The sequence below is a fragment of the Nelumbo nucifera genome, chromosome 8 (assembly GCF_055504915.1).
Source record: "Nelumbo nucifera cultivar China Antique chromosome 8, China Antique-T2T, whole genome shotgun sequence".
Classification (NCBI taxonomy): Eukaryota; Viridiplantae; Streptophyta; class Magnoliopsida; order Proteales; family Nelumbonaceae; genus Nelumbo; species Nelumbo nucifera.
Genome location: NC_142656.1, coordinates 20325241 through 20397329, shown reverse-complemented (window position 1 = coordinate 20397329; position 72089 = coordinate 20325241). Strand labels below are relative to the sequence as shown.

Genomic DNA, 72089 nt, shown 5'->3' with positions numbered 1-72089 from the left:
TAATTGGGATATAATCATTTTATATTAATATTAAATTCATATTAATTATTTTATAAATTTATAATTAGTGTACTTATTTATAATTAATACTATTCTTATTCTCCAATAAATACATCATTTAGTGAAAGTTAAATTATAACACTTTCATTTATTCAATATTGTTAAACTTAAAGAATTATAAAAGCAAATATTTGTTTTGTGAATTAAATAAAAGTCGTACTTATAACAAATTAATTACTTAAAAAAATAAAAATAAAATGATAATAATAGTAATAATATACTTATTATTATTACTGATTTATAATTATTAATATATTATTAATCTATTAATAATCCTGATTATTATTTAAAAAATGTTAGTAGAAAATTTTAATTATTTAAAATTATTTGCTGAAATTTCCTGTTTTAATTCGAACAGATAATTAATTAGTAATTTTAATTTCTTAAAATTATTATTTACTGAATAATTTTAATTACTCTTTGATTAACGATCTTACTTTTGGATAGTTGGTTTTTGATGTTCAATATCTTTTTTTTTTGCAAAAATCCAAATAATTTTTCTTTTGAAATGCTAACCATTTTATTTTTCTATTATTCAGTTTTCCAAAAGATAATGAATAAATTACTGATATTTACCTATTTTTATCAAATTATGTATTTATCAAGTTGTTGTCATAGATGATGATGATGATGATGATGAGTCAACTTTTTGAAAGAGAGGGGGTACTAAAAATAATTTATGACTTCTAATTAATTAATTTCAGCTATTAATTAGTAATAATAATAGCCCACTAATAATAATTAATTACTAATAATAATTGTTGCTACTACTTAATTACTGATATTAACTAATTACTGATAATATTTCTCATTATTAATTCAAAATGATAATTAATAACAATTTTCATAATGGTAATTAATAATTCAAAAATAATCAGTTTATATATATATTAACTCATATTAATTATTTTGAAAATAAATACTTAATGTTAGTTATTTATATTATAATTATTATCAAAAGTTATAATTCATACATTTATATGAAATAATTAATTATATTGTTATTATTAGTATTTATAATTAAGACATATTAATTAATATAATTATATTATTATTATCAATAATTATATTTAATTACTACTAATAATAATGATTTTTTATAAAAATTAATTACTGATTATAATTACTTACTGATAATTAATTCCTTAATTATAAAAATGATAATTATTACTTCGGAATGTTAATTAATTATTGATAATTAATAAGTATTTTAATAATGTTAATTATTAATTCGGATATAATAATTTAATATTTATATTAATTCATATTAATTATTTTATAAATATATAATTATTGTTACTTATTTACATTATTATTATTATAAGTAATTATAACTAATACTATTATTATTCCCAAAAAATATTTCATTTAGTAGAAGTTCAATTATAAACTTTCAATTATTCAGTATTGTTAAACTAAAAGAATTATAAAAGCAATTATTATTTCAAGAATTAACTAAATATCATGATTATAACAAATTAATTACTTCATAGTAAAATAATAATAATAATTTAATATTACTGATTTCAAAATCAATACACATAATAAGAATATATTATTAGTAAATAGTAATAATAATATACTTATTATTACTGATTTCATAATTGTTAATATATTATTAATCTATACTATTCAATAAAGACATGGAATAGAAAAATATTCAAACTACCACTAAATGAATGACCTAAAAATCTATGAGTATTCTAACTGACTTGAATTTGACACATCAACATGTCCAAATTATAATTTCAACCTACATTTCCTATTTCTATCTCCTAATTCCTATAACTCAAATATACCATTAAGTTATGTACAAGTTTCCCTACCTTTTCCCTAAAGATAAATTCTAGCTGGTCTACATGCACTACAGGGAGATTAGACTTAAAATCCGTAACCATGATCGATCAAAATAAGCATTGCCACCTAACTTGGAGGTGACTTCTATACTCAGGATGGTCCCATTATTCTCCTTTCTTTCATGCTTCCTCTGTTGAATGGGCTTTGGAGTCTTGATTATATTATCAGTTGATTGTAGTAATTCTTGATGATGATTTGATTGTAGTGATATATTTTTTTAGAGGTTGTCATGTAAATTAAGCTCATTTATTTGGCTTAAAAATTTACATGTCTACAAGTACATTTAAGGCTATGATTTTTTGGGTAGGAATCTGCTACCAATCTTGTCCCAACAAGGCACTACAACCTCACATTGGGAACATCTCCCTTGTCATTCATAGAGAGATGTTCCCGATGTATGGCTGTAATGACTAGTTGGAATTGTGTTGGCACCATATGTTGGTAGTTGATTCGAACTACCAACAAAAGGGGCCACAAGGGGGGGTAGCACATCCCCAAAAATCACTCACAAAAATAAAAGCTAGGGAACTATGAGGACTTTGAAGAGAAAATTTTGAAGAAGAAAACAAATGTGATAGAGCTTCATGAGCGAGCTAGCCTATAGCTTGATTAGCCTCTCGGTTGACATGCTTGTAAACTAAATTGTTGAAGAAGGGGTCCTAGGCAGCTATCAATGGTGTTCTTCATTCTCCATAGAGGATCGAATTCTCTAGATAAACGCTAATAGCTTATCTAAACTATGACTTTTGTTTTATCCTTGCACTATGACAGTGTTGTAGCAAAAGTGAATTCTCCCATTTAGGGAAAATGAGATACCCAATTTGATCCAACCCCCCACACAATAAAGTGGAAGTCCACCTTCACCAATGGAATAAAGAGTATTTCGGTAGAGTTTGACTAAGATGTCAGAAAGACACGATACCGGAAAACTTACAACCAACCAACCAGCACCATTAGTAGTAACCGATCAAGTGATTTTTCATCATAATTCATGGGGGTTGTGATATGATTTGGTCAAAGCCTTTCCAGTATCATGTATTTCTAGTGTTATAGGATCCCCCATTTTGGTATTATTCAAAGCAAATTCCAATAAGTATAACTAACTAGTTGGAATAAGTGGGTAACTACGAAGGAAGGAAGGAAGGAGGAAAGCAAATGGTTTCAACTTCAACAATATTTTCATTTGCTAATAAGAAAAGATGAGATGTGGCAATTAAAGTCAAGGAAATTGTGTATCAAATGGGAGATAGCACTACTTTTTCTCATTTAATGGTCAAAAATAAAAGAAATATGAATTCAATTGAAAGGCCGAATGATGCTCAAGGAAGATAAGTGAATACAAGGGGGAAATAGCACAAGAACTAATATCTCAATGTAAGTGGAATACAAGAACTATTCTCATGGATGTGAAGAGACTGAAATTTAATGAAAGAATTAAACAACAAGCAAAAGAAATCCCTAAATAAGAACTACATAAGAAGTTTGTGAAGTGGTAAGGTAAATGAACCTATACAAAACCCGAAGGCCAAATGGGTTTAAATTATTTTCTTTCTTCAATAATAATATAGGAGAGATGTGTGAAATGAAGTAGTGGAGATGATCAAAAAATTTGTTTTCAAATCAATTAAAAAGTTGTTATTAAAAGAAATAAACCACACCCATTGAACCTTCATCCCTAAAATCTTCACCCTAGAAAAATTTTTCAAAATTAAATTTAGGCCAATTAATGTATAAACATACAAAATCATAGCAAAGGTGGTGGAAAATAGATTTAAATCATTTACAACTAGACTTCAATAAATTTAATCAAGTTAATTTGTCCAAGTAAAATGAGTAAATGGACAAGGAATTAAAGGGTGGGTGGCAATTCGTGTTCAAGTGTCATGTTCATGGTGCGTTAATTTAGGAGTATTCAGATATATGGGTTGATACGAACATGACGTGACTAATTAACAATGTTAAAATTTCAAATGCGAACAAGAATTGTTTATTATATGGTATAATATGACATGACTTGCATAAATCAAATTAATCTATTTAATTCCATACTAAATAATATGTATAATTCAAATTAACGCGAAATTGACACAATTAACCTATTTAAATTAAAAAATAAATATATTTAAATAGTAAAATAAGCATCCAATGATATATTACCTATCTAAATTCATAAAAACCATGTAATATCATCCTTAACTACCATAATAGTATTTCAACCATATATGCATGCATAAGCTAATATTTGAAACTTCAAGTAATAAACATGTCATGTTTTTTAGTTAAGTAGACCAACCTGAAATTGACATGTGTATTAATCATGTTAAATTAGTTGACATGGTTTTGATATGAATACAATTAAGATAAATCAAAACTCACTAACTTTGTATTGTGTTTGAACCATATTCATGTGTCGTATTAAAATGTTACCAATCCTAGCTAATGGCAATGAAGATAGTCATATCTAAGGCCTATGATAGAGTGAGATGATAATTCATTCACAAAGTCACAAAGAAAATGGGTTTTATTGGGGAATGGAATAAAATAAAAAAGGAATTCATAAAAACCATATCCTTTTCAATCTTCCTTAATGGAAGTTCAATCGATTTCTTAAAATAAAGAAAAGGTTAATAAATTAGAATGTAGGCATTAACTGCATTGTTGCCAATGTGAAGGAAATGGGAGAAATACAATGGATAATAATGGTAAGAAGAGCACCACCACATGTCTCACTTATTCTTTTTTTTTATGTTTGATTCATTTTTTGTTGAGCACAAATTAACTAGTAAAGAAAATAAAGGATGCCTACATAAAGCTTAATGAAATGGTAGGGAAATATTTAAAATATTAAAAATCGGTCATAATGTTTAATTACTAAAAATGATAGCATACATGCCTTGATTTGAAAATAAATTAAAAAAATATCTAAATAAAATAATGAAAAAATGTTTAATGAAAGGGATAATAATAGTGAGACTCATCATCTAGGTTGAACTTAATAACAAACTACACATAAGAATATAACCACCTGCTACAAAAGTCATCAATGTAACTGAATGTACACATGTTAACCACTGAAATAAAAGACAATGACAATATAATAATAATACCACCACCACCACCAACAACAACAACAACAATAATAATAATAATATGCTTATTGAAGCATTAAACTTTGTAAATAACAGGTAAGTACCACTTGAAGAAAGTATAGCATATATCATAATCGTGGATAAGCCATATATAGAAAGGAACAAGTTGGAATTGGTTTTGTGATAGTGGGTCATAATGATAATTTTGTTATTGCAATAGGCCAAAGATGCAAAGAAAAATGACCAAAATAGGTGGAAGGTTGATAACTCTCATATGGTTAAAGTGGGCTCAAGCTTTTGAAATGTGAGAAGTCCAATTAATGTTTAAACATGTTATAAATAGATAAATATAGCATATATAGAGGATATATTATATCTATGTATGGGTCATATCTATATATTAATAAAAAACGAGTGTGTGGAGGCCAATGATCTCTTACCATAAGCCCTAGAGTCTCCTCTTAATAAAATCATACAAAATCTCCACTTAAAAACATATCCCTCCATATGTTTTTTATTCAAACCATGACAATTTATGCTAAATTGTGAAGCGACAATTACAGAAGGGTCCCCAAATTAGCTCCCATATTTACATCTATTCTCCTAATTAAAAATGGCAACTTAGTACACGAGGCTCCCACCAATGTGAGGTATTGGGAGGGACAAATTTACGTAACATTTACCCTTATACGTACAAATAGGTTGTTTCCAAGATTTGAACCTTGGTTACCTAGGTTATGTCATAATGGAGCAACCCACCCTGGTCATCCTACACAGGGCTACACTTGGCTAGGAAACAAACACTTGCATAGCCATTAAAATTACACCCAAAAGATGATTTATTAGCATTTGCAAAACCACAACCGACATTAGCTTTAAAGAAACCATTTCTTGGTAGAGACCAAAAGGCATTGATATTTGATAACTAGGCTATTTTCAGTTTTAAAACAGTTCGTCAATCTTAAAAGTACAATCCAAGATTTTTCCACTATAGACTTGTGAATGATAGAGATAACATCAAGGGCTTAGATTCAACATTCTCAAAATAAGCATTCCTACCCTTCCAAATCTCCCACATGCAAATAGTACAATTAGCTAAGATATCAAGATTTCCTCTACCCATATTTTTTCATCAACTACATAAACCATCAATCAATTTAATAATTATGGTCAAGAAAATTCAATCTAATGCCAATATCAGACATGACCAAGAAAAACCTAGTTTTATCACAATACACCAAAGCATGAATGACTAACTCATTGCAATAGTTACATTTTTTTTTACAGTTAGGAGATTGGATAATTCTCATGAAGTGGAGATTCTCTTTCATTGCAATGCTATTAAGACGACATTTTTAAATAAATGATTTAATCCTTAGCTTAACTGAAATAATCAAAAGTAAATTCCATATGTCTTTGGTAAGGCAACAAAAGGAGTGGTAGAATCAAATCAGTAAGTCAAATTATAAGTAATATTATATGTAGATTTAACAAATAACACATTTTTTTCCTTATAAACCCACATTAGTTTGTCTTCCCATAAGACGGGGCCAGAGGACCAGGCCTTAGCCTAATAGGCTTTAAAGTTTAAACCAGCCAGCCCCAAACTCTAGGGGCCATCACGTCAATGTCCACACTCTTTGTTTACCTTCAATATGATGCTTTTTTTTCAAAACCTTTATTCCCTCTAAAACACTTTTCCAATCCCACGATTGACCATTTCTACCATTAACCTTGCATAAGTGTTGATTTGGTCAATACTTAGCATTCATTATCCTAACCCATAAGTTAGAGGAGCTATGGCAAACCTTCAAGCTAATTTAGATAAAAGGGCAATATTAAAATCATGAGGATCCCTGAAACCAAGCCCTATTGCCTTTGCTTTCACAAATTTGTCGAAGACATCCATCTCAACTTCTTTTTCTCCTCAGAATCCCCCCACCATTTTTTTTTTAGACTTAACCATACTTCTAGAATTTTTCACAAGGATAAGAAAACAATAGATATAGTAAGTGATGATGGTTGTGATTATTTAAGGATTTTTTTACTAGCTCGGTATAAAAGAGCTCATTTCTAACATTATTTAAGGACTTAACACTTCTACTAGTGAGTGGGTAAGTCTCTAAATAAAATGAAGGGTTCTCAAATTTTTGAATGTAAAGAGAATTGACCATAAACTTCTTAGCATGTGATGCAAGTTAATAACTAAAGAAAACTTTAGATTTATAATAATTTACTTGTTGGCCTAAAGCTCTTTCGTATGAAGAGATTGCCTCAAGAAGAGCACCTAATTCTAAAAGATCCACTCTTGTAAAGATGTAACTATCATCTACAAACATATGAAAAATTATTGGACCCTCTTGGCACACTTAGACACTAGAGTTTTTCTTATCCCTAGTCAAACTATTTAGTAAAGAAGATAACACATCAAAACATATTAGTAAAAAGGTAGGGAGACAAAGGATCTCCTTGTTGCCCAAATAACCTAACCCAAGTGGGGGGTAAATTGGATATTAAAATGATTTCCCCCAACTAAAACCTTATAAGATGATGAATGCAAAATTAATGGAAAACTATGTGTGTGTTCTATGCAAGTGCAATGGTTAACAAAACAATCAAATAAATGAGACTAAACAAATAAAATTAAGAATTGCAAAAATGTAAATCACAAAAAGATTTCTATAAGAGGTTTGAATAAGCCCCAACTTACGTCCTCTCCTCCTACAACCTCCTGAGAATTCTACTAAAATCGACTTGGCTTTTGGGTGCCAGTTAAACCTTACAAACAACAAGGTTAATAGGTGCATACAATACTTTAACTAGTTAAACCAATCTTGAACAATTGATTTACATATGCTAACCAAAACTTACAATGGTGTTCCTCTCTTGAACACCTAAAATGCAACAAATATAACAATGTAAACATAAACTTATACTACTTTAAAAAGTACGAATAGCCCCAATAATATTTCTAGATTTTCTTAGGACAAAATTTACCCCTCCATATTTAAATTTATTGATAAAAATGAGGGCAAGTAGGATAATTGGTTATTGATATTAAATGATTTGAAAAGAGGTAATTTTAATCCATTCAATGCATTTAATTCCCTCTCATTAATCCAACATTTAAGGTATTAACTTGCATTCACCTTCATTGAATTATACATTTAGGGCATTTTTGTTTCTTTTCATCATTAAATTCTATCAATTAAATCCATATATAATAAATTAATAATTTTAATGACACAAAAACTTATAGTTTTAAAATATACCTTGAAAAAAGTATTTTCATATATGTGGTGGTAATAAATTAAATCATTTTGGGTCAAATGGGACAATCAATGTTGTCACAATTAAATATTAAAGTTCAAAAATAAATAAAATGCAAAAAAAAATAAAAAAAATTGAGAACGTTTTTAACATCGTATATTCGACATATTAAACAAGAATAAGTATGATAAATAAGAAATGATTTTACTAATGATGGAGATGGAATGCAAAATTTAAATTAATTGGAAATAAAACTATTTTACTATCTTCACTCATTAAATCTCATATCTAAGGTATATTCTCTCTTTAAATCATATATTTAAGATATATTTTTTCATCATTAAATAATGGCATAATTAAATAATAAAATAAATAAAATATATAATACAAATAAAAATAAAAAGAATTGGGCGTATCTCTAATATTGTATGTTTATTATGCTAAACAAAAATAAGTACAAAATGTAAGAAGTATTCTTATTAATGTTGAAAATGGAATGCCAATTTTAAAATCAACCTGGAAATGGAATAATGTCAGCCAAATAATAAAATTTTTAAAAATAAAAAAATAGAGAAACATTTGGGCACATATCTAATGCTCTATATTTGTTAAAAAATAAAATATTGGATACATATCTAATATTGTATATTCATTATATTGAACAAAAATAAGTATTGCACATAAGAAATAATTTTATCAATGATTGAAATGTAATACAAAATTTAATGTCAACATAGAAATCAAAATATTTTTCTTTTTGGGTGGTGGATTAGTGGTTTAGGTCAAATGGAATAATCGATGATATGATAGCTAAATAGTAAATCTTTAAAAAAATAAAAAGTACAAGTAATCAAAAGAATATATATATATATATATATATATATATATATATATTATGTCAAGCAAAAATTAAGTATAATAAGTATAAACTATTTATATAATGTAAATGAAATATATAACTTAAAACTAATCCGAAAGCAAAGATATTTTCTTATTTATATGGTAGGCCAATGGTCCAACTTTTCAAATAAACTCATGATGTCATAATTGAATAATAAATATTTAAAAAAAATATATAACACAAAAAAAAAATGAAAAAGTGCAGAGTTTTGTCAAAACATTTGGAAACATTTTTAATGTTCTATATTCACTATATTAAATAAACATAATCGTTAAAATAAAATTTATTTTTATTTATAATAGAAATGGAATACAAAAAGTTAATAATAATAATAATAATAAGTGTTTTTATAATTTAAAATTTTTATGTGCAATGCACATGCACATTTACAATAAGCATTTAAGTTTAGTTTTAATCATATTATTACTTTTGTTAATTTTCAATTTCTATCTTAACTATGATGTATCTAAAATTCAAGCTATTAATATGAAGAAAAAAATTATCGTTGCAACGCATATGCTTAATTACTAGTAACTACAATACAAATGCCTCTAAGTATGTAGATAATTATAAATACAATGCAAACTATATCAAAGCAAGAGAATGCATAATGACTACAAACTTATGATTTTGAAGAGATTTAGCAAATCTTAGTGGAAAACAATTAAGCTGATAAGGCTATTCGGTTTTTTCTCAATGTGAACTAAATTACTACATAAACCCCTCCTAAAACAAACTTTTGCTCACAAATGCTCTAATGTTCTTAGTAGATATTCACATATCAGGTTTTTCTTTTACTTCAAGCCAAAACTACTAATTTATAGTGGTTGAGGGCATATAACCATTAAGGAGTCATTGGGAATGGATTAATCTACACTAAGAAATGTTTGAATCGAGTTCTCAACATAATAGAATGCACACCATAAAAGGTAATATGCATTATGCCTTTAAACTGTAATTTTATTTTGCAAATAGTCGACTAGCACAAGCCAGTAGTTGACTACCATTCACAAAGAGGAATCTTTTTTCTTTAACATTTGACTACTTCCTCTTGATAGTTTATTTATAATTTAATCCCAGTCTCGGATATAAGACATAGTTGACTCATGATTTGTTGTAGTCGATTCCTAAACAATGCCTACTCAATACGAGCATCGACTATCAATGTTAGTCAACTATAGGTTTATGGATAGTAAACTTTTAATAAATAGTGTTTATAGAACTTTGGACTCATTGTTAAGAGTAATTGACTATAGGTTTTTGGGTAATCAGTTACTCATTGTTCATGACCTTAAAATTTTAGAGATTTTCATTCCCAATGTCCATATATTCATTCTTTAGGCTTTTAAGCTTATATTAGTCACTTTTTTCAACTCATTAACAATTAAGAACCAGATCTAATACTATCCATTTGTCTCTAATGCTAGGTTAATCGAGGTTGGTTAGGTTTAAACCTATAAAGTGACTCGTACAAATGATTTACATACATTAATTCTTAACATATAACACAAAATAGATCATTAGACTCGTATGTTTCTTTCTATTGATGTCTTGGTAGTAATAATCTTTGGAGATTCAAATTGATTGAAAACTATCAAGTGCATTTCATTGATTTTTTACTTATTATATCAATATATCTATTAAACATTTTTTAGCTCAATGGATACAGTTGCACACTTAACTTCTCTTAAGCTAGATTTTCTTAGACATTGATCCATTTACCAAAATTTGGTAGGAGATTATAAACACACATTTCATAATCCAAATATTCCACATTATCCCAAAACCCAAATTTTCTAGTGTCATTTGTAAAATGATCCATTCCACCATGTCATAAGATTTATTCGTGTAAATAATAATGGTTGTTATCATTTTTTTTTTTATTTTGAGTGTTTCATGTAATGCATTGCTTCATAGGCAAGTAGAATATTGTTAGAGATGGCTTCTCTATGAATAGAAGTACTTTCATAAATATGACTTTTTCTAGCTTCAATTTAAACCCCTGTTTGGGAATATTTATATAAACTTATTCAAATAAGTACTTATTTTAAGTGTTGGGATAACACAATAAGTGGAAAATAAGTACTTATTTGTATTTGGCAAATAAACCCAAACTAAGTGTTTATTTTGAAGCACTTAAAAAATAGGTTAGAGTTGGGTGGTTTTTAGGTGCATATTGAATAAGCACTAAATTCTTTTCCTTTTAGGACAAAACTGACTCCAATATTTTGTTTAATTTCTAGGGATTGTCCACATCTGCAAAAGGTCAATAAAACCCTATTGTTTTTATCTCCATTGAATGTTAACTTATAATGGTTGCAATTATTGTGGAATCTTGGTCAGTAGCAACAATTATCATTTTCTCTCCATTGAGTTAATATAATATTCATAAATATCAAATATATGCATATGTTAATTTAGTGATATAATTATGATTTTTTGCAAATACAAGTACTTGTGGGATAAACAACTCACCAAACACTACAACACAAATAAAGTACTTAAAATAAGTATAAGTAGTTTGAGAAAAGACCTCTCAAACACTAGTAAGTACTTGATTAAAAAAATATTTATTGAATTACACTTATTATATCAAGCACTTATTTCCAAAGCAAGTCTATTTGCTAATTTTTTTGCAGCTATATTGTAGATAGCGTTACACAAGACTTATGGGTCATAATTAAAAATCAGATTCGAGGTTCTTCATCATAAGAACTATGGTTATGAAAGTGGAGTTACTTCATAAATTAATTTCCCTTAAAAAAATCGCAATTTCCTTTATGATGTATTATTTTATTGGCCCCAATGATTATAGAAAAATAGATTTGGGAGCCCATCAGGTCTCGAAGCTTCTCGATCAGCCATTTGGAAAACAACATGTTTAATTTTCTTAGGAATAACATTCATATGGAGATCTTCATTATCCTCACTAAGTATCACGACTTGAATGTTCTTTAGGGCTTTATCTATATTCAAATAGTTTGATGTGGCAAAAATCTATTCAAAATGATTGACACAAATTTTTCTTATTTGTTTCATCCACTCCCATAAGTTATCTTCTAGCTTTAGCACTATGTTTGTAGCTATTTTCCTTATGGTTGCACTATGGATTTTTCTATCCTCATGGGATAGTCAGTTTACTCTTGATTTTTGAGCCCATAAAATTTTCTCTATCCTTGGCAAAAAATCTTCCTTTTATCCCCATTTCATTTTCATATAATTGAAATCTGAACCATGCTTTGCTTTTTTCTTGGACAACTCCAACTTTGCTTTTTCAATTTGATCTTACACCTTTATGAATTCATTTTTGTTCAATTTATAAAGGATTCCCCTCAGACTTTTATACTTCCACCCCATTGGTCTTTTATATTATTATCTATCCTCTCTACACCAACTTTCCTTGATGATTTCCTCACACCTTTTATGGTCCATCCACATTTCTTCAAATATGAAGGGTCTGTTAAATTGTTTTGTAACTAACTTCTATTAAGGTAGATTAGGAGGTGATAAAATCCATACAAAATTTTAGAAAAAACAACATATTGATACAATTCTCTTCGTATAGTGTTGCACAATCCCCCATCTAACTTAACATTGATATTTCCATCCCTTTCCTTATTATTTGACCAAGTGTGTTTAGACCGAATCTCTTCAATCACCCAACCCCTCAAAAGATATATGTTCCTCGTATTGATCAATTTTTCTTAGTTTCCCATAATTTGTTCACCTTTGTGGAAGATCCTATTAAAGTCACCAATGCAACACCAAGCCCCACCATTCTCTCAACCAACAAATTCGTTTATCATAAAAAAAAATCCATTTGTCCTTTTTGCTTCACCATAAACAAAGGCACATCACCAATCCTTATCATTCTCCTCTTCAGTTTTTGTATGGATATAACATCCTTTCATGGCTAGCACCTTTAACTTCACAAAGTTATCCCAAAATAAATAGCTAAACCACCTGTTATACCCTTGTGGTCAACATCCCAATAGTTCCACTTAAGCAAAATTTTGAACTTTTTGTTTACACCTTAGGCAACTACATTTTGTCTCGTTGAAAAAATATGATGTTTTGCTATACTTATAAGGGACACTTTTGCTACATGAATTGTTAGAGGAGATTCTAACCCTTAAAATTCCAACACCAAACATTCATTTTCTAGTTTCCACTGAGGCTCAGTTTGGAAGGAGTACAAATTCAATTTTGTAGAGTGCAAAACCTTGAATTTTGTATCAGTTTGTACGTATTTGTAATGTACATATTTGTATTTGTACTCCTTCCAAACTAATCAAGAGGGAGTTGTTGAGGGACAACTCCTACAAACCCTATATCTATAAAACAAAGGTCAATGGTACAAATAAGATCACAAATTCCCTTGCTTTAAACTCTAAAATTTCTATTTTTCCACTTTACCAAAATCTAAAGCACCCATGTTCTATAAAGTTGCCATTGCATCAAAGCCTAGAGAATTACCATTGCAAACTATTTTGTGATTTGTTTTCTGTTTTCAAATACCACACACACAAATTTATTGAGTTGAAACAAATAGAACACAAACACCACTCCTTACCTAAACAACTTCTTGATACATTAAAAATTGAGAGAAAACATTTGGACATCCATTTTTTTGTGTTTCACTTGTAATTTACACCCCCTACCCCCTACATTTCAGGGATCGATGGGGTGCATCATTTCCTGTCTTTTCTTTTCAAGTTATGGAGTCTTCTATGAGTGAGAGGGTTACAACCATCCAGAGATTTATAGTCTGTATGTTGTCACACCTAGGTTTGTTCGAAATTAGATTACCAATATCAAGATGAGTACGGTACACAAGTTGTGGATTCAAACTATTGTTTTAACAGTTAACGATAAGCTTTATAGACACCAAAGTTAAATTTGAAGGAAAAATCATCAACAACTTTTTCTAGTTAATGAAAGCATGAACTTAGAACGAAATGAGTTTTGGGTTAGTACCTTTGGCTTTGATGCGTGAATCAAATTCAAATTTACGTAATTTTATTTTCTTTCTTTCATCCTTCGATTCCATAGGAAAAATCTCTCCACCACCAACATTCTTTGCAAGAACTCCCCATGTCTTTGCTGTTCTATATTCCATGGGGACATTTGGAACTCTGACCTTAATATCTAAGGTTTTGAAACTAAGTCCACTTGGGATATCTGTTGGTGTTCCTCTCACGAGAAGCTGGGGATATTATTTAATCATCCATAGTTCTTCCTCTCTCATGTAAAAGTTATTGAGAGAACATCACCACTTGTCCTTTCAATCTCAAAAACCTCTTATGTCCACCACCGCATTTCTTGATCTGATCCATTATCCCAGGATTGCTAAAAGGGTTTATCCACCGAAATGGTTGCATATATCAAGGTTCAAATTTGGGGCATATCGTATTGATGGTCCCAATACACATGTTTATAGGTGTTTTCAATAACCCATTTTTTTAAATAATATATATTTATTTAAAAATGAAACTTGAAAAAAACTTAAAAAAATGAGTAAGGTTTAAAATATCGATACTTTGAAGTTTGAACTATGCATTATAATCCAAACACTTGATCACCTAGAGGCTCTTTCTTATTGATGAGCTTCTTGTCTCTTTTCCTTTCTCCATCCTAAGCTCCTTCCATCCAAGGGTGTCAATGGACCGATTTTGGATTGGACCCCGTCCAGTCCAAAACCAGTTTGGATGGATTGGATGGACTAACAAGACATATTGGATCGGACCAATCCGGTCCAAAATATTTATTAGATTGGATTTGACTTGGTCCGGCCGTAACAAATTTATATTGGATTGGGTTGGATTAAGCCAATATCTAATCCATTGATATAAGATAAGAATATATGCAACAATGGACCGGGTTTAAAACCAATCTAAATCAAAATGAATTTAAACATATTAGACGGTCCAGACATTGAATTGGACCGGTCCAAATTAATCCAAAACATTCATTGGATTGGATTGGACCTGGTACATTTATAATGAACTCACATTGGACCAGATTGGATTGGACCAAATCCTGTCCAATTGACACCGCTACTTCCATCAAAACAAACCATCCTATGGCTTACACTACCTTCCCGACACCTGATACCACTTCTCATTCACATGGAGTTAAGATTGACTTAGCAAGTTAGTAATTTGTATGGGATGGCAGTTTGTAATTTGTCCTAAAGATCCTAATTCCTAAATATTATAGAAATATGCATGTATGCGTTTTTCATTTTTTTATTTTATATTTTCCATTTCAGCGAGTGGGGCGGTTAAATCGGATCGGGCGATTGGATCACTGGACTCGCGAGTCAGTGGTTAAAACTTATGCATCACATCCGAGTCTGACCACAACACTGATATCGTGTGCGCGAGCGAGCGAGCAATGAAAACTAAATACTCACAATAAATAGACTGTTGTTTCCTTTAACCTGTTTACCCCCAAAAACCTCACAAAAAGCGCCTCTCTGGTCTGCGTTTGGCCTTCGTTCTCCGATGGAAGACGATGACGAGTTCGGAGATCTCTACACAGACGTCCTCCGCCCAATCTCTTCATCTTCCGGTCCTCAATCGCAACTGTTCTCCTCCGGTGCTTCTGCCTCTGCAAAGCATCCGCCTGATCTGAACCTTCAGAGCGATGACGAAGATGTCCTGTATGGAGCTCCCGATCCCTCTTTTACCATACCTTCTCAAAGACCACATTTAGAGCCCATCAAGACCAAGACGGATGCAATTCCCGATTACAGAACCGACGCCGCTCCGAATTCGAAGGTTATTGATAGGGTGATGAAGCAGGAAGTCAAGGTGGAAGAAGAAGAGGAAGTGGTGGCTAGGGTTTCGCATGTTCGGGTGTTGGATTCGATAAAGGTGGAAGAAACTAGGGTTCCGGGGACTGGAGATGGTGAATTACAGCAGGCTGGGGAAGCTAGGGTTCTGGAAACTGCAGAACCTTTGGAGAAACCTGGAATTGGTGAAGTTCAAAGCGAGAAAGATGCCAAAGATAAGATCAATTTGGAGAAAGATAACATTTTTGCACGGGAAGAGGAAGGGGAGGGGTTGGATATTGATGTCGGAATTGGTGATTTGGACTCAGAACCGATAATTCCTGGGCTTTCTAGTGGTCCGTTTATTCCTGGTGTACTTGAAAGTCAAGGAAACGAGGAAGATATGAAAGCATCTCGAAGGGATGATAGCGGTGGTGCTGGAGATGATTGGGATAGTGATAGCGAGGATGATCTGCAGATTGTTCTAAATGATAACGTTGGGCCTCTTGGCGTTGATAGGAACGAAGCAATGGGAAGTGATGACGAAGATGAAGACGGTGAAGATTTGGTTATTGTTGCTGATGGTGACCAGCATCATCAACCTGTTGAGGAGCAGGAATGGGGTGACGATACAGCTCAGGCACCCGATGGAGAGAGGAAGGAAATAGGCGAGGCGTCAAAAGTGAATGGAGGAATGGTTAATGCTGCGGGGGCAAGAATTGGGTATAGCGGTCATGGATATCATCCACACCACTCTCAGTTTAAGGTCAGTTTCTTGATAAATGTTGCCTGAAAGAAAGTGCTAACTGTACAAGTATTGAAACTTTTGTTGTACATTATTCTTTTGTTATCCCATTGTATGGGAATGAGAGTTGTAACTTGAAACTAAAATAATTGGTATTAACTGTAGTATGTAAGAGCTATTTGCCTTACTGAAGGCTGTTATGAATAATTCTAGCTCCCACTTTGGATATATATGTATATATATATTTTTTCATACTTCGGCTTCTCTGCATCGAACTATTCCGTAACCTGAGGTAATTGAAAGAGAAGACTCAAACTGAAGAGAAAGGTAGAATCCATAATGAAGGTGATGGACGTTAACCCGACAATGATTTCATTTCTATCCACAACCCGTAGACAGGAAATAGAATTAAAAGTTTGATGCTTCATGGGAATATACTGAGATGTGGGCGGTTGTAAATGTTGTGTTCCGTTTTCAGTGCTTGGCAAGCAAATTCCAGGATAGATCTCACGTAAACTGTTACCAAACAAAAGAAAACAAAAAGAGAACACACTGCTGGATTTATTTCCTTGGCATCATATTGGAGGAGCTTAATGTTTCATCCAGAAGCTACTCTTTATCATGAATTCATGATCTAATTTCTAGATTGAAGAGGAGCCTCTTATCTCATTGCTATTGAAAGGGAAAATGTCTTGGAGCTGCTGATCAAAAGGTGGTTGGGAGAAAGAAATTAGAATTAGAAATACAACATAATTATACATGTATTAATATGAATAAATAGAGCTCTAAATAGGATACATATTTAAAATTGATATATAGAATTAGATATGGATTTTTATTTTAAATTCTTTATTTCCATTTTATCTGGTTTAAATTACTTTTCTTTAGAGAGAGTCCAATTTGAGGTGAAATCAAGAGTCTTATACTCTTATTTGTATAATAAAGAGTTTGATATGTTTATATTATATCAGAAAAAAAAATTGAAGTATAAATCAAGGTTCAAAATATTGATACTGCCAATACACTGGTAGGGGCGTATCGGCCTGTATCAAAGCTCATTTCTCCTTTTTTTTTTTTTAGTTTTTTTAAAACCTGGCTCAGAGGGGTCGGTTTAAGGCCTGTCTACCCCCTGAACCGGGTTAAACCCCGAAACACCCCTTGTAGGGGCGTATTGGGAAGCCCCCAATATGATACATATTGGCCGATAGGCCCAATACATATCAAAATTTTGAACCTTGGTATAAATAGGATTCTATTTGATGAATCTTGACATGTGACATGATGACAGCAAACAAACAAAGCTAGGTAGGTGGTTTGAATAATTTGATCAAAATTCATTTTTTTTTCTAAACTAAGCAAATTAGTTATTGGATGAGTTGACAATTATAAAATAGTTTAGATCAACTAAACTGGTATATTATCCATATTCATAGAAGTGCATTTATGAATATGATGATTTTTTTTTGTATTTCTAATAATGTGAAGTGGCTACTACTTACTAATGTTAATAATTCAAGAAAGAAAGGTGGCAACCAGAATTTTCCCCAAAAGTGCATATCAGAATTCTCCCCAGACATAGATGGTCATCTCAACATAGTCCCATTGACAAGGGCTCTAAACTATTATTAAAAAAAGCACAATATTCCCTTTTTTATACTAATGCGGTACACTATGCTTAATAAAGAAAGATAAAAGAAAAGAAAAGAAAAGGATCAAACTGTTCATCTTTCCAATGGTTTACATGTAGCTTCCAGAATCCAATAAAAAAAACATGTAGCTTCCAGAATTGCTGTAGTTATAGTTGTTCAACAATGAGTTAATTTGCCACATTAGTGAAATTGATAAAAATATCATCTCTCATATTCAGTACAATTATACATTCACAGTCCTTATCATGACCTGAATATGGCAAGGATACAGCTCAATACAGTATTGGATATGAAAGTCACACTAAAAATTGAAGTATCTTTGTAGGGGAGTATTTGAGAATCGTAGCTCATGATGTAGTTGATAAATTCAAGGCATTTTTGTTAGTTTTTGCATAAAGCATTCATCATTTCCTCAATAATTAGGTATGCATTTTTGATGAATGAGGAAGAACAAACCCCAAAATCTGCTGTGCTTATACTAATTGAATGTTTCAAGATGAAACATAATTAATGCATCCAATTCTGTTAAAAACGTTACCCAAAAAAACTATCTTCTGAACTCTTTATGGTGAATCATGAATGTTAATAAACAATGAGTGCATGCAGTTCTTGGGCTCTTTGCCCTACAGATCTGGTGGGACTGATTAAAAGATACAGTAAAAGGCATAGCTGGATGTGCTTGGACATGCCTTTGACCTTGTCTGTAGGACTTGTTCTTACTAGCATTGCTCCTTAAATATCATGGGCCACTGAAACAGTATGGCTTTTCCTATTGTAAACCATTTCAATTGTGACAACCTTCTTATCAACGTTTTGTTTATGCTAACAAACCACAAAGGGGTGACAGGGGGTCGGGGTTACTACATGGCCTCAACTAGTGAAGTATAGATATGGGGTTAGATAGCATCTGCTAGCCTAACTTAATAGTACTTTAACCATTGAGAATATTATTCTTTTCTCACAATCATAAAAATTTTATGTTTCCAATAAAAAAAGAAAAACCACAGTACCACACAGAATTGACAATAATAAAAAACTATTTTTGACTTTTACTTTTGGTGCCATGAGTAACAACTCCTTGATATGAGCAATTCTCTACTTCTATTATTTGAAACCTGTATAATCTTGATATTTGTTGCAATCTAGTATTCCATATTGACTGAGATGGTTTCCTCGCTCTCTCTCTCTCTCTTGGTGCCTATAAAGTGTTTTTCCCCTACACTACTTTGTTCGTCTGAATTTTGGCATTTTAGAACTTGTTGCTTCCTCCCAGTCTTGCTGTCATTATTTCATGCTGATTTCCACTTCCAAGTTATCAGGTTTGGATGTGTTGGTTATGCAATATTTTAACTAGTTTTCATTACTTGTGTTTGTCTCCTTGATACCTTTTGTTTAAAATGGAGGAGAGGAGAAATGGCACATGTCTTGTTTCTTTGTAGACTCTCATTACTTACACTTGCAGCATTACATTTCTTCCACCTTTAGATCTGCACACTTGCTTTATGGAGGGTTTCTGTTTCTTAATTTCTGTTTATGCTTTTTGACAACTATAATGGAAGGAAAAAAACAATTTCATCTCCTCCAAACTGTCCATTTTCTTTCTTATTTTGGTCTATATGCTCATTACATTTTCTGATCTACATATGGATTCTTAACTGTTCATTATGTGGTGGTTCTATTATCTCAATGAACATGTTCTTTTAATTTGCACATAAGTCCAGCTAAAATTCCAACTGAAGAGATGTACTACATGCCGCACCACTATATGATAGATTTGTTGGTTAATGGGACTTTATTCTTTATATAATCCTTAATCAGAGCTGCAGCCACTTGTAAAGGAAGAGTTATTTCTAAGCACTCGCATCCAAACATTTGAAGATTGAAACAGTGTCAAATAAAAGTGTGATTTCTATCTTATTTGTTTTACAATACGATTTAGGAGGGTACCTGCAAAATATCAGGACAATGTACAGCATTTTCTCAAGTATTTATTTTGAACATTAATAGAATCTTTTTTAGTTCTCTAACTGTGGAAACTTCTCTGGTAGGAATCAGATTATTCTTTCACATTCATCAAAAAAAAAATCAGATTATTCTTTCATGTTGCTTGTGGTCCTTTCCCCTTATGGTTGGTAGATTATGCTTACACGTATTTCTTTTTACATGTAGTATGTGAGACCTGGTGCAGCAGCCATCCCTGGAGGAGCAATTGTTGGTCCTGGAGGTGCCCCTGGTCAGGTTCGCCCACCTATGAATATTGGTCCTATTGCTGGTCGTGGGAGAGGTGATTGGAGACCGGTTGGAGTTAAGACTGCACCTGGTGCGCAAAAAAGCTTCCAGTCGGGTTTTGGAGTACCTATTTGGGCTAGTGGTTCATCTGGACGTGGTTTTGGTAGTGGATTAGAGTTCACACTTCCATCTCACAAGTAAACTTGGCATAGTTGCATGAGCTTATTCAACTTTTTGATTATTTTTTAATGAAGATATGTACTGTTTTCAATTTTTCCATTCATGTCTTGTGCTTTGCTTGGTTAATAGTCAAATAGTTTTTCAACCTCTTGGAGTTCTTATTGGTTTCTATGAAAAGTATTCAAGTGCTCTTAATGGAATGACTTCATGATACAGTTAATTCCTTTCTTGTGAATGATTATATTTGTGAAAATGCGTATATTGAGTACAAACATAAAGATATGAAAATTTTATGCTGATTTATTTGATCCAAGTTTTTGTTGTGCACATTTTTTTTGGTATAGACACAAGTGAGAAAAGTACAGTCATCACTACTGTCTACAAATATGAGAATAGGATCTTAAAGGCCTCGATGGAGGGACACCATAATTATAAGAACATCAACTCAAAAAATGACCAAGGAAACTCCTCACCTGAGAGGTTCTGCCCCCCAATACAATCCACTTGTCTCCTATTCCACCCTTGGCTAGTCTCTGTTTGTTAGGGATTTTGTTGAGCTAGATACCCATGCGAATGATGTTTCTCCTGTGGTGGCCAAAGCTGTAGCCTCGCGGACATACCGACATGGTTCAATAATACCCTGGGTTACCCCTTCTGAGCCTCCATCTTCCACCAGCCTGTGCCTGCCAAGTTCTCGTAAGGCGATGTCAATTTAAGCCCCTATATAAGTGTTAGATATATGTTCATTGGTGTAATGTGATCTCTCAATCATATTTGATTTAAGATGTCAAAGTGTTGTCAGTTTTTGGATTTTTTATCATTGTGGGAGGCAAACCCTGAGATTGAAGTTGAAGCGATGATTTAGAGAAGTAGGCGGGAGGTTGAAGATGAAGTTGATGAGTCATGGTGGGCGCCATGTGGAAGTGAAAGAATGGGTATAAGAAGAGGGGTGGAAGTAAAGGAATGGGTATAGAAGAGGTGTGGGTGCAAAAAAATGTTGGGGGAAGATGAAGGGGCTTTAGGGGGAAAGAGATTGATTAACTCAAAAGAAATTGATTAACTTGAAAGAAAAGGTAATAAATTCAAAGCTGTTTAAAGTTGATCTGGTGGCATGGAACGGATCTTGTGTGGAAGGGGTAAATGGTGGTTCCACCTCAGATAAGTGGTGGGGACGAGCTAACTCATCTGAAGATAAAAGAACCTGGAGTGAGATGGAAGACAGTTGAAGGTGCATAACCACTATATAGATCGGGTCTTTAAAACCATTGATCAATTTATTGGTTTTGGCCTGTGTGATAACTGTAGTCATCATGTGAAACCTTTAGAAATGGGTTTGCTGGGAGATGATAAATTAGATCTATCATCCCCCCCCAAAGTTTAGGTGAGCCTAAGGTTCAATCTTATCGCGATAACAAATCATTGGCTCAAAGGAAAAATCGTGGTGTAAGGGTTCTAGTAAGTAAAAGGACAGAAATGAAGGGGAGAGGCAAGTTTGTTTGGTGAGTTATGAAGTATAGATATATTTTTTTGATAAATGAGAGTAGTTTTATTAATTCAAATAACGAAAATACAATCAGCCTAGGAGGAGGCACACGATGTTACCTCCCCCGAGGACTGAACCATATACACTAAACACGCCCAAGCCTGAAACACAATTACAAAGTAGCCCAAAACAGATCTCCCCTTGACACCCCTTGCTTGGCCAGAGAATCAGCCATTCATTTGCTGATATTCTGACCCACTGAAACCTGACAGTCATATTTCTTGTCATTCATTTAACTTTCTTTAACAGATCCCTGTAGCCCCAACAAGCTGTTTCTGGGCTAATCAGCCAGCCTACTACTACCTTGGAATCCCCTTCTACTAATAGATTGTTCACTCCAATTTGACTGGCCATCTGTATACCTTGTACTGCTGCTAGTAGCTCTGCCCTTACAGAATCACCTTCACCCACTGGTCCTGAAAATAGAGACAACATATTGCTGCCTTTGTCTCTCAGAATCCCACCAATTCCGGATGACCTTGGGTTACCTTGGCAGCTGCCATCTAAATTCAATTTTACCATTCCATCTGGTGGGGGTTTCCATTCAACTTGTGAATTGTTCTTGGTGGAGATTGTAGAAGCCACTGCAGCCCAGTTTCTCCTTAAGTCATCAAAGGAGTAATCTGCCAACAAATGTGAAGATATTAACCATGAGATAGTCCTTGTCAATATACATTCCTTGATTTCAGCAAGACTTCTTTCCTGTTCTTGAAATATTCTAGCATTTCTCTCCTCCCATAAAGTCCACAAGGCAGCAGCTCTGATACATTTCCACATTAGCTTCCCTCTTTTTGTCAATCTCCCAAAAGCAGCCAGAGTGAACAGCAGCTTTACATCAGAGGGCAGTAAAGGAGCATGATATCAGCAAATGGTTACAGTCCTCACCCTTCACTTTACACAGAAAGCACCAATTTGGGGACAAACACATAAAAAGTTTCTTCTTTTGCAAGTTTTCCACAGTATTGATCTTACCATAATAGGCTTCCCAACAGAAAACTGCTATTTTGGGGGGAATTGGCCTTGACCAAACCTCTTTAATAGGGAAGACCTGAGAGGAGGGGTTGGAGCAAAGGGTTTTAAAGAAAGATGCACAAGTGAAGGAGCCAACCAGGGTTAGGAACCATACTCTTTTATCCGGGTTAGGGGGGGTCAAAACACACCGAATCTAGAAGCAACAACAGCTCTGAAAACAAAGAAATTCTTCATCCCTTAACCCTCTTCGAAACCCAAAATCCTAGTTTAAAGCCAAAGGGCAAACCGGGGGGGGGGGGGGGAAGGAACCATGAAATTGGTTTTCTTTAAAGAGGGAGATGGAATAGAGAGAAGGGAAACGGTCTTTTAGGGGTTGAGTGCTCATCCAAGTATCTTCCCAAAAAAGAATGGAGTTTCCAGAACAAGCATCATAACCTTACAAAACTTAGGGATTTAGGGAGAATGCCATAAATAGCCTTCCAAGGTGTTGTGAGCAAAGCCCTTCAGGATACCCTGCATCCCAACCTGATTAAGAACAGCCATGGTAACAGTTCATTATTGTGCATAATGAACTCATAAAAATGGTACAAATTAATGAAAATTTGAAATGCAGAACCCATTTTATTAACATTATTTTATTGCATAAATTAATGAATAATAATGAAAAATACCAACAATTAGTTAAAAATAAGAAATGCAAATATAAAAATATTAATTGATAGTTTTAATAGTATTATTAGATAACTTTGTATTAATGCATTTTTAATTAATTAATAATTTTTATGAGTTGAGACCTTTATTGTGCATAATGAACTCATTAAAAATGATAAAAATTAATGAACATTTAAAATGTAGAACCTGTTTTATTAACAGCATTTTATTGCAAAGTTATGGAGTATACTTAACTTATCAAAAAAAAGTTATGAAGTATATTTTCAGCAAATAAGAAGCAAGACAGTGGAGATCCTAGAGATAAAGGAGCTTGAGGTGAAATTTGAAAAGTATGCATCAGGGGAAGAACTGGGTAGTGTAAAAGAATCAATGTGCTCAAAGAAGACATTTTCAGTGCGATCTCTTGAAAAAGAGACTTAGAAAGGTGAGTTAGGCAACATTGTTGGGGATGACTGAAGGGAGGATATAGTGAAGGAGATGATAGATATGATTTCATAGAGGCATGAGATAAAAACAGAAGTTTGATTGTTGAGAGACGAGACAAAAAATTATGGAAGAGGAAAGGGGGTTTGATGAGGAGAATAGAGAGGTTTTTGGACCTTTCAGTAGGAGAATAGGAGGGAATATCTGAAATGAAATTGTGGAAAAAAAGAATACAAGAAGAAATGGGGAAGGGGACTGAAAGAAGAGTGGAAGAGGAAGAGAGGCGTGTGGAAGGGGAAAGAATTACCTATATAAAAGAAAAAGAAAATATCAAACATTTCTGGTACAGGAAGTTAGTAACAATGTAATAAGGGTGGAAGGGGAAAGAATTACCTATATAAAAGAAAAAGAAAATATCGAAAATTTTCTGATACAGGAAGTTAGTAAATTTTTACTAAGGGAGGAGAATGGAAATATCATTGCCATGTTCTCAGGCCCTACCCAGCATGGTGAAATGGTGAATTCAGAATTGAAGGCAGCAGTGTTTGGTTTTGAGAAAGCTAAAGAGTTGGGGATTAACAGGTTGATTATTAAAGGGGACTCAAAAGTTGTTGTAAACTGGATGAAAAAAGGGGAAGGAGCAATTTGGAAATTAAGAAATGAGTTCAGGCGCTTTAAGCAGGCTTCTAAAGATATGGAAATTCACATAAGATGGATTAGGAGGTCAGTTAATGGCATAGCTGATGGTCTAGCTAAGCAAGGAATCCAAAGGCAATCTATGTTCTGGGCTATGTTGTAGCTAGTGGGATATCCCTTGGGTCCTGTTGGGGCTTTTTTGTAACTAATGGATTTCTTTGTTGGGTTAAGCTTGGGTATGTATTGTAATTAGTGGGGGTTTAGGTGGACTTTATGCCTACCCACAACTTCTTGTTGTACACATTCTGATTCTAATGAATCTCTTTGTGTTGCTGATAAAAAAAAAGTTAGTAACAATGGTAATGTTACAGTTGATATTCAAGATGATGAAGACAACTGTTCAAGTGATGAAGATGTCTAGTTAGATGAAACTCATGTTGTTGAGAGTTCAGTCGACTGGGATAGGAGGGGTTTTGAGAGATAAGGATTGTAATATCTTATCCCTATTCTCTGGATTAGTGGGAATAGGAGATTCTACAAGGGCTGAGTTGCTAGCTGCTGTGCAAGGGATGCAGCTCACAAAGCAGATTGGGGTGGAGAATTTACTAATTGAAGGTGATTCCTAAGGTGGTTGTGTGATGGTTGGACCCTGGTTCTGTCATTTTGTGCTACAGGGATCTTCTCAAAAAGGTCAAATGGCTGACTAGAAGTATGGGAGTTAGAGTTCAGTGGGTGGGCAGAACGGCAAATACTTTGGCTGATTCATTTGCTGAACAAGGGGCTTCTTGGGATGCTACTTTGTAATTTTTGATTTGATTAGCTTTGAGATTCTGTGATCTTTTTAAAGGAGAGGTCACATCTTGTGCCACTCCTTGGGATGCTTGTATTTTCACTATCTATTGATAATAAAATTAAACTTCAATTATCAAAAAAAAAAAAAGAAAAAGAGTTCAGTCGACCTGGAGACTGGTGAATACTGAGGTGGAAGTGAGCAAGCCTTTGGAACTTCTCTTCATAGGTGGTGTGGTATTTGAGAGGAAAGCTTTTAGGGAACTGGAAGAGAAATTTGGGATGCCTATTGAAGGAGACTGATGTGGGTTTTGAAGAAAAAAAATCAAGGATTGAAGATAGTTGCTCCAAGGGTCACTGGGCCTGTAGGGGCTGGGCTGTCCATGAAGGGGGTGGAAGGTCAATAACAGAATAGGTTTTTGAAAAAAAAAAACGGTTCTGGACTGGAATTAGTAGAGGATTAATGAGAATGCTAAGGATGTGAAGGTTTTGAGGGTGGCTCCCCTTGTGGTGAGAAGGTTCAGAAGTAATAAAAAAAAATTGAAATGCTCTGGTTTCAAAAGCATTTGATAGATTGAGAAGGGGCTTATAGGGCCAAACAAGACGGTAAAAAAATCAAAGAAAATAACTAAGAAGCCAATTGGTTCTTGATTAAGTTTTAGAGAAGATAATCAATGGCGATATGGTTTGGGAATGTAAATTGGTTGTTGTTTCTCTAGGTTTGTGGGTCTGAGGGTATCTTTGTGGGGTTTGTTTCCTTGTTTTCTTGATCTGGATGGCAATTAAATTTGTATGCTTTTTTTTGATATTAAAAGGAAAATTTCATTAAGGCTGCGTTTGTTTTAGGTGGAAATTCAGTTTTACACTGATGAAAAAGCTCATGCCGGTTCGGTGATCGATGGAAAATAGAACCGGGTGAATTTAAATTTTTACATTGATGATGTTTGGTTGTCACAGTGTAAAGTGAAAGGCTTCCACTTTGTTCCTGCTCTGAAACTCTCCCTATCTCGGCAATGCATGCCGGAGACTAGCGTGTCATTGCCAGATAATTTTCTCTTCGGAAAATACGAACTCGGGAATGACTCTCTCTCTCTCTCTCTTGATATTCCCCACCCTAGTCTCCTTCACCGCCATCCTCTTTCTCCGTGAGGTCCCACTGTCCTCTGGCTCCACCCAAGATGCAAATACAAACAAGGAGGCTCCGTGAGGAACCTCAATCTCAATGTTCTCGCAACTGCACCTTGCTCCGTCGGCCTTATTATTGATCGTGGTCTCTTTGCTGCCTCCACCACCGCCATGTCACTGCACTTCATGTGCAGGCGACTGAGGAGCATTGCACCTTGCTCCGTGAGATTGAGGAACCTCAATCTCAATGTTCTTGCAACTGCACTTCGTGTGGCTGTCATCTTCTTGGGTGGTGCAGACGACTGAGGAGCATTGCTACATGCTTCCCGGATGGTGGAAGGTCCAACCACAGCTGCCCTACTCATCACACAGTTGATCCTCTCTGACTCTTCTTCAGGTTTTCCTACAGAAGCCCAGGTAACGGTATACTACACATGTTAATTGGAAGATTTACAGTATATTTTCGGAGGCTGGAGCCCTTTATCCATCCTTTGTTTTAGTGCTACATTAACCTCTTAACATTTGTAGCTCAGTTACTAGACGCAGACTACCATTTCATGAGTCATTTCCAAACTATCTCCTACACAAATGCAGCAGTAAGTATCAAACGAGGAAATTTCACAAAACATCTCAGTCATCATTGCTGCGTGATCCCATTTCAAGCAAAGAGAGAACAACAACAGGCCCAAGTACAGGTGGAAGTGGAGGTCTATTGAAGGCGACAATGGGCTCTGCCTCCGCCTTGTCATCTGTCATGGGTCCTTCTCCCTCCCCAACATCATCGTTTGATTGCTTTTAGGGGCCGAAGTTGCCATTATCCCTGGTTTTTACACATGCAGTTCTGAGTCATATAAACTAGGTACTTACCACTAAGCAAAAGGGGATCTATCTAAAGAGCAGAGCAAGCATTACCATATCACCCACCATCCCACCCTAGTCTCCTTCATTGGAAATCATGGCCGACTTCTTTACATCACTTTTGCCGTCGTGCTTTTCATCCTGCTAGTTGCACCCTTGGCCATCCTGTTGTACTCTGCATTTCAGAACTGGAGATTGAAGTCAAGATCCAGCGATCTTGAACATCAGATCAAAGAGCCGTTGTTGGTTCATGGAACCACACCAGTGACACAGCCGCAGAAGCCACAGGCGAAGATGGGGGAAGTGGAGGTGCGGCTGTCGCCCCCTGTGATCGGAGAAGAACACACAATCCTAGAAGCGATCAAGACCTTGGATTTCTGGGTCTTGTGGGTACGGGGTTGGTGGTAATGAACAACATGGGTCAGATAGGTGGGCACTTTCGATAATTTCCTCTTCAAATGATGCCATTCTCCGGTGAAATGGTTGCTCGGAAAAGATAATGATGGAGTAGAAGCTATTTGACCGTTGAAGAGTTTTACAACGAAGAAGATGGAGATTTACATCAATTTTATAGGTGGTAACTTTCCACCGATTCTCGATGTAAAACTCATCCTAAGTGGAGTTTTACGCTAATTTACGTTATAAAGCAACACCTAAAACAAACACAGGGAAATTTGAACCGGGGTGTAAAGTTTACCCTGGTTCTCATTTACACCCAAAACAAACGCAGCCTAAAAGAGAAGAAAAAAAGCACAATCTGAGTAGGTGTTGAGGCAACACCCACCATCAACAGAAACAAAAACATTCATCACCAATTGTCCAAATTACAACTTTGTAATCCCAACACCTCCCAAAGACTATCCCTAAGGTCTTCTTTCTTGACTTGTGCAAAATCAGACATCACATCCTAAATCAAATTTCTCCAGCTTTGTCTCTTGTAGCAGCACCACATCTGGACTGAATTTTCTCACCACCACCTTACTAAAACCCTTCTTCCATCCCCTGACATTCCAAGATAGCAGTCTCATTTCCAGATTCAACCTCCATCGACCCTCCTCTTTTTTACTTCTGACAGCCCTTTCGGTCTTCTTCTACCAGATCTTCTTCCCTCCCTTTTCCTTCCTCCCACTCCTTACCCTCTCTCCAAAAACATTTTTCTTGTTTTTTTTTTTTCTTCTCTCCTGCTTCTTTCAAACTGTTCAATTGCCCTCCTGACCACTCTCTCCTCTCCTAGAAAAAATAAACCAAGAGAAATTTCCACCTCCACCTGTCTCTCCACTAGCTTCTCAATATCCACCCTTTTCTCCTCAATGCCTTCCTCTTTTGAAACCTCCTCCCCTTTAAGGCCCTTGACCGTCTCTCCTACCTCCCTTATCTCCTCTCCCGAGACCTCTTGCACTCTCACTTACCCCCCTTTTTTCCTGGCTTCTTCATTTCCCTGATAGAAAATTCTTCTTTTTCTATCATAGACCCTCTGCTGCTGCTCACTCCTTTTCTTCCATGTTAAGAAAATTTCTCTTTCCTTTATCTTGCCTGCCTACCTCTTCTTCAACTCCGATTCCTTCTCCTCCCTTTCCTTGCTGTCATCTTTCAATGCCTTTGAAGAAATTAAAGGATTTGAGCTCACCTCAATATTCAGACAAGCAACAATCTCCAAAGTTCTTGAACTGGTCAGGACATTCAGTGAGATTCCTTATGCTGCTACAGAATCCTCCTGGTTAGCTCTGCCCCTCTCCCTAGCTGCATTATCTACACTCCTCAAAACTCCTCTTACACCATCAATAACAGCTTCCTGAAGCTGGAAATCAAACAGCAAACAAATCTGGATCTATGAAAGACCTTCCGGTTCATGATTGGACTTGCGAGCTTGATGAAACACTTCCTCTTCCAGCTCTGGTGCTTCTTTCAGCTGCTGGTTGACTGTATATGTCTTCTCCGATTCCTTGGCTTCTCCACCATCGAATGACACGATCTTCCTTCCTCCCTTGAATCTTGCAACAACGCAGACCCATTCATCTGTTGAGTTCACTGATCCTATTTTCTTCTCTCTCTCTCTCTCTCCCTTTTTTCTCTATCCTATTGGCCTCAATTTTTCTTTTCCGAAAATTCCTCTTAACACCTCTAGCCTCTGGTTGTTTGGTCTGAGTGCTATTTTTTCTGGATTTGACTTTCTTGGAGAGTTGAAATGTGGAGTGTTTGGCAAGGGTTTGAGTGGTTTTAGGGTTGGAGGTGGTTGTGAATAGGATTTGTCTTCTCTTTTCTATCGGGTGACTTGTTGTCACCTTTGTAATATTCTTTTTCTTTTAATAAATTTGATTTTACTACCATCAGTTATATACTGTTATTTTAATGAATTTCCTCTTTCCTTTTTGATCCAAGAAAAAGAAAAGAAGAGGTTCCATCTTTATTTTAAGTTTGCTTTCAATGTTATTTAATTTGAGCTATACAACTTAATTGTTTGATTAGTTTGAATGAGTGCAATGCTAGGATTTGCCTCTTTCACTTAGGTGCCAACTGTTTGTTGATTAATCCCCAACTTAAAAGTGGAATAACATTTGTTATGCAAACTTCCTAAATCCACCAATAACATTTCTGAGATTTTAGTTGGAGAGGGTATCAAGTGAACCATGTTTTACTGAAAACTTTGTTAACTGGCATAAGGGATGCCTGTATTTTGAGCTTTTCTGCAGGTCCTTGGATTATGGATCTTGTTTGTAGCTTGAGTTTATTTTCTGAGCCCTTGGATTTTGTATCTTTATTTTCCTATTTGCAATAAACTTTTCAGTTTATGATTCAAGGAGAAAGAACTCTTTTATTTACCTTTGTTTATGGATTGGGAGTTGTAGTTGTAGCGTGATTTGTGTATAATAGTTGCTTTGACCCAAAAATATGTCACCTTTCTGTACACATATTACCCCTTTTACTGTTTCTATTTTCCAGGACAGTATTTGATGTAGACATTGATAATTTTTCGGAAAAGCCATGGAAACATCCTGGTGTTGATGTATCAGACTTCTTCAACTTTGGGTTGGACGAAGAGAGCTGGAAAGATTATTGCAAGCAGCTTGTAAGTGCCAATATTCTGTTGATAAGCTACTGTTGGTTATTAAATAGAGTGTCAACCTTCCTTTATTTAGTTTATTTGATATCCTTTATCAAGGCTTCTGATTATGCAGGAACAAATGCGCCTAGAGGCAACCATGCAAAGTAAAATTCGTGTTTATGAAAGTGGGCGATCAGAGCAGGTATTGGGGAGTCTGGATCTGCTGCACTTGTCATGCACTTCCACTCAGTCCGTGATGGGTGGACATGTTTGGTCTCGTATGCATTGGTATTTACACATGTAATGCATACCTGTCGCAGACTGAATGGAAGCGCATGGCAAGTGCAGTGTAAAAAAGTGCAGCAGATTCCAACATAACCTTCTCCTAATTCTACTTAATTTCAGGACTACGACCCAGATTTGCCCCCAGAGCTTGCAGCTGCAGCAGGTATTCATGATGTTTCAGCTGAAAATGCACATATTGGAAAGACAGATGGTGGGCAAGGTGATTTAATGGGCCAAGGAAGAGTTGCACGACCACGACCACCAATAGTATGTTAAAGCTATTTATTTTCTTACTTTGCTGGTGACCTCTTTCACACAACATAATTTTTTTTTCCTTAATGTTTACTTAGCTCTTTTTTTTAGTTTTCTAACGGTATTTGTATATGCCTGTATATGCATACACACATACATTGGATACCCGTGCCTATGGGTCACGAACACATACTCTCGCACGCACATCACATGTACACATGGATTTTAGGTATATCATAAATACATGCATATATATATATATATGTACACACACACATGGTTGTTTTAACCAATCCATTTAGAGAAGAATATTAGTTGACCATGGGAATCTTCATTGCAGCATCACCTAAGCCGAAAAGGACCTAATCCTCCCAAACTACCTTTTTCGTGAGGCAAAAATTTCAGCACCTGGCCACCTGCCCAACTTAACTTCCCTTTTCTCAGCAGTTTCTGAATTAAAATAATGGATGTAGAAGGTTAATGTCAGCTGAGGAAAGATCCAATAAATGAAGGGGTTTAGGGATAATGTGACCAAGGGAGTGGTTACATGAGAAAGCAGGGGTTTTCCTACCTGGTGGATGGTTGGGGCTTGGAATTAGTTACATTATCCCTCCACATGTCAGAAATGTAATAGCCCAGCTACACAAGTATCAACTTCCTGTCCTATTGTGTCCACAATGTAATAACCCAGTTATATTGTGTCCACAATGTTCATACCATAACACTATCAACTTGCTGTTCTATAGGTTTTATTAATTTTGTTTTGCTTCTATCTCTTGTTTTGTTCATCTCATTTTGTTTGAAAACCAGCCAACTGGGAGAGCAATACAAGTGGAAGGTGGTTATGGTGAACGTCTTCCTTCCGTAGATACCAGGCCACCACGGATCCGTGATTCAGATGCAATAATAGAGGTAGAAAGCCCTGTCCAGACTCAGCTCAATCTCAACTTCTGTATATCTCAATGATCATTATATTTATCTGTGCATATCTTTATAAAACATATGAGTATGGACTTACATATGTCAGTGAACAGATTGTCCTACAGGATTCGGCAGATGATGATTCCGTCACAGATACTGGTACCCTCAAACAGCAAGATAATGACTCCCAAGGGGAGGGCCTTAAAGGACATCGCGAAGCTGAAGAAGATATTGGGCAGACTGAGACTGAATACTATGATGACCGTTTCCCAGAAAGTTATAATGATAGGAAAAGGGAAACAGTGGCCAGAAGAGCATCATATATGGGTTCCGTTCACAATACCATGCATGAAGGAGATGGGATTTTGCCATATCCTGCTGATGCACCTGTTCAATACCATCCTGGTTCCAAGGGGAGGACTCCTGTATACCCTGGTAGTGTCTTTAGCACGCCACATGAAGAAAGGTACTACATAAATATAGGGTCAACATTGTCTTTGTTTATGTTTGATAATGGTCAAATTAGTAATCCTTGTCTAAATCATTTCTTTCTATACCTACTAGAGTCTTGGGATTTGGGGAGTGAAAAATGTAATCCTTGGAGTTTTGCTTAAACTCTGTTCAAAGTTCATTGGTCAGCCACTGAGGTGGCACAAAAAAATTTCTCCTTTTTCACAAAACCCTACTGAGCTAAGGAGCAAAATGTTGAATTTAACCTGCATATTCACTACCAACAATATTCTCTGTTTGAGTTAGATATACTAGTTATCAGTTCCAATTAATTGCTCTCCATCACAACTTTTTTGAGACCAAGTTTCTTTCCAAAAACTTCTCCTTTAGGGGGCATTTGTTTTTTATATTTTGAGGGTGTGGGGGGGGTGTTGGTCAATGGGATTTGGTTCACATTGACCAAGAAACATGCTTTTTTCAGATTTATGTGGGGACCAGGGAAAATTTATTTTCCTGGTTATCACTTACCTGGGTAAGTGATAACCATCTCCCAGGTGGGTAAATAATTTTTCTACCTGGGGGAAGTTGCCAACAATTTGATAGGACAAAAAATACCCCTTTTAATAATAGATTTTTATGGCTAAAACGGTCATTGTCTTATTTACCTGGGAAATAAAAGAACATGGGTAATGTAATTGGCCGGGTAAGTATTTCCCAGGAAACACTTACCTAGGTAACTTACCTAAAAGCGAACAGGGCCTTAAGTGCAAAAGCTAACAGAAGCATTAAATATAATTTCTGTACTATATATGCAGACAGTCCAGAATGGAAACTAAAGAATGATTTAGTGGAAAGCAAGTATATAGTTAGGTATTATCATCCAACCCTTGTTGTCCCAAGCAACCACAGAAGTAATTGGACTCTCAAATTGTGAAGAACCACCAAATGGATAATTCTCAAAAGGATCTTTGTCATGATTGCTGGATGCTGTTATAAAAAATCTGTTCTCTACTATAATTTACTTATTTTATCAAGTAGGAAACACATTAATTAATTAATTAATTATAACATATTTATCAGCTGTAATTAAATATAACTCTACACACAACTTACTACAGTTTCCAGATAATCAGATGATATCACATGCTACTAAGCCCAAAAACTTATTAATGAATCATTCGGGGCAAATCCTAGGGAGAGTAGATTTTGGACCCCAGTGATAGAAAAGTTTGAGAAGAGATTAGCCTCATGGAAGAGGAATTATGTCTCTTTAGGAGGGAGAATTACCCTAATAAGAGCTACCTTGGCTAACTTACCTTCCTATTTTTTGTCTGTTTTTAGGATACCAGTTAGGGAAGCTAGGAAACTGGAGAAGTTGATGAGAGATTTCTTATGGGAGTCGGGACGAGAAAAAAAGGATCACTTGGTTAATTGGGAAATTGTGTGCAGAAGTAAAGAAGAGGGGGGTTTGGGACTTGGGAGGGTAACTAGAAAAAATCAAGCTCTGTTAGGGAAATGGTTGTGGCGATGGCCATTGGAAAGAGAGAGATTGTGGCATGAGGTGGAGGGAAGCATTCATAGGAGGTCAGAGAATGGATGGGATGCTGGTGTATCAAGGCAAGCTAACCTAGCAGCACCTTGGAAGGCCATTCACAACACCCTTCCTCAATTCCTCAATTTTATCAGGTATGAAGTTTGTTCTGGCAACACTGTTCATTTTTGGGAGGATATTTGGGTTGGAGACACACCTTTAAAGGATTTGTTCCCTTCGCTATTTTCTGTTTCTTTGTACAAAAAAGAGGTGGTCTCAAAATTTGTCTCACCTTTGGGAACACCCTTAGATCCTACTTGGGATTTTGGGTTTCGTAGAGGACTTAGGGATGCTGAAATTGAATCTCTTTCTGTCTTGCTTGGTTGTCTTAATCAGGTTTGTTTGGATCCCTCCAAGCCAGATAAGAGGGTATGGACTCCTAGACCTAGTGGAACCTTCACTTGTGCTTCTTTCTTCAAGTCCATCTCTCAACTTTCTACTCACCAACCCTTTCCGTCAAAAGAAATTTGGTGCATGCCAGTTCCCCAAAAAATTATGGCATTTTGTTGGGAAGTATTCCATGGGAAAGTAAACACTCTAGATAACCTACAAAAGAGAAGACTTTTCCTTTGTATTTCTCCTAATTGGTGTATCGTCTGTAGAGCTCACAGTGAGGATTGTTACCACCTATTAATATCTTGTCCCTTTTCTGCAGACCTTTGGGCTTGGCTACTTTCGTTGTTTGGGAGTAGTTGGAGTCTACCAGCAGAAGTTCACATGCTCTTCAACCATTCTACCTTTTATTGGCCTACAACAATAGGGAGAATTATGTGGAGATGTGCTCGTGCTACCTTGATTTGGACTCTTTGGGAAGAAAGAAATATTAGAATTTTTCAAGAAAAGGAAAGGAGCAGTCGGGAATTGAAAGACTGTGTGTTAAATAGGGCAATACCTTGGCTGAAGACCTTGGAAATCTTTTATCAATTCTCCTTTAATGACCTTTGGAGAAATTGGTCAGCAGTAGCGAGGTGTTCATCTCTAAAGGACAAATCAATTACAAGCTGGTCTCCTCCATCTGAAGGCTCACTGAAGTTGAACTTTGATGGAAGTAGCATGGGTAATCCAGGATTATCCGGAATGGGGGGTGCTTTGAGAAATGAGAAGGGAGAGATTTTGTTGCTCTACTTAGGTCCCTTGGGAATTGGGGACTGCATCAGGGCAGAACTTTTAACTGCTGTACAAGGGGTGCGATTTTCAAACCAGCTGGGGGTACAACACCTAACAATCGAGGGGGATTCCAAAGTGGTGGTGGGTTGGTTGAAAAATCCTGAAGAGGCTATGTGGCGTTACAAGAATGAAATGAAGAAATTTAGTTGGTTGACAAGGAATATGTTGGTCACTGTACAGTGGGTGGGGAGATCAGCAAATACTTTGTTAGATGTGTTAGCTAAGCAAGGGGTAAATAGGGAAGAATTGTTTTGGGCTCAGTTGTGATTCGTGCTTTTCTTTCCTAGTTTACTTGTAAGATTCAAGGAGGGGCTGCAGCTCGCGCCTCTCCCTGGGATGTTGTATGAACTCACTCTAAATCTGCTTCTGAATTAATAAATTTATTATCATTCATCAAAAAATCATTCCAATGAAATCAGATTTTTCCAAATGAAAAGTTTTTCTATTCTTTTTATTTTTTCAAATGCCAGAAACTGACACACTTTGAATTCTCTGCAATGAATCCATTTTTCTATTTGGTTATAGGTGAAACTGATACCACTGTCCATTTGTTGTCTGATGTCTAGAATAGTCAACTGCAACTTCGATGATGTAACCCAAGCTTTTACTTCTTCAAAAGGATGCCGGTAATCCATCCATCATCCAACCTTATCCCAACTACATGGAGTCAGTTAATGAGAGTTCAGAAAATCTTTTAGTGCCAGATGCGAACTTGACACAACCCTCCTTTGTCCAGGCTTGGGACTGGTGGTGTACTGGTGTAAGACAAGCTCACACTGTTGGTGTTTATTCAAAAGGACAATGCATAACCTTAATTGGAGCCCTAGTTTTGGGCTGTAATGCATCCTTAACAAACCAGTGGCCCTGGAAGTATATTAAGGAAGTCACATAGTAATGCCGGTCACACTTACCTATTGTTGGTGGAATGAGCTCAAATGGAGAACTTCCAATTCCCCTGAGGTCATATTGTGTGTGGAGTGTGGACTATGGTACATTGTTTTTGAATAGTAAAGTAATTTCTTTTCATGGGGTTGTTGCATTGGAGTCCAGATCTGCTAGTAACAAGCAACTCTAGTAACATATAGGTTTGGGGGTGAATAAATGCATCTTGTTCAATTGTTGTGGACAGATGACACAACCTATGGTGTTTTTTTTTATCAAAAAATTTTGTTTTTTAATTAACAACAGAGAAAAAGTTACAATCAGTTACAATAGTTATAGGTTGCAGAAATGCATTAACCCAATCTGCAACCACATACAATCAGCTACAGTTCTACCCAGTACAAGGTAGATCTATTTGCCCCCTGGTTCAAAGTACTGATACCACTTTGCCGATACGCAGAGGCGTATCGATACTTTGAACCATGCTTCTCAAGTGTTGAGATCAAAAGCACTAGGGACTCACATTCATTTTCCCTCAATCCTTTTCTGAAGCCAAAGTCCCAACCCAAATTTGGAAGCATACCAATCCTAGCAACAGGTTTGTTTTTAAGGTTTGATAAGGAGTAGAGGTCCGGGAGTTTAACCATAAGAGGCAAATCCTCAAACCAAAGGTCTTCCTAGAACAAAACTTTATTGCCACATCCAACACCAAACCGGATAAATTGAAGACAGGTTGGTAGTACCTCAAAGATTGCCTTCTAGGGGGAATTTGGAGCTGCATTGGAAGCTAGTTTTGCATCCCAGCCGTTATCTGATTCACCATGAATGCTTTTAATGACCCTGTGCCACAACCTATCTTCTTCACAAGGGAATCTCCACAGCCATTTCCCTAGAAGGGCCTTATTTTTCTTTAATATGTTACCTATACCTAGGCCACCCTGCTCCTTAGGGTAACAAATTTGCTCCCACTTCACTAAATGATCTTTCTTTTCATCGCCCGGTTCCCACAAAATAATCCCTCATAATCTTCTCCAACTTCCTAGCTATTTTCACCAGGATCTTAAAGGTGGAGAGGAAATAAGTGGGCAGGTTTGCTAGGGTAGATTTTATCAAGGTGAGTCTTCCCCCCAAGGAAATATAATTTCTCTTCCACATTGCCAACTTCTTTGTGAACCTCTCTAACATTGGCTTCCAAAAGCTTTCTGTTTCCCCCCAAGGGCATACAAAGATGCAACAGGAGGTTGTGAAAAAAAAGCAAACCCAAACCATCCCAAATTTACAAATGAGCCCAAAACATGGATTGTCTCTGAATTCCTTAGCTAGACCATCTGGCATGCTACTTGCAGATCTTCTAGTCCATCTTATTTGGATGAGCATATATTTAGATAACTGTTTGAAGTGCCTGAACTCAGTCCTTAGCTGCCAGATTACCCTTTCCTCCTTTCTCAGCCAGCCCATAACTATTTTTGAATCACCTTCAATGATTAGTCTCTCAATCCCCAATTCTTTAGCCTTCTTGCTGCCATTAGTTCTGATCTCATCCCATCACCATGCTGAATAGGATCTGAATACATTGATAGGATGGACCATTAGTTCTGATCTCATCACATCACCATTAGCCTTCTCCACGTAAGGGTAAACCTAAGTAGTTCGGGGACTAATTTCCTTTTTCACAACCCAAAGATTCTGTCATTGCTCTCAAACCATCATCTTCCAAATTGATACCAGCCAACAGATTTTTCAGACCGGTTGATTTTCAAGTTGGATATCCTCTCGAAGAGCTTCACTACTAACTTCAGATTTTATCATATGCAAACTGCAAATGGGAGACCAAGACTCTATCTCTTCCTATTACCCAACCCTTAAACATCTGCAAGGAATTTGCCTTAGAAATCAACTTGCTTAAGACTTCAACTGCCAAAGTAAAGAGAAAGGGAGAAAGTGGATCACCTTGTCTACGACCTTGAAGTCCCTTAGAGAAACCAACTACCGAGCCATTAGCAATAACAGAATAATGACTTGTTTGCAAGCACCCTTTGATCCATTTACACCACAAAGTCCCAAAGCCATACTTCCTCATAATCTCCATCAAGAAATCCTAGTCCACAATATCATAGACTTTTTCCAAATCCAATTTGACTGCTACTCCCTTCTTCTTTAACCATTTTTGGACCTCCACACATTCATTAGCAATTAAGATTTGGTTAATTGTTTGTCTATCTCGAATAAAGGTCTCTTGGAAGCTGGAATATGAGAGAAGGAAGGACCTTTTTGAATCTCAAAGATAAAACCTTGGCCACAATCTTATGGATGCTGGTCACTAGGCTTATAGGTCTAAAGTCCCCTGGCTGAGAAGCCTCTCTCTTCTTTGGGATCAAGGCTAGGAAGGTGGAGTTCATTCCTGGGCTGATTATTCCCCTTCTGTGGATTTGTTTTTGATAGGAAACAGTGACTTTCATTAATTTTGAGAACTATAGAATTACAACTGCCACCTTTCAAAATGGTGACCTCTCATAACATAATCAATTTACAAGCATGCCAAAAATACAGTCTCCCCATTAACCCCTTGCTTTTCTATTACATCAGCCCCCTTCTGTTGAATTCCCTAAAAACTTTGATTAAATTATTTTTAATTATCTCCCGACAATCTTGAACGAAAGCCATTGTGTAACCATCATGCCCAGGAGCCTTATATCTGTCAAGAGAGAAAACTGCTTCCTTGATTTCTTCCTCCTCACCTTTTTTTCTAAGAATTCCACTTGATTCTCTTCCAAGCCCATTCAAGCCCATCTAAAGACCACCTCTCATTGGTCGTTCTATGAATGATTGATCTGAAATGATTTGCAAAGGCCTTAGCGATTTCACCTTGATCTGTGATCTCAATACCCCCCTCCCCCCACCCACCAATAAAGAAGTAATTGAGTTCTTCCTCTTCCTACCATTTGCTAAGGCATGGAAAAATTTAGTGTTTCAATCACCTTTAGCTATGATGTTACTAGTGATAAGGTAGCACCTCAAACAGAAGATACAAGAACATCACAAAAAAGAGAAATATACAAGTTCAAAATGCTTATTCCTCCATCAAAGGTGTAGCCATTGTTATTTTACCACTGATATATTTGTTAATTGTTGGATAAGCTGGCTTCCCAATTTTATTTTACTTGCTTATGACCGTCTTTAGTTATCCAAATCATCGTAATCTTGTCTTTCAATATCATTTTGCAACCTATTGTGTATGTATATTTGCTATGCATTTTTTTTTTCATCTTTATCATCATCATCTAAGCCTTGTCTAACACTAACTAGAAGGGGCTGGCTATATGAATCCTGTTTTGCCAATCTGTTCGGTTCAGTGCCACATCCATTGTGAAAATATGGGTGCTTAAATCATTTTTTAAAATCAGTATCCATAATCATGAGAGTTTGGCAAAAGGTTTAGTGCCTGTTGCCAACTTGATGCAATCCTCCTTTATCCAGGCTTGGGACCAGCAATGTAAGACAAACTCACACTGGTGGGGTTTTTCTCATTCATAAATGATATATATTTTTATCTTGTTCCACCTGTCACTGGTGTCTATTTTTACAGGTTGTATTAATTTAGGGTAAATAACATTCTATGCGAACTTATGCAATATTACCTTTCTCCTTCAATTTCAGGTGGCCACAAGGAACAGCGCGTGACCGATATCCCCATTTAACAACCAAGGATGGAAAAGTAACCCCAAGTCAAAGTGATCAGCTGAACAGATCCCATGATAGTCAAAAGGAGAAGTCAGGGGGAAGCATTGATGGAAAACAGAGTCCAGATTCGTCATCCCCTATCACAATAGAAGCTGTAAGGGAGCCAAGTGTAGAACAAAAAGATAATGCAAATGATGATCTTGTGTTACCTGATAAAAACAATGAAGTGGAAGGGGATGAAATGGCTTCAGATACAATAGTCCCAAGTGATAACCTTGATGACGGAACTGTACTTCATTCTGTTAAGAAACAAAAACTGAGTTCTCTGGTCGAACAGCCTGCAGTCCAAGAACATGGTGAAGGGGATGACCTAAGGGCAGCACGTAGTAGTGACAACAGCAAAGCAAGATCGGGGAGCAGCCGAGAATACCAGAAGCGACATGAAGGTGATGAGGAAGTTGTTCAAGACGGACAGCCTAGACACACAAGGGATATGAAAAGGCATTACAATGAGCATGACATTAGTTTCAGAAGGAGAAATGATCATGGCCAAGATGTGAGATCAGATGTGGATCGAAACCACACAGTTGTAAAAGGGAGGGAAGATTCTTATCGCTCCTATGGTCATAGAGAAAGGGATCTCAATTCACCACATTATTCACATATGAAGTCTGAGGGTTTTGAGAGGGCAAAAGAGAGAGACAGTTCCCTTGGAGCCTTGCAAAGGAGAGATGAAGAAACACATGGGAGAAGGTTGAAGGAGGAAGACACAAGGAAGCGGGAGCGTGTTGAGGAAGTGGTATCTAGGCAAAGGAGTAAGGTCCGGGAAAGTGAGAGAAATGAAAAAGATGAGCATCTTCATTCCAGAAAGCGGGTCGACAATGGTGATTGGAGGGATCGCCATGATAAAGAGGTTGGACCAAGACACCGGGAAAGAGATGATAATTTGATGAGCCATCATGAGAATATGGATAGTTCTCATACCAAGAGAAGGAAGGATGAAGAGTACCAGCGAAGGGAACAAGCTGACAAAGAAGAACTTGTGCATAGCTACAGAACTAGGGAGGATACCAGCCGAAGAAAGCGGGAGAGAGATGATGTTTTGGAGCAGAGGAGGAGGGATGATCAAGCAAGGCTGAGAGATAAACCTGATGACTACCACTCCACTAGGCACAGAGATGATAGCTGGCGTCAAAGGGAAAGGGATGACCGGCAGAGGCTCAAACAATCTCATGAAGATACCATGTCAAAGCGGGAAAGAGAAGAAGGGAGGACAACAGTTAGGAGTGGAAGAGGAGTAGATGACAAGCAATGGGCTGGGAATGTTAGAGCTAAGGATGATTCATCTTCAAAAGGTCTAAGTTCTGACAAAGAGTACCAATTTAAAGATAAAAGGCAGCACAGTGAGCAGCCTAAGAGAAGAGAACGGTTAGAAGAAGAAAGTCTTTCACAACATAGGGGACGTGAGGATTCCTATGCACGTGATAATCAACTCATTGGAGAGGACAGAAATTCAAGGCGTGAAAGGTCAAGTTCTCATAATGATCGCCCTACACGTGGTTCTGATGGCCAATGGATGCACAAGGACAGACATAAAGAGAATGCTAGGAAGAGTAAGGAATCTGCAGGGAGTGATCAAAATACACTAGGACCCGTCAAGCGAAAGCAAGAAGATTATGATTCTCACCGTAGTGAGAAGGTATGGTCCATATTCTCAGAATGTAGTTCATTAAACAAAGAAACTTTTTGAAAAAAACATGTTTTTTTAATTCTTAATAACAATACCAAAGGAGACTTGCTACATTACTAAGGAAAAAAGTGTAGTCGACCAAGAAAAGAAAGAAATGGGGATTTGATGAACATTTTAAATTGATAACAAAGAACTAAAGCAACTGATAGGTTTTCAGGTTTTCTTTTTCTATCTCACATGAAAAGCCTCAATCAATTTGGGTGTTGAGTTCCCTTTTCTATTTTAATTTCTTTTATATTTTGTTGGGAAGGGGGTTCCAACGTGGTTTCTTTGTGTGTGGATGTGTGCATTGATCATTAACAGTAAATTTTATTGAAGGGGAGTATACAGGGAAGCCTTACCCTCCAAAGTTAGAGGTACACAGAAAAACAATTTCCACAGCCACTGGCTGACATCATCAATTAATCTCATAAAAAGTAAAGTTCGTGGAATCCCCCATTTATTGCATCAACCTGGCTATACTATCTGCTAGTCTGTTAACAGCAATGTTTTAAAACGTGGAGGCATGATGTGAGGCATTCCACTACTTGGAGGCGTGAGGCATAGTTCAGAAACCAGAACACAAGAGAGTAAGGTAAGCCTCTTTCATTTATCAAAAAAAAGAGAGTAAGCCTCTTTAAGATGAGGAAGAAGAAGATTAAGAGGAAGGAGGATCTCATCATGTTTTTCCTTTTTTTTTTTTTTATATGAAAGATGCCTTATATTAAGAAGAATGCATAACAGTAGCTGAAATTGGACTGCATTAAAAAGGTGTTGGGGTGGTCTTCGCCCCTTTCCCTTCCCTCCCTTTCTTTCCATTTCTTTTATTTCTTCTCTTTTATTTCTTCTCTTTCTAGGAATGGCAATGGGGCGGGCGGGGCTGGGTTTTGCATGCCCCGGCCTTGACCCCAAACTCAAATACCCTGCCCCATTCCCGCCCAAACCCCATCGGGGCTAGAAATCCCAACCCCATCCCTATCCCCGTTGCCTCGCCCTGGTCATTCCCTACTTGCAATTTTTTTGTATTTTTTTAAACCTACCTAGAACTACTATATTATATTATGTAATGTAATATAGTATCATATATACAAATAATATAATATAATATAAATATTATAATATTATGTATATTAACAATTATGTATAGTCAGGGTAGGTTCGGGGTCAAGGTCGGGGCAGGGTGGACAAATACTATCCCTGCCCCGTCCACGGCCCCTAGAGTTTTCAGTTTTCCCTGAAACCCACCCCAAACCTGGATCAATGGTCAAAAAACCCACCCTGGTTGGGTTGGGGTGTGGTGGAGCCCCACGGGATGGGTCAAATTGCCATCTTTTCTTTTCTTTCTTTCCTTTTTTTATTAGGGTGCATGAGGCATATGCCTTTCACATGCAAAAGGCATTTGAGGTTTTTCTTTTCTTTCTTTCCTTTTTTTTGTGAGGGTGCATGAGGCATATGCCTCTCACATGCAAAAGGCATTTGAGTTTTTTTCCTAATCAAAAAAGACATTTGAGGTATACACCTCATATGCACCTCAAGGCATTTTCTGGGTGCCTCACCTGGAGGTATGCCTCCTATGCCTTCCAAAATATTGTTTAGTAGACTGGGGAATGAAATCAAATAAGTGGTTCATATTGGAAAATAAAACTAATACTTCTCTAATTTGCAATCTTAAATACCAAGGTGCCTTTAATAGAAACCAATGAATCACTACCCAACAATTTTGGGAAAACTTAAAGAAAAAGAGGCCCTCTCCTTGTCTTTCCCCAAATTGGTGTTCCTTGTGTAAGGCCAAGAATGAGGACTGTTTCCATTTGCTGATCTCCTGATCATTTGCTACAGCTTTATGGAATTGGAGCCTTTGTTTATTTGGAGGTAGGTGGTCTTTGCCTTCCGATTTAAGGTTGTTATTTAACCCATCTTTTTTTGTTTGGCACACTAGAAGAGGCAAAGTCATGTGGAAATGTGTCAGGGCAGCCACTTTGTGGACTCTTTGGGAGGAAAGGAATGGAAGAATTTTTTTAGGGAAGGAAAAGAGGGTTAGATGAAGTGAAGGACTGCATTCTTACAAGACCAATCCATTGGCTGAAAACATTATATATGTTTGATGATTTCTCCTTTGATGACTTGTGGAGGAATTGGTTAATAATAGCTAACACTTCAACAAAGAAGAATAGAATCTTGTCAGAATGGGTTCCGCCTTTGGAAGGTGTCATCAAGTTGAATTTTGATGGAAGCAGCCAAGGTAATCCAGGGCCTTTAGGTGTCTTGAGAAATAAGGACAGCAACTAATCTCCTTATTCTCAGGACAAGTGGGAGTAGGAGACTCCACAAGGGCAGAAAGCCTTGCTGCAGTACAAGGAATTCAGATTGCTAACCAGCTTGGGGTGGAGCATCTCCTAGTTGAAGGGGACTCTTAGGTGGTAACGGGATGGCTTCTAAACCCGGATACTACCATTTGAGGCTAGGAAGATCTCATCAAAAAAGTAAAGTGGTTAACCAGCAATCAGGTCTGCTAATTCTATGGCCGATTCTTTAGTCAAACAGGGGGTTTCCAGGGAAGACCTTTTTTGTGCTACTTTGTAAACTACTAGTAATCTGGAATTCGTACTTAACTAGCCCAGAGAGGTTGCAACTCGTGCCTCTACTCGGGGACTTTGTACTATTGTCTATTGCTCATTAATAAACTTATTTCAATCATAAAAAAAATCACTACTCAACAATTTTCTTCAACAAAGAAACCAGTAAATCCTCTTTCCTCCACAAATCTTAATCCATAAAAATTAAGCCAGTGATTGAAAAGGCGCACTTAGGTGCATAGGCAAGGCACATGTCAAGGATTGCACCTCACCTAGGCCCAAACCTAGACACTTTAGAAGGCACACACTCGGTGTGCCTAGGCATGTGCCTAATGTGCTTTGTGCCTCAGCCCAAGCATGTACCTTTGTTAAAGTTTGTTCTTTTTTGTACTTTTTTTAATCATGGTGGTTGGGCTGGGGCCTCTACCCCTAGACCCCCGATGGAGCCCCTTGAGGCAAGCCCAAATAAGTCCATGAGTCCATGCTAGGGTCTTAAATTCTTAACTCCTCCCCGAACCCGACATTGGTGAGAGTCTTGTGCACTGGACTCCCCAAACCTGACATTGCTTGCTTCACTCACTTGCTGGTACTTTGAGAACCCCCTGTTTGCTAATATTGTTCATTTCATTCTTCCTAATACATGACATTTTTTTAAAAGATAAGGAACTAAATCTAAATTATAAAACCAATTTTTTAAGCAAGGATTAAGAACTTAAGACCCTAGCATGGACTTATTTGGGCTTGCCTTAAGGGGCTTCATAAAAAGTGGCTCGTAGAACTAGAGTAATGCAATTAGGAAAGAAATAAAGAGCTTGGAAGTTTCACATGATTAAATTTAATTATGTAGTTTGGATATATTTTCACTTCGGATTTATTTTATGTGCTATGTTTATGCATTTTAATTTGAGTGAATAAGCTTTCTAAAACATTTAATTTAAAATTTAATTATGTAGTTTTTTAATTAATATTATTTTAATATTTTTCATTTTTTGCATTTTTAAATGTTTTTTAAAAATTTGTGATTGCCTTGCGCCTTGGGTCCAGAAAGACCACTTGCACCTGAAAGTCCAAATTCTATATTGCAACTATAGTCTCAGAAAACTCCTATGCCTTGTTGGCTTGGGTTCTCAATAGAATTGGAACCGGAACAGTCTATTCTGATTGTGACTGTTTGGTTGGGTGGAATTGGAATCTGATTCCCTTTCCTGGTGGAATGGCATTTCCCTATTTGAGGAAATGGTCACTCCCTTCCCCTCCCTTGGGAATGAGAATCCATTCCAGTCAATTCTGATTCTGACTGCAAGCCAAATGGGCCCTCAGTTTAATTTGTCCTTGTTCAGGTTCTTCCCATGACTTAGATCTGACCAATTTGTGGGGAGAAAAGTTAGCCAGCATAGTCCATCTACTTAGGATCAAATCACTTATGGTTCCTTGAAACTCCTCTCACCCCAAAATTTCATGGAATTGTTGTTCTGTGAATATGAAGACAATGGGGTGTGAACAAACCAAGAACTGTGAGAGATTACATTCGCTCAACTCGTTCAGAGGTCACAAATTAGGAGACATGCACCAATTGGTTGTTCTTTTTTTGAGCATAAGGAAGCCTTCCAAAGAAGGCTTTCACCTTAGGAGGCACATATCCTATCCACAAAGCAATTTCTGGAGAAGGGGAGGAAAGGGGTAGGTGGGGAAGTTTCATCAAGAGACAAAAAAGAAAAAAAAAGAGAAGATCAAGAGAATTGATCAATGGTATTAAGGGTCCAAAATTTGTTGTTATCACCATGGGGATTAAGAAAGATATGACTGAAGATATTCAATAAATTTATAACCTGAAGATTTTCATGGTCCTTTAAACCTCTTATACAACCCAGATTGCATGTAATGCCTAACACAGGAAGGGAGGTTGTAGTGGATACAAGTGTGTTTGTATTTGTAGGTTGATGAAGTAAAGCCCAGAGAAGATGAAAAAAGGGGTTCATTACCCACTCAAGTGTTGTCTTAAATCTGTTTTTTTTCCTACATACAGCAGTGTGCCTTAGATGACCCCATATAGTTGGGATTAGGCTTGGATGTTGATGATGATGTGCCTAGCTTGTCTAAAAAAGGTAGGGTAGAATAACACATATTTCTTTCCATGGACAAAGTGACTATGAGCATATTATAAGCTGACATATTCTCTGTTTCAATTAAATTCAAGAATGTTGAGGATGGGTTTATATGGGAAATGACAATGTCTATGGGCCTAACAACTATAGGGAAAGGAATGAAATGTGTGGAGAATTTTTTGCAATCAGGGGTTTGTGGGAGGGATTTCAATGACATTATGTTCACTGGTGAATCAAGAAATCCCAATCAACAAGTGTCTACTAGCATGAGAAAATATCAAGTAAGTCCTTTATGCACTGGATAGGTCCCTTTTTAACTTGGAAAGGGAGGACCATTGGTCAGGTTGTTATCTAGAGCTTTACCTAGAGTAGCTTCCGATCACTATCCTATTAGGTTAGGAACTGAAAATTTCTTGAGAGGCCTCACCCCTTTTTAGGTTTGAAAATATGTGGTTAACCTATTTGAATTTTATGTAGGAGGAGGTTTGGTGGAAGGAAGTGTTGAATGGTGTTCGCTGGAAGGGAATGAAATTTCATAGGGGAACATGGATCTCTTTTTTGATGGTAAACAGTAACTTTTGTTAATCTTTATGGAGACTTAGTACAGCTGTCACCTTCATAAGCAAGGTGACCCTTCAACATAAAATAAATTTCAAACATGCCCAAAAAAGGTTGTCCCTACTAACTCCTTGCTTTGCTAAAGCGTCTGCCATTGCATTGGCTGATCTCCTAGGACCTAGTCCATTTAAAACAGACTTCAAGCTCCCTTGTTAGGTGCATAGTTTCCCTTACAAGTTATCTAAGGGACCAAGTGTCCAAACTGTTTGTTTGCATCCAGCCAATTACCAATTTCGAAACTCCCTCTACTTCCAATTGCTGAAAACCCAGTTGTTTAGCTAGTTTGAGCTCCTGTAGGAGTGCCAAAACTTCTGTTCTCCCAAACCTATCGGGCCAAAATACCGGGCAAGGACTCTTCCTGCCCCATCTTTAAAGACACCCCTAATTCCAGAGGGGTCTGGATTACCTACAGAGCTGCTGTCAAAGTTCAGCTTTACACCAACAATTAAAGGAGGGGACCAGTCCTCTTGAATAGCTATAGAGGAACAGGATGAACTTGCTACTGTGCTCCGACCTCTAACTAAAGTATCAATAGATAAGTCCTTGAACAGGTCTAATGATTTCAACCAATGTATAGCCTTGATGGTGATCCCTTCTATGAGTTCATGTGCTGTTTTTTTCTTTCCCTTGAAAGATTCTGTTATTTCTCTCTTCCCACACTACCCAAATAATTGCTGTCCTCGTTCTCCACATCACCCTTCCTCTCTTCTTTGATTGATGCAAAAAAATAGATTAAAAAAGATCCACCACGCTTGTAGGAGGAATCCATCTGCACCCAAAGAGAGGAGAACTGACCCCAAATAAGAGTAACAAAAGGACAGGAGATTAATAGATGATTTACTATCTCACCACTCTTCTAGAAAAAGCTACAAACATGACGGGATAAGCACCAGTTTGGTCTTTTTCTTTGAAATAGGTACATGAGCACACCACACTTCTTTTACAGGAAAAGTGTAAACGAAGTTGGAAGAGTGCACCAAAGCATTGAAGAATGAAGAGAAAGAAAAACAACCGGAGGAATCTTCTGACCAAATTCTACTATCAAGACAAGATTGGTCCAAAAACACTGAGTTTAGAAGACAGAAAAGTTCATTTGCCCACCCTTTTTCTGAATTCCTAAACCCTCTATTGAAACCTAGATCCCATGACTCTCTAGAGACACGAAAGGTAGAGATGATTTTAAATTTGTTCACTTGAAAAGGTTGTTGTAGCAGTCTTAGGTTTAGTATGAAACCTGTTCAGAAAAAAATAAAAGAGAGGAAGAACAGAGGAAGAGGAGGAGAAGAAAAGGAAAAATGAAAGAAAGAGAGAACAGAATGAATAGGTTCTGTTGCCCTTTCATTGCCTTTTATACATGATTCAATAAAAGAAGATACAATGACAAAAATACCCTTGTCGACTATGACTGAGAGAAAATAACAGAACAACAGCCTAAAACAATAAAAAATAAAGACTACCTATAAAAAACCAAAAAAAATAAAGATGGGATTGCATATAAGAACATATAAAATACAAAATAAGGGTCCTTTGCTATGTCTCTACACTCCCCCTCAAGTTGGGAGATATTAAGCATTCCCAAATTGCATATATTTGTCTTCATCTTGACTGCTTTGGTGAAGAGATCAGCAAGTTGTATATCAAAGGAATATATAGCAAGCACACTTCTTGAGAGGCAAACTCTCCCCCTAATAAAGTGTTGATCTAGCTCAATACATTTTGTCTTGTCGTGTTGTATTGGATTATGGGCAATATTAATGGCAGCTCATATTCAATTCCAAGCTCTTCAAGTAAGGATCTCAGCCATAATACCTTTGCCTCTCCATGAGCCATGGATCTGTATTCTGCTTCATCACTTGAACAGGCAAACTGCATACTGTTTCTTACTCCTCCTTGAAACCAAATTTACTCCAAGAAAGGCACAATACCCAGAGGTAGACCTCCTATCATCTACATATCCAGCTCAATCCGCATCAGTTTACACTTCGATCTTCATATGACCATATTTTTAAAGAGTATGCCACGGCTTGGACACCTCTTTAGATAGGCTAGAATCCTCTTAACAGCCAACAAATGAGTGGTTCTGGGAGAATGCATGTGTTGACTAACAACTAAAGAAATGTCAAGGTGTGCCAGATAGAGATACAAAAGCTTCCCTATCTTCCGTTCATACATGGTCTTGTCATCAAGAGGCTCACTCCCTTCTACACTTATCTTTTGATTCAATTCAATGGGAATATCTACAGGTTTTAACTCCCAATTTCCTAGTTTCTTCCAAAAGGTCAAGAACATATTTTCTCACTTCCAAGTTGTACACAGTTTATTGTCACTCAAACCGGTTGTTCCAAGTTCCAATAAGGAAAAAACCCTAGAGATAACTTGGAGAACACAAGAAAACTTCAACTGCCACTTCCAAAAGCTTCTGTAGGTCCTCTTCTTGCTATCGATTTCTAAAAGGAACAGAAAACCACTCAGAAAACACTAAGCACTACCTTTAAACTAAGGTTTAACCCCTAAACCCCAATCAAACAAGTATCTCTGGTCCTTCCTGGTCACTAGGCAAAAACAAAGTTCATAAAATGCTTGAACAGTGTACCCATCTCCACTGACCTCCAAGAATAAGGCAAAAAAAGGCCTGGCACTCCAGCCCTAATAGTGTCTCATGTAACCGGTTGGGTTAAGTATAGCAGTCTTAAACCTGGCTCTAATACCAACTTGAAAAGGTTGCTATAGCAGTCTTAGGTTTAGTATGAAACCTGTTAAAAAAAAAGAAACGAAAAGAGAGGAAGAGAAGGAAAAATGAAAGAAAGAGAGAGCAGAATGAATAGGTTTTGTCAGCCCCCTCAATGCCTTTTATATGTGATTCAATAAAAGAAGATACAATGACAAAAGTAGCCCTGTCGAATATGACAACGAGAAAATACAAACTGAGGGTCCTTTGCTATATCTCTACATGTTTAAAGAAAGGGAGTAGAGGGCTAGGAACCTATCCTTAAAAGGATGGTCCCCAATCCAAATTTCCTCCCCAAAAGAACCTTATTATCCATGCAGGCAACATACTCGATTAAGGGAGAAAAGGCGGGCAGGATACCAACGACGTCTTTCCACGGGGAGGAACAAGAAGCCCTAGGGTCAAGACCAGCATCCCATCCATTAGTTGCCTATCCATGTATGCATTCTATCACTCTATGCCATAAACTTTCTTGCTCCTTGGGAATTCTCCATAACCACTTACCTAGTAGTATTGTATTTCTTAATCAAACATTTCCAATCCCCAATTCCCCTTTGTCTTTTTGTCCTAGAGACCACTACCCACTTCACTAGATGATCCCATTTTGAGTCCCCAAGTTCCCAAAGAAAAATTCTCATTACTTTTTCCATTTGATTTGCAACCTTAACAAGCACTTTGAAGGTAGACAAGAAGTACAATGAAAAATTTGCTAGTGTTGACTTAAAGTGATTCTACCCCCTAAAGAGATGTAATTTCTCTTCCACCCTACTAGTCTCTTTGTGAATCTTTCCAAGACTATGTACCAGAAACTTTCTATTTTTGGGTTTCCTCATATAGGTAATCCTAAGTATTTTAAAGGCCACTCACTTATCTTTCAACCTAAAATCCTAGCCAAGGAAGACACCTCCTCATCTAGCCTATTAATCCTGGCCACAACTTTTATTCCAGTTTACTCTCAAGTTAGAGACCTTTTTCAAAACCTTCTACCAACAATTTTAGATTGACGATCTCCTCAAGCTCTCCCTCACAAAAGAGAATTGTATCATCTGCAAATTGTAAATGTGTGACAATTACTTGCCTCCCTACTCTCCACCTACTAATGAGATTTTGAGTCAGCTCTAGAGATAATAACTCTCAACCTATCCACTATTAAGCATAGTTTTCAAGGCGTCTAGGCGATTCTGGGCGACATTGGGGCGCCTAGTCACCTAGTCGCCTAGGCGATAAAAATTTTATAATATGAAAAACTGACTTTTGGCTAGTTTTCTAGTTTTATATACCATTCAGCATGTATGTTAATTGAAAAATAGAAATTCTCTTTATTAAGAACATTAAATTTCCTCTAAAAATGTGGCAAATCATCACATCTGAAAGATAAAAGTCTTTTACATATAATAATTTCATTATTTTCAAAAATAATACTACTATAATAAGTATTTAATAGAAAAAATTCATATTAATTAGCAGCTAAAGAAAGTTATTAACTTTATATGATAAATATTCAAGATGGAAAGTAAAATAGAAAAAAAAACAAGGATGGAGTTTCTGTTTTATTTAATTAGAGAGAGAATAGAAAAAAAAATAACTTTATTATTCTATTGTTTCTTTCCCCTTTCTTTTCTTTTCTTTCTTTCTTTTTCTCTTCTCAAAGCCCTTTGATCTTTTAAATTTCAATAGTAAAATATTAAAACAAAATATAATTGATATATATAGCATATAATAAAATGTATTAACACATACATTAATAAGATACAACAATATAATTGATATTATAAAAGGCGCCCGCCTTGTCATTTTTGTTGCCTAGGCGGGCACTTAATTGCCTAGGCGGGCGCCTAGTCGCCTAGAAGGGCACCTAGTTGCTAAAAGTCAAGGTGTTTGGGCCTCCCAGCCAAGGGCACCTAGGCGACGCGACGCCTTGACAACTATGCTATTAAGGTGAAAGGAAGGGAGAGAGTGGGCCCCTTGTCATAGAACTCTCTTTGTAGGGAAAAATCCCTAGCTACTCCATTCACCAAAATATAGTAGTGGCACAAACATACACGGCCTTTGACCCATCTACCATCTCCAAAACCTCTATTTCTCAAAACTTCCAACAAAAAACCAGTCTACCAAGTCATAAGCCTTTTCCTAGTCAAGTTTTCCAATCAGCTCCTTTTCTTCTTTTTTTTTTTTCCTGTAATCGACACACTGATTGGCAATAAGGATTTGAGCAGTGATTTGTATCCTAGACACAAATACTCTCTGGTTTGGAGAAATTAGGTAAGGAAGTACCTTTTTAATTCTCAAGGCTAACACCTTAGAGATGATCTTATACATGCTTCCAACCAAACTAATGGGTCTAAAATCCTTTAAGTGTCTTGCATCCACCTTTTTGGGAATCAAAGCTCTAAAGGTAGCATTGGCACCCAAGGTAATCCTACCTCTCTCAAAGAATTCTAGAAACACCTCCATTAAGTCACCACCTATGATTTCCCAACAATCTTGGTAAAAGGTTATTGTGAAATCATTTGGACCTAGGGCTTTAGATCTTTCTATTGAGAAAACAACATCTTTTACTTCCTGGATCTCAAAATTTCTTTCTAATTCTTTCATTAGTTCTCTACTCCTTGTTTTTGTTACTCAAAATCAGAAATGTCTTCTCTCATCTTGCTTGGGCTGTCATAAATGGTTTTAAAATGATCCACAAAAGCTCTTGATATCTCTTCCTCCCTTGTAAGCAATTCTCCTTTCCATTCTAGCCTCCACAATGTTCTTCCTCTTTCTTCCATTTGCCAAGGTATGAAAAAATTTGGTATTTCCATTTCCCTCTTATAGCCATTTACATATGGACTTTTGTCTCCAACCTATCTCCTCTCTTCTAATGATTTCCTCTAATTCTTGTTTTAAATTCTACCTTTCTTCCCTTTCTTCTACTCTCAATCTTCTCTTTGCTTCCCCTATATCAATTTCTTGATCCTTGCTTCCAAAGCTTGTAGCTTCTTATAGAATCTTTAGCCTTTCCACCTGATCATCCTCCCACGTGAAATTTGCTTGAAGCATGGGCAGCTCTCTTAGCTCAGAGGAGTCCACAAGTAGGTTGAAATTCCTCATGCTGGAGCTGATTCTATGGCTAGGATTGTTTCATTCACTATCACCAAGGACCATTCCGTAGACCCCTTATGGCTGCTAGTTCTGTCCAATACTCTTCCCTTTCCCTACATGAATTGAGTCTATAGACATTAGTAGAGGTGTAAATCGGCCCGTGCCACCTGCAGCCCAGTACGATGGTCCGTGGGCTATGTCGGGCTTGGGGTTTTAGGCCCACGAACCGGCATGGCCCAGCACAACCCATATATATTATTTATATATATTTTATATATTTATATATATAATATATTAATAAAATAAACAATTGTTTACAATTTTAATATACTAATTTATTTAATTATTGTATTTATAAGCAATTGTATACATCAAAATTCATATAAAATTAAAATTTTAAGTTTTTTTCATTTTTTTTAAATAAATAGCTTTGGCCCGGTCCACGGCCCGACCTGGCCCAAGGCTTGGCCCACGGACCAGCCCAGCCCGCGGCACGGCTTGGGCTTGGGCCTTGGGGCCGTGCCGGGCCGACCCCCCAAGTTATCCCAAGGGAGGGCAACACGGCCCGTTTTACACCTCTAGACATTAGTTAATGTCCATTCTAACCCATCCTCTTTCCTCCTTAACTTCACTGTGATCGTAAAGTTGCCAATCAATTCTTCAGTACATTCCATTCCATCTCCTCATTCTCCCAAATTGTTTTAGTGCCCCTTGAAGCTCCTAACGATTGTGCAAAAGCCCAAATTGATTCTCTAGCTAACCACTTACTCCTCACCCATCTTCTATCCACCTCTGCCAACTTTGTTTCTTGAATTAAAACAATATCTAGTTTCTCTTTTCTAAAAACTTCCCTAATCACCCCTTTTTCTTTGACTTCCCAAACCCCTTATATTCCAATTGATTATCTTCATAGAAAACAACATACGTCAAGACCTTGAGGTTTTCTTATACTAACGCATTTTTCTTTCCTTTCTCCCTGTACCTCCTTTTTTCTTGGATCATTTCTTTTCCCCTCTCCCACCTCCTACTGTTTTTTCCTGTTCTTTCTTTTTGCCTTTTTATCTCCCACCCCACTCTTTCTACCTTCCTTTTCCTTCTCCAAAGAACAAAGATTTGGATTATCACCTTCCTCCTCCAAACCTACTCTAGGTTGTATTTCTACCTGTACCAACTGCTCAAAAAGCTGCATTATTAGTTGCCAAATTACCTCCCCTTCCTCTTTAGAATACTCTATAACCTCGATATCTTCTGACACTTCTGTTGCTTCCATCGTCACACTAGGATTGGCAGCTTCTAGACAAGAAATGGTGTCACCTGCAGGCTGGACAACAACCACTAAAGGAGAGTGGGGAGCATTAGTTGAAACACAAATAGAATTAAATAAATTTTGACAAAATTGGGTTAGTCGGATGTCATCTGGGTGTTTTTTTCCTTTTCATTTGGGTGATTGCTTCAATTTTCTTGTATCATGTTTTCTGTTTTAATTTTATTTTATTTATCTTTAAAAGTAAATTAACAAAACATACCAGACCTAAGAAACGGTGCAAAAGAGTCATGCAAAGAAGGCGATCATTGACGAGGGCCTTTGTTGAGGGAGTTCTCCCCCAAACTAACCTTCGGTATGCTAACAAGGGAAGGGGAACTGTCTGTATGTTTGATTTCTAAGTGTGGAGAACTTACAGACTCTCTACGATCACCTTGGCTCTAACTCTGGATTAGAACAGGAACTTCTCTATCTTTGGTCGAGGTGTTCTTCTCTTCCAAGGGAGAACCTTCCAAACCGTAGCTCTTTTGAGGTTCCAAAGAAGGTTTGGTTGGGGTCAATATAGAGTTTTCGAAGAGCAGTCTTGTTCCTAGGTCTACAACCTCCAAAAAAGCTTTTCCACCTCTACTTTTTACACTGCCAATACTAGACTGGCCATAAGATCTTTAATGTTACCTTTTCTTTTACCATGAGCCTCTTGAAGAGTAGATTTTTAGCCTCAAGCTTTAGAGATCTTCTCTAGGTTGCTATTTGCACAAACTCCATCTCACCTCATGGATCCCTTTGCAAGAATAGAGGAGTAAAAATTGAATTTGATGCCTCAAATTGGACAATTAGATGAGAAAGAAAGTCAAGGGTATCTAAGTGAAGAGGAAAGACAATTAAGATGGGATTTAAAAAAGGATCTGGAGGAGGTTTTGTTTAGGGAGGAGATATCCTGAAGGCAAAATAAGGGTGGGCATTGGCGGGAGCCTCGTGCATTGAGCTGCCCTTTATATCTAGGAGGCAAAATCCAAGGCATAAATGGAAAGAAAGGAAGGTTTGGATTACAGATTATGGATTGAGGGTTTGGATTGGCCTAGGCTCCCTGAAGAGTTGGTTTAGTGGTTGGAAAGAAAGTTCGAGCTAGAAGAAATAAGGGAAGCCATCTTTTCTATGGATAGAGCTAAAGCCCTTGGTCCTGATGGTTTCACGAAGACTTATTATCAAGACTGTTGGGAGATAATTAAGGATGATATCCAAAGAGTGTTCTCAGAATTCTTTGAAAGAGGGGTGATTAATCCAGGTCTGAACTCTACATTTATTACCTTAATCCCAAAAAAAGGAGGGAGCTTGTCACCCTAAAGAGTTCAGACCCATCAGTTTGGTTAATGGTCTCTATAAGATCATTGCTACGGTTTTATCTCTAAGAATTAGAGAGGTGCTTCCCACAATCATTTCCCCCAATCAAGGTGCCTTTGTGAAGAACAAACAAATTGTTGATCAAATCTTAATAGCAAATGAGAGTGTGGAAGATTTGAAAACAAGAGGGGAGAAAGGGTTGGTGTAGAAATTGGATCTAGAAAAGGCTTATGATTTGGTTGATTGGTCTCTCTTGTTGGAAGTCCTAGAGTTCTTTAGTTTTGGGCAAAGGTGGTGTAATTTGGTAAAAGTGTGTATCAGGACTTGACACTACTCCATACTGGTGAATGGCAAGGTGGTAGACCACTTCCCAGCTTCTAGAGGTATTAGGCAAGGGGACCCCCTTTCCCCCTTCATTTTTATCCTAATTGCTGAAGTTTTAGGGAGGCTTATTGAGAGGGCAGATTCTAGAAGCTTGGTTAGGGGTTGGAGAATTGGGAGGGGCAGGGTTCCGGTCACTCGTTTACAATTTGCGGATGACACAATTCTGTTTTGCGATGGGGAGAAGATTAGTTGGGTTAGGAATTTAAAAAATGCAATTAATGTATTTGAACAAGTGACTAACCTCAAAGTCAACTTTGATAAGAGTTGTGTGATTGACATTATACATGATTGTCGAAGAGGTGGAAGATAGGTCTCAAATTTTGGATTGTGAGATTGCTCAATGGCCATTGAAATATTTGGGACTTCCACTAGGGGATAATCCTAGTAAAAGGAGTTTTTGGAATTTGGTGATTGATAGATTCACAAAAAGGTTAGCATCTTGGAACAAAAGCTACCTCTCTTTGGGTGGTAGGATAGTTCTAATCAAGTCAACCTTGACTAACCTTCTTGTTTACTTCCTGTCTGTGTTTAGAATTCTTGAGGGAGTGTGTAGGGTTTGGAAAAACTAATGAGGGGTTTCCTGTGGGAACCAGGGGAGGAGAAAAGGGACCATAGAGTAAGGTGGGATGTGGTTACAAAGCTAAAAGTGATGGTGGACTTGGTTTGGGAAACTTACAGAAAAAGAACGAAGCTCTTCTGGAACATGAGAGTCTCATCTAGGTTTGGTTGATGCTTGGTAGTTTATGTAGGAACAAGGAAGTAGCCAATTAAGAAATAATAAGATGAAAGTTGGAAGTCATGAAACCATTAAAAAATAAAAGCATAATACCATATAATGAAGTGTAAATCAGCATTCATCTCCACAAGTCCACAAAAACATAAATCTGAAGTTTAAAACTTTAAATGTATCATAGTCAATCTTTAAAGAAAATTCTCTATTCTCTAATTAATTGGAGTGTCTAAGAAATAAGAACCACCAACACCTCCACTGAATGCACCAACACCATTAGCACCACAATCAACATCTTCGTCTTCATTATTTTCCATATCTTTGTCCCACATCGAGTCTTCTTCTTCTTCTTGAACTACATTTTGTTATGGGCCCGAGCGTAGGATCGCGTCACAGGTCGCTCCACCGCAGGAACCTCAGATCTTTCCTTGCCCTTGGACTTGCGTACAGGCACTATTTTGATTATCTCGTGGGTGATTTGTCCAAGAGATCACCGAACTCTCCTTTACTCTCTTTCTTAACTGAATATTCGATATCCTCATTCAATAATGGTGTCTCCTTAAATAGGAGATTACAAGAGGAGGGTTTCTTGTTGGTTTTGGCTAGGTTAGTCCTAAACGGACTCAAACTCCTACTTCTATTTAGACTACTTTACTTTTAATGGTACTACAATTCCTTCTAAGAATAGGGGATAAGATAAGGGTAAATGGGATAAGGGATAAGGCGCGTTCTCTTGACGTATCCAGATAAGGGTGGGCTCACCCTATGAGCTGTCGTGTGGGCCCCGCTCTGCTGCTGCTGCTGGTGTGCATGCGGGCGGCTCATGGTGCCGCTGCCGTGCGGTGCCGGTCGTGTGCGCGCTGCTGCCTCAACTGCTGCCGTGTGGTGCGGGTGCTCATAACATCACTCCCCTCCTGGGCTACGAGCTTGTCCTCAAGCTCGAGGTCTGGATAGGCGTTGTGGAGATCGGTCCAGGGGATCCAGGTTGCCTCTGCTGGAGGTAGTCCTTCCCATTCGACTAAAACCTCGAAGGTGCCTTGATGGATGCGGGACCGGATAAGGGCACGAGGCTGGAGGATAGGTCTGCCGTCCTGCGGGGGGGGTAGGGGAGGCACATGGTCGGGAGGAGTGCCAACATAAAGCTTTAGGAGGGACACATGGAAGATGTCGTGGATCCTGCTGTGCTCCGGGAGCTCGAGTTGATAAGCTACCTTTCCTATCTTCCTTAGAATCTTGAAGGGCCCGTAGAATTTGGGGGCCAGCTTAGGGGGCCCCCGGCGCCTGAGAGACAGCTGCCTGTATGGTCGGAGTTTCAGCCAAACGTACTGCCCTGGTTTGAAGGTGACTTCATGGTGCCGCTGATCGTAGGCGTGTTTCATACGTGCCTGCGCCTGTTGTAAGCGCAAGGAGACTTCGGCCAGGAGGGCATCACGAGCTTGGAGGCTGCGGTCCACTTCTTCCAACCGCGTTGAGCCCAGCTCATAGGACAGAAGGCGTGGAGGATCTCGACCGTACACAACTCTGAAGGGAGTCATTCCAAGGGAGGAGTGATAGGATGTATTGTAGTAGTATTCAGCCCATGGGAGGTACTCCACCCAGCGCCGCGGCTGGTCACCCACGAAGCAGCGGAGGTACATCTCAATTGTCCGGTTCACCACCTCTGTTTGGCCGTCTGACTGTGGATGGTAGGCTGAGGAGAAGGCGAGGGTTGTGCCTTGTAATCTAAAGAGCTCCTTCCAGAATGTGCTTGTGAAGATCGGGTCCCGGTCACTGATGATGGACTCGGGGAGTCCATGTAGGCAAAAAATGTGGGTGAAGAAGGTATGGGCGACCGAGATTGTGGTATAAGGATGGGATAAAGGGAGGAAGTGAGCATATTTGGAGAACCGGTCCACTACCACGAACAAGACTGACTTCACCCCGACTTTAGGCAGCCCTTCGATGAAATCCATGGCAATATCGGCCCAGATCTGCGTTGGGAGGGAGAGGGGTTGGAGCAGGCCTGCGGGGTGCAGATTTTCCCATTTTTGCTGTTGGCAAACTGCGCAGTTCTGGATAAAGTCCTGCACCGAGGCCCTCATAGCTTGCCAGTGGAAGTCAGCATGAATGCGATGCAGCGTTTTTTGAATGCCCTCGTGTGTCGAGTGGTGTATGTTGGCGATGATGGAGGGAATTAGGGGGCAATCGGCGGGTAGGTAGATCTTTTTGTAGAATACCAGCCCATCGTGGAGAGACCAGTTCGGGTTAGCAGACCCAGACTGTATTTCTTGGATCAGGTTGTTCCATTCTGATGACTGTGGCATTGTGTTCCGAATGTCTTCTAGCAGGGTGGCTCGTGGTTGGGAGATCGCATGGAGGAGCATACTATCTTCTTCTCGTCGGGTTAGGGCATCTGCTGCACGGTTCAGGGATCCTGCCTTGTAGTCCACTCGGAAATCGAAACCTAGAAGCTTGCTGACCCAATGTTGCTGTGGGGAGGTGGTCAGTCGTTCCAGCAAGTATTTGAGGCTGTAGTGGTCTGTTTTGACGACGAAGGGTCTGCCCCACAAGTATGGCCTCCAGTGTTGCACTGCCTTGGCTAGGCCAATGAGCTCGCGTTCATAAGCGGGTAATTTGAGATGGCGATCAGCTAGCTTGCGGCTGAAGAAGGCTATCGGGTGCCCTTGCTACTGAAGGATGGCTCCTATGCCTGTGCCAGAAGCATCACACTCGACTGTGAACTCAAGATCAAAGTTCGGTAGTTGGAGGACTGGTGTGGAAGAGAGGGCTTCCCTTAGGCCTACGAAGGCTGCATCGGCTGTGCTATCCCAGTGGAAGGCATTTTTCTTGAGCAGGTTGGTAAGCGGGGCTGCTAATAGGTCGTAATCTTGTACGAACTTTCGGTAGTACCCTGTTAGCCCTAGGAACCCACGGAGGGCCTTGGCGGACTGTGGCCGGGGCCAGTCCTTGATGGCCTGAATTTTGGAGCTATCCACAGTTACACCTTGCCCGGTGATTACATGTCCAAGGTAAAGGACTTGGTGTTCCCCAAAGGAACACTTGGATCTTTTAAGGAAGAGTCGGTGTTGCTTTAGGAGCTCGAGCACGACCCGCAGGTGTTGAATGTGTTCCACCCACGTCTTGCTATAGACCAAGATGTCGTCGAAGAAGACCAGTACATATTTACGGAGGTGGGAGTGGAAGACTTCATTCATCAGAGCCTGGAATGTGGAAGGGGCGTTGCAGAGGCCGAATGGCATAACTAGGAACTCGAAATGGCCATGATGCGTCCTGAAGGCTGTCTTTTCTGCATCTGCGGAAGACATCCTGACCTGGAAATAGCCTGACCTGAGGTCTAATTTGGAGAAGAATTGTGCGCCGTGGAGTTCGTCCAATAATTTGTCTACGATGGGGATCGGGAACTTATCTTTGACGGTTCGGCTATTGAGTTCCCTATAGTCCACACAAAATCTCCAAGTCCCATCCTGTTTGGGTACCAACAGGACTGGGGAGGAAAAAGGGGAGTGGCTGGGCCGAATGATCCCCTGCTGTAGCATCTCTGCGCATTGCTTTTCTAACTCATCTTTCTGTCGGTGGGGGTAGCGATAGGGCCGAACCACGATCGGGTCTGATCCTACAATTAGAGGGATCCGGTGGTCGCAGGCTCTAGGAGGTGGGAGGCCCTTGGGTTCTTGGAAAACAGCTGAGTAATCGGTGAGAAGTCTCTCCACATCAGTTGTGCGCGAATTCTCCCCCTGGAGTGCATGTAGTTGTGTCTTGGTCCTTGTCCGGGTTCCTTGCCAAGTAACCGGTTTGCCATCTAAGTGGAAGGTCATGGTCAGGGCAGCGAAGTCCCACAGGATTGGGCCTAGCGTGATCAGCCATTTGACGCCTAGGACGATGTCAAATTCGTCCAAGGATAGTACAAATAAATCTGCTCGGAAGGACTCTTTTTCAACCTGAATTTTGGTGTTCTTGCAGATATCAGGGCTGTGGACTCTTTCCCCGTTTGCCACGGCTACCTGTAGTTGTGGTCTGACTTCCATGGGCAACTCTAACTTGCAGGCCGCCTGATTGCTGATGAAATTGTGGGTGCTTCCGGAGTCTACCAGAATGCGCACCGGTTTCCCCGTCACTAGCGCCCTTAGTTGCATTGTCTGGGAGGTTCTAATCCCTGTGATTGCGTGAAGTGAGATCTCGGGTTCAGTTGGTGATGGCTCTTCCTCATCCTCTTCAGTCTCGTCTATGCCCTGCGGAGTATAGGTCATCACAATTGAAGCATTGCCCCTTCGCGCGCCGTTCTACCATCTCGGCTCGGGACAAACGCCGGATGGGGGGTGACACCCTGCTGCTCCCTGTCTGTGATACTGATCTGGAGGGGTTACCGGTGTGGGTCCTCTGCTCCCTGTTGGACGCAGGGGTAGACACTCCCGCTGGCCTTGACAGTGCCCAAGTCGTGGCTGGCCGTCCAATGCTGAAGGGCTCGTGAGTAAGATGCATCTTCCGTTCAAAGGCGCGGGCGAGGTTCATCGTTGTAACCAGATTTGGGGGGTGCTGCATCTCTACGTCTACCCTTAAGGGTTCTATCAGCCCTGCTGTGAACATGTCCACTTGCTGATCTGGCCTAACTGTGGCCGCTCTGGCAAGCAAGGTTTGGAACCGGCGTTGATATTCAGCCACGGTTCCCATTTGCTTGAGATTGATTAACTCACCCAGCGGGTTGCTCGTCATCGGGGGTCCAAACCTGAGGAGGCAATAGGACCTGAACTGCTCCGAACTAAGCCCGGGTTCTTCTTGCTCCACGCGATAGAACCAGAGTTGTGCCTCTTCCGTAAGGTGGAAGGCTGCCAGGCTGACCTTGTCTCTGTCATCCGTGCGCTAGTTGCGGAAGAACTGCTCGCAGCGGTACAACCAACCTAATGGGTCTCCGGTGCCGTCGTAAGATGGAAATTCAAGCCGGCTGTACTTGGGGACAACTGCAGTCGTCGGTGCTGTGGCTTGATGTTCGTTGGCTGATTCTGTCCCGTCCGTGCGACGACTGTTGGTAGAGGCTAGTCCCTCCGAGTTCTTTTCTTTGTTGGAGAGGAACGCTTCTAACAGGCGACGCAGCTCCCGAGCGTCATCTTTGACCTCTCGGACCTCCATACTAGTTTCTGCGAGCCTATGCTCCAGTTCATGGACTCTGAAAGACAGCGGCTCCTGTTCCCCCATGATGGTAGGCTCTGATACCAAGATGTTATGGGCCCGAGCGTAGGATCGCGTCACAGGTCGCTCCACCGCAAGAACCTCAGATCTTTCCTTGCCCTTGGACTTGCGTACAGGCCCTATTTTGACTATCTTGTGGGTGATTTGTCCAAGAGATCACCGAACTCTCCTTTACTCTCTTTCTTAACTGAATATTCGATATCCTCATTCAATAATGGCGTCTCCTTAAATAGGAGATTACAAGAGGAGGGTTCCTTGTTGGTTTTGGCTAGGTTAGTCCTAAATGGACTCAAACTCCTACTTCTATTTAGACTATTTTACTTTTAATGGTACTACAATTCCTTCTAAGAATAGGGGATAAGATAAGGGAGAATGGGATAAGGGATAAGGCGCGTTCTCTTGACGTATCCAGATAAGGGTGGGCCCACCCTATGAGCTGTCGTGTGGGCCCCGCTCTGCTACTGCTGCTGGTGTGCATGTGCACGGCTCATGGTGCCGCCGCCGTGCGGCGCGTGCGGTGCTGCTGTCGCGCGGTGCGTGCGGTGCCACTGCTGCACAATGCGTGCGCACGGCTCATGGTGCCGCTGCCGTGCGGTGCCGGTCGTGTGCACGCTGCTGCCTCAACTGCTGCCGTGTGGTGCGGGTGCTCATAACACATTTTTTGCCTTTATCTTGTCCTCCAAACTCACCTTTCCCATGACCACCACCTCTACCTCTACTTACACCCCCACTTGAATTTCCACATCCATGTCCACTTCCTATTGGCCTATTCGACCCTTCAAGGATTTCAGATGCCCCTAATACTTCATCTTGAGTTCATGTAAGATCACACCCTTCATAGACCAAATCATTGAGGGGTCTTTCCCAATCAACCATTCACTAGTTTCATCTACATCATCAAAGCAAATAGGGTCAAACTGCTTTGGATTTGCACGCCTTGTTGTAAAACTTTCTCGGAGGCATTGATTATATTGAACAAATACAAGATCGTTGAGCCTCTTTTGATCAAGCCTATTCCCCTTTTTTGTATGAATCTACATTCACAACAAAATAGGAAAAGTTATAAAAATAAGTATTTTAACTTTCATAAATAATTTTATCACAAAACCAACCACTACTTAGAACTTGCATGCTCAAAAGTGCTCTAGTTGCTCTCACAGGCAGAAGAAGTGCATGTAAGACATAATATGCATAATGCAATACACCTAAAGTCTGGGGTTCAATGTCCATAGCTATGCCACCAATCATCTACAAAATAGAAAAAAATGAATTAAGACAATATAAATTTAAAATAGCAGGAATAAAATATAAATATAAGTTTCAAGAAAAGAGAACTTATATTACTTGGTTGTTTTGTTTCACGTTGCCTAATTGCTAATTCTTTAGAGAAAGCATCACAGGCGTGCTTATACTATTCCAATTGATATAGTACAACCATAAGTCTTCCAAAAAGCCTCATTAGTCCTTGTACATTTGCTTTGTTTTCTCAACGTCCCCTTTCAAGAGTGGCTCTTGTAACTCATGGTAACTTGGAGGCTTGTACCCAGACCCGAATTGTGTAATTGCTTCAACCATAACTTCAAAACTCTTCAATTTCATCGTATTGAAAGGAATTCTGGCTTGATAGAACCACTTTGCTACATATTCATTTACTTTTTTCCTTTCTTCCTTTTTCAAATGACTTTCAATGTTTGTTTGAACCAATTGTCCTTTATGCCTCACTTCAACAACTTCTTCTGGACTTGGTCTCACAAAACTATCCTTAGGTCCTCTGACATTTTCCTTCTTTTTTAGTGGAAGGGGGGAATTTGAAGTTGGAGTGCTCATACCACTTGAAATGGAGACACCTACTTCTATGGGTTGATTACTTTGATTGTTGGAACCCCTTTCAGATACAATCTGCTCCCATGCCCCACGGTTATCTTCAATGGTAAAATCATCCAATGGTTTCTTCCTCTTATTCTTCTGCATATATTCTTGCATCTCCTTGGCAATACTTGCAGTAGTTTTGGGATATTTAGTGACATCCCCATACCCCCCAATCAAATTTTGTTTTATCCTTTTTATTCCTCCTTTAACAACTTTACCACATAATGAGCATGAAATTGTATTTTTATCTTCCAAATTGTCATGCAAGATCCTTTGATTGAGCCTTACACTTAACACTACCACTTCCCTCTTCAGTTATCATTCTCTATTTCTGTTGAAAAAAAAAACAATCAGCAAATTAGAAAACAAAAAGAAATGTTAAACTAGAAAATAATTAATCTATTTTATTCCTAAATTAAATAATGAGAAATATGAACAAAAGAAAAAGACTAAGACCAAGGGAAAATCAGCAATAACAATAATTAATAATTTAATAAAAACAAATAATAATTTTTTTGATAAGCACACAAAAACAAGAAAATAAATTTTAAGTCAGAAATCAATTAATCTAATCAATAATTCAGTTAGAAATTAATAAATAAAATTTTCAAGCAAGCATATTTCGGCTATATGATATAATCAAATTTCATTCAACAGTTCAGCTATTCATATATTTCCTAACTAAGCAAGCAAGCAGTAATGCAAATCAGCAAATGCAATATTCAAATAGGAATTGAATAAAAAAATCAGCCATATAATCAAAGATATTCAGCCATACAATCATGTTTCAGACTTTTAGTTCAGCCATATATTAATGATATAAAAAATTATTTGAAAAAAAAAAACTGATAAAAATAGAATACAAAACACCCTAATTTTATTCAATAAGAAGAAGAAAAGAAGAATAAGAATTTAAGAAGAGAAGAAGAGTGGTGTTCGATTGTTGAAAAAATGTGGGGTGTAGCCCATGTTTTTATTTGAAAGGTGAAAACTGAGAACAATGAGTAGAGGGAGGAGAGGAGTATAAGGGCAGAGTCCCTTTTTTATAGGAAAAAAAAAAGCAAAAAACAGGACTTGATGGACTGGGAACAATGAGTGGAGAAAGGGAGGAGTATGGGGGCAGCCCCTATTTTTTCGGAAAAAAAAAAATTACTAAGAAGTGAGAGCATGGACTGAAATTTGGAGAAGAAGAAGAGAGCTTGAAGTCTTTGGTTCTCTTCCCTCTCCAATTGAACAAAAACCCTTGTTGAAGACAAAACAAAAATCTTATTAGTTTGTATTCTATTGTCTTAATAATAAAATGCTAGCATGTAACCAGTTTTATTTTAAAAGAATAGAACAACCAATAAAAATATCAAAACAATAAATTAAAAAAAAAAATAGTTTCTTAAATGTATAAGGTGCCCGCTTTGTATGTAGGCACCCGCCTAAGTCTCTGGGCAAGCGCCTAGTATACAAAACCAATGGCGTTTGGGCGAGGCAACCATGGGAAACCGCTTATTTGATATTTTGGGAGACACTCCTTTGAAAGAGCAGTTCCCTTCCTTGTTTTCCCTCTCAAGGTTTAAAAATGAGCCAGTAGCCACCTTCCTAACCTCTTCTAATTCTGTTCTTGTTTGGAATCTGGGCTTTAGAAGGGATTTTAGAAATTCTGAATTGAACTCCATTGCAAATTTGCTTAAGATCCTGGATGAGGTAATTATTGACCCCTCTAGACTGGATAGTAGGATTTGGGTTCCTTCTCCCTTTGGAATCTTCTCTTGTTCTTCTTTTTTCAAAGAATTAACCCAATCCCCTCCAGCCCTTGGTTATCCTTTTCCAGTCTTGGAAGTTTGGGGCAGACCAATTTCTCCCAGAGTAGGTGCTTTCTGCTGGGAGGCTATCCTAGAAAAGGGTAACACTTTTGACTCACTTCAAAAGAAAAGGCCCAATTGGTGTTTATCCCCGCAATGGTGCATCGTATGTAAGGAGAATGGTGAGAGCTGCTTTCACTTATTATTTTCCTGTCCTTTTGTATTAGAAATCTGGTGTTGTTTTTTCTCTCTTTTTGGTTGCAGATGGCCCTCCCTTCCAAATGTGCAAAGCTTGTTTAACACTACTTCAGTGAGGGGTCTAAAAAAGAGAGGTAAAATTTTGTGGAGATGTGTAAGAGTAGTTGTGTACTGGACGGTGTGGGGTTGGGTCAAGACTGAAACTCTTTGAAGGTTACTCAGCAGGAGATATCATTAGAAATTGGAAAGAAGTGGCTTGGTCTTCTCCCTTGAATACTTCCCCTATTCCAGCTTGGACTCCTCCAATTATGGGGTTCATTAAGTTGAACTTTGATGGCAGCAGCGAAAGAAACCCAGGCCCTTCAGGTATATGTGGAGTGTTCAGGGATGAAGAAGGTCGAATTATTGCAATGTTTTCAGGTCCTATAGGTTGGGGGGGATTCTCTGAGAGCTGAAATTTTAGCAGTTTTGGAAGGCATTAAAAGAGCCCAGCAGCTGGATATTAAAAAACTGCTGTGGAAAGCGACTCTAGGCTGGCTGTTAGTTGGCTGCAGAAGGAAGACTTAGTCTGTGGAAGTTCTTGAATGAAAGAAAGAAAATTAACCAGCTAACTCAGAACATGAAAATTCAGTTTCAATGGTCCAAGATGAGTGCTAATTCTATGGAAGATTCTTTGGCCAAACAAGGGGTGGGAAGAGCTAATCTCTTTTGGGCATTGCTGTAATTTGTTTTCTAATTTTAGGGAGGGTTAAGTGATTTTACCCCTCCCTGTTGTAACTTTTTCTTTTCTATTCCTCTTAATAAAAGTTTCTGTTATCGATAAGAAAAAATGGAAAAATGAAGGGGATGGCAATACAAGATTTTTTAACGTAATTGCAAATAGTAGAGAAAAAAATTTTGTGGCCAAGTTGGAAGTGAATGGAGACTCAGTTTATGATCAAGAGGAGAGAGCTAGAGCATTTGTTGGTCATTTCAAATCCATTTATAAGAGGCAGTTAAATGATAGAATAAAAGTGAAGGGGTTAAATTGGCATGCTTCAGATGGTGAGGCAGTTTGGTTCCTAGAATGGAGGTTTGATTTGGAGGAAATTAGAAGGGTTGTGTTCTCAATGAATAGATTCAAAGGCTCCTCCAGGTCTTGATGGATTTACCATGGTGTTTTATCAAGATTGTTGGGAGTTAATCAAGGAAGACTTTTGGAGGTTTTCGATGAATCTGCAGAGAAACTTCTTTGCCCTAGGGATTAATGCCACCTTTCTAGCTTTAAGAAGCTGGATATGGTTAAGCCAAGAGACTTCAGGCCTATAAGCTTGGTGACTAGTATTTACAAAATCATTGCTAAGGTCTGGCTCTGAGATTAAGAACTATACTCCCTTATTAAGTCAATTACAGAGGGCCTTTGTTCTTGGGAGACAAATTACAATCAAATTTTGGTAACTAATCAGTGTGATGCAATTGGAAAGGTCGAAAAAGAAAGGTTTTATGGAAAACTTAATTTTGAGAAACCTATGGTTCGGTGGATTGGTCTTTCCTCCTAGAGATAATGAAATAGTGTGGCTTCAGAGATAGATGGTGTAAGTGGATAGAGGGCTTCCTTCAAACTTAATATTATTCAGTTTTGGCAAATGAGGGATGGTTAGGGATTTCTTCCTGGCTTGTAGGGGCTTAAGGTAAGGTGACCCACTCTCCTCTTTCCTCCACACTGATAGAATGGAGATTTTCAAGGGTTAGAGAGTTGGTACGATTAATACTGTAGCAACCCATCTTCAGTTTATTGGAAGGTGGAGAATATAAAGTGCTTGGTGAAATTGTTTGAGAAAATCTCTAACCTGAAGATTAATTTGGATAGAAGTTGTGGTTAGGGTAAAGTTGGAAGATGGTGTTATAAATTCAATTGCTGCCACTGTAGGGTTCAACATTTTTTTGGACACTGAATTATTTAGGCATGCCTTTAGGAGCAAACACTAAGGGGAGTAGGTTTTGGAGCTCAATCCTAGAAAGATGTGCCAAAAGGTTGGCCATTTGGAAGATGAACTATATATCTTTGGGGGCAAAATTACCTTAATAAGGTCTGCTCTTGCAAATCTTCCTGTTTATTACTTCTTTGTGTTCAAGATGCCACAAAAGGAGGCTTTGAAATTAGAAAAAAACTTTGAGGGATTTCTTGTGGGAATCGGGTGAGGGGAAGAATATCATTTTGATTAAATTGGGAAATAGTGTGCAGGAGGAAGGAGTAGGGGGACTGGGAATTGGTAATGTGAGAAAGAACTTAGCTCTTCCGAGTAAATGGTTGTGGAGATGGCCTAATGAGAGTGAGAGTTGTGGTACAAAGTGGTGGAGAGTATTCATGGCAGATTGGTAATGATTAGGATGTGGGTGTGTCTTGTCGGACAGCCTTGACCTCTCCATGGAAAGCTATCATTGGCTTTCACCCTTGGTTTCAATTTTTGTCTGGTATGATATTAGTTCTAGGAACAAAATTTTGTTCTGGGAAGATGTTTGTGTTGGGAATGTTGTGCTAGAGAATCCTTTCTCCAACTTATATTCTAGCTCTCTGTTCAAAAAGGAACCCGATTGTTAAGTTTGTTTCTTCCATATCCCTTACTAATGGTATTTCTTGGGATTTATGTTTTAGAAGGGGTTTGAGAGAGCAAGAGCTTTCAGTTGCCAGTTTTTTGCTAACTATTGAAAAAGGCTACTTGGATCCTTCCAATTCTGATAGGCATATTCGGTCTTTTAATCCAAATGGTTCTTTTACTTGTCTTTCTTCTCTTCTTTGTGCTCTTTCCTTCAACCTAGTCTTCATTCAAGAAAATTTGGTGGAAACTTGTCCCCCCTAAGGTTAGTGCTATATGATGGGAAGCATTCTATGGAAAAATAAATACAGTGGATATTTTCCAAAAGAGAAGGCCTTTTTATTGCTTGTCATTGGTGTTTTCTTTGCAAAGGAGAGTTACCACTTAGTAATCTCTTGTTCATTTTCTATAGGTATTTGGGAAAGGGTTTTCTCTTTATTTGGGTATAGGTGGACTTTGTCTTGGGCAGTTGTAAACTTGTAATCATTATTTTTTTTCATCTTAAGAACATTTTTCTTTTTTAATTGTTAAAAAAGTGACTATTAGCAGATCCCAAGTTGCAACATTTTTCTTATCCCCAACCATTAATCATCATTATCATCATCATCATCCAAGCCTTATCCCCAACCATTTTTATTATTAATCATCATCATCATCCATGCCTTATCCCCAACTATATGGGGTTGTGGCTACATGAATCCTGTTTCACCATTCTGTTCTGTTTATTAGATAATTCAATGAGGAAAAACATATGACCAGCTGGGATGGTCTACAACATTTGGTGGAAGAATTTTTTTCATATACAATCCGGACATTTTTTTTACAAGAAATTCTAGGATGGCCACAATAAGTAATGAATTCATGACTTGATTTTAGCTTTTCTTCACTAGTTAAATGAGTTATTGAATATTCTCAATTGCAAATTTACAGTTATCCATAACAAAATTTATTATCCTAACAATAGAGGATAGCTTATCATGAAAATTTTGCCTGTGTTTAGATAAGCATGAAAAGCATGAGTGAGCAAGAGAGTGGTGACATGTCATCACTAGGCCCTACTGACTCTAGGGGTCCTGGCAATTCAAAGTCCATGGCACCATCCAAGAAGAGTCATCACGAACCTGAAATTCCACAACCCCACTCTTTCAGGAAACATGGGGAAGATGATCCCTCAGACGATGAGCAACAGAGCTCAAAGAGAGGTCGGTCAAAGCTGGAGCGCTGGACAAGCCAGAAAGAGAAGGATGGCAATGGTCGTACTGCATATTCTTTGTCAAAGACCAAGGACAGTGACAGGATTAATAATGACCGGTCTCCCTTGGCCAGTGAAAGGCCCGATGAATCATCTATTTCAAATGAGGCTGTTGGCCAACATCTTCTAGTGGAGAGCAGAAATACTGGTGATTTAGAGAAGGTTGTTGACACGGAACCTACACCTGGAAGCCAGATCGACTCTGAGAAAATCGGAGATCGTCACCTGGATACAGTGGCAAAGCTAAAAAAGCGTAGTGAGCGCTTCAAGCTCCCAATGCCAAGTGAGAAGGACAACACATCAAACAAGAAGACAGAAAGTGAAGTGTTGCCGCTGATCCAGAGTGAGACTGTTGCAGATGCAGAGATCAAACAAGAGCGACCAGCTCGGAAACGAAGGTGGACCGGTAACTAAGGGCAACGAGATTTTCATGGGCTGTATGGCTCTTGTGTCTCTGGATCTTCAGGTAAGCACTGAATCGTGTGATTCTTCAACAAAGAATTCCAGGGATCCAATTTTCCCATATTCCTGGATGCTTTCTAGGCATTCTGGCAAATTCTAATGCCGACATTTTCAAAATTGTGCTTCGGCTAGTTTTGAAGCCGAATGATGGATTTACTCTCCCTGTACACTGTTGCCATCAAAATACATATTCTCATTATGTATGTATACTGAGTGTAACATTAAATGGGTCATAAGACAGTGGCCACAGAAAAATGTCTTTTCTGTTTTGAGTTGGGTCGTTTCATTATAACTGCCGGAGATGCATCTGCGATGTCATGGTGATCACTGATCATGTTCCAGGCATGGGCTGTGTAGGTCAGACCCATCGAAAGGCTGCAGGCATCATCAGAGTCCATACTCCAGAGAGAGGGCACCACCGCGTCCACATGGAGGCAGCTGGGCTCCGAAAGCAAATGCAATGGCTTTCCGGACCCATTGAATTGAAGTTCCAATTGTTAAAAATGATTCCACATTTGCTTAGCAAGAAGTAAGAACCACCACCACCACCTCTAGTCCAAGTGCATGGAAATGAAGTTCCAAAGATTGCATGGTGAAGAAACCATAGATGAATGAACCAATGGAATTTTACTCATGGAGAAAAGTCATTATTATTATGATAAGCTCTCCCAACTTCAGAAGATGAGGGTCATGCCCATGCGCGGCTGATTTCGACATTGAGGAATCAGGATTGTATAGTATAGTCTAGAGTAGATTCTAGAGTTTAGATTTATTTTATTTTGTTTTTCTTTTCTTTACCTTTCTTGCCTGCGACTCGGTTCTTCGCAATCCAAAAACAGACATGGTTAGGAAGGATTTTAACTTCGTGTTTCATGAATAAACTGTCAAGAAATAATCAAACAGGAAATTTGCAGTCATCGATACAAAAGAAAAAAAAAAGAAATGAAACAAGAGGATTTTATTAAGCTGTAATAATTCGTGTTGCCTTATTATTATTAAAACGTCTTCAAGTGACTCTATCAATAAATGTATTGCCGAGGCTTCAATAAATAAATAAATAAATAAATAAATAAATGTATTGCTGAATTTGTTCGCTTCGACAAAGTTTGAAAACAGCCTCTATGCATACATTTGTCCCTTCATAATTCTGTGTTATACGTGGTGGTTCTCGGTCTCTGTCCTGGATTGGATGCTCCCAATTTTGAGATGTGGTAAGAAATCGATCCGTCGCAGGCCTAAATGCTTCGTGGTCATTTGATTCAGATGATGTTCATATGTGCTCTACTTTCATTAGCCCACCAGATTTTTATTTCTTAATTCTTAGGGAATCATCTAAAAGATTAATGGACCTCGTAATGTAGAAATAATTTTTAATCTATACTATTATTAAAAGTGTGAAATTTTTGTTTAACTAAAATATTTAATTTGTGAATTTGGTCCCTTTCTAATGGTGTGTGTGTGAAAGATATAATTTCAAACAATCTTCTCATCTATCCTGTCAAGTCATATATTTAAGGCATTAATTTCAATTAACATTAATTGAATCCAATTCTTGAATAGAATATCATTATTTTTGAATTTGGTCACCCTAAATATAAGGCTATGAAATGTAATTTTAATTATTACCTTTTTCTCTCATTTAATTCTCTTTCATTAAGCTTTATACTTAGGATATTAATTCCCATTAACACATCGAATCATATATCAATTAGCCATTATTAAAAAACATTAAGTGTGATAAACAATGATATTGATTATAAAATTGATATTGTTTCTTTTTGGTGACTAGTCAACAATTAACCTTTTGGGTCAAATGTGTAAACTCTTACATTATAATTAAATGATAATAAAAGTTAAAAAAAAAAAGATGAAAGCACACAAAGTATAAAAATACAAAACATTTTGGTACATCTCTAATATCGTATATTCATTATATTAAACAAAAATAAATATAAGAAATAAAGATAACTTTTATAGACAGAAATATAAAAAGTGTAAAAAATTTTGAAAACATATCGTTTACAACATCATAATCATCATGAAAAAACACCTACATATACTTACTAGTTTACAAATTTGATTCTAACTTGCCATTGCCATCATGTCATCTTTTAATGTGATCAAATACCCCTACCACAGTTATCAAGAATA

At 37.8% G+C, this 72089-nt stretch overlaps 1 protein-coding gene across 4 annotated transcripts; it reads left to right on the top strand.

Annotated features, from left to right (window-relative positions):
* The first annotated feature begins 15538 nt into the window (after positions 1 to 15538).
* On the top strand, positions 15539 to 70810 carry FIP1[V] (FIP1[V]-like protein). Of its 4 annotated transcripts, none has more exons than XR_016079122.1 (10): positions 15539 to 16718; positions 20516 to 20772; positions 30714 to 30840; positions 30950 to 31018; positions 31222 to 31368; positions 32164 to 32265; positions 32388 to 32740; positions 40022 to 41744; positions 63583 to 63718; positions 69225 to 69363. XR_016079122.1 is itself a non-coding variant. In XM_010277438.3 (9 exons), the coding sequence occupies exons 1-9, from the start codon at positions 15684 to 15686 to the stop codon at positions 69888 to 69890; spliced, it is 4479 nt and encodes a 1492-aa protein (XP_010275740.1). In that variant the 5' UTR covers positions 15539 to 15683; the 3' UTR covers positions 69891 to 70810. The 4 variants fall into 4 exon arrangements, 2 of the variants coding, with proteins under 2 accessions (XP_010275740.1, XP_088748663.1); XR_016079123.1 differs by lacking the exon at positions 63583 to 63718 and adding an exon at positions 42299 to 42369 and having other exon boundaries at positions 69225 to 69341; XM_010277438.3 differs by lacking the exon at positions 63583 to 63718 and having other exon boundaries at positions 69225 to 70810.
* Positions 70811 to 72089: the final 1279 nt, after the last annotated feature.